Raw genomic sequence first — 72,089 nt, forward strand, 5'->3', positions numbered from 1 at the left:
CAACCCTCCAATCCTCAGGAACTAGTCCAGAATCTAAAGAGTTTTGAAAAATTATCACTAATGCATCCACTATTTCTTGGGCTACTTCCTTAAGCACTCTGGGATGCAGACCATCTGGCTCTGGGGATTTATCTGCATTTAATCCCTTCAATTTACCTAACACCACTTCCCTACTAACATGTATTTCCCTCAGTTCCTCCATCTCACTGGACCCTCTGTCCCCTACCTTTTCCGGAAGATTATTTATGTCCTCCTTAGTGAAGACAGAACCAAAGTAATTATTCAATTGGTCTGCCATGTCCTTGCTCCCCATAATCAATTCACCAGTTTCTGTCTGTAGGGGACCTACATTTTTCTTAACCAATCTTTTTCTTTTCATATATCTATAAAAGCTTTTACATTCAGTTTTTATGTTCCCTGCCAGTTTTCTCTCATAATGTTTTTTCCCCTTCCTAATTAAGCCCTTTGTCCTCCTCTGCTGAACTCTGAATTTCTCCCAGTCCTCAGGTGAGCCACTTTTTCTGGGTAATTTGTATGCTTCTTCTTTGGAATTGATACTATCCCTAATTTCCCTTGTCAGCCACGGGTGCACTACCTTCCTTGATTTATTCTTTTGCCAAACTGGGATGAACAATTGTTGTAGTTCATCGATGTGATCTTTAAATGCTTGCCATTGCATATCCACCGTCAACCCTTTAAGTGTCATTTTCCAGTCTATCTTAGCTAATTCACGTCTCATACCTTCAAAGTTACCTTTCTTTAAGTTCAGAACCTTTGTTTCTGAATTAACTATGTCACTCTCCATCTTAATGAAGAATTCCATCATGTTATGGTCACTCTTACCCAAGGGGCCTCTCATGACAAGATTGCTAATTAACCCTTCCTCATTGCTCAATTCCCAGTCTAGAATAGCCTGCTCTCTAGTTGGTTCCTCCACATGTTGGTTCAAAAAACCATCCCGCATACATTCCAAGAAATCCTCTTCCTCAGCACCCTTACCAATTTGGTTCACCCAATCTACATGTAGATTGAAGTCACCCATTATAACTGCTGTTCCTTTATTGCACATATTTCTAATTTCCTGTTTAATACCATCCCCAACCTCACTACTACTGTTAGGTGGCCTGTACACAACTCCCACCAGCGTCTTCTGCCCCTTAGTGTTACACAGCTCTACCCATATCGATTCCACATCCTCCCGGCTTATGTCCTTCCTTTCTATTGCATTAATCTCCTCTTTAACCAGCAATGCTACCCCATCTCCTTTTCTTTCATGTCTATCCCTCCTGAATACTGAATATCCCTGAATGTTGAGCTCCCATCCTTGGTCACCTTGGAGCCATGTCTCTGTGATCCCAACTATATCATATTTATTAATAACAATCTGCACTTTTAATTCATCCACCTTGTTACGAATGCTCCTTGCATTGACACACAAAGCCTTCAGGCACGCTTTTACAACTCTCTTAGCCCTTATACAATTATGTTGAAAAGTGGCCCTTTTTGATGCTTTCCCTGGATTTGTCGGCCTGCTATTTTTACTTTTCACCTTACTACTTTTTGCTTCTACCCTCATTTTACACCCCTCTGTCTCTCTGCACTGGTTCCCATCCCCCTGTTGTGAACTAACCTCCTCTCACCTAGTCTCTTTAATTTGATTCCCACCCCCCAACCATTCTAGTTTAAAGTCACCTCAGTAGCCCTCGCTAATCTCCCCGCCAGGATATTAGTCCTTCTAGGATTCAAGTGTAACCCGTCCTTTTTGTACAGGTCACGCCTGCGCCAAAACAGGTCCCAATGATCCAAAAACTTGAATCCCTGCCCCTTGCTCCAATCCCTCAGCCACGCATTTATCTTCCACCTCATTGCATTCCTACTCTCACCATCGCGTGGCACAGGCAGTAATCCCGAGATTACTACCTTTGCGGTCCTTTTTCTCAACTACCTTCCTAGCTCCCTATATTCTCCTTTCAGGACCTCTTCCCTTTTCCTACCTATGTCATTGGTACCTATATGTACCACGATCTCAGGCTCCTCACCCTCCCACTTCAGGATATCTTGGACACGATCAGAAATATCCCGGACCCTGGCACCAGGGAGGCAAACTACCATCCGGGTCTCTGGACTGCGTCCACAGAATCGTCTATCTGACCCCCTTACTATCGAGTCCCCTATTACAACTGCCCTCCTCTTCCTTTCCCTGCCCTTCTGAGCTACAGGGCCAGACTCTGTGCCGGAGGCACGGCCACTGTCACTTCCCCCAGGTAAGCTGTCCCCCCCAACAGTACTCAAACAGGAGTACCTATTATCAAGGGGCACAGCCACCTGACTCTTCCCCTTCCCCCTCTTAACTGTGACCCACTGGTCTGCCTCCCGTGGCCCCGGTGTGACCACCTGCCTGTAACTCCTCTCTATCAGCTCCTCACTCTCCCTGACCAGACGAAGGTCATCGAGCTGCAGCTCCAGTTCCCTAACACGGTCCCTTAGGAGCTGCATCTCAGCGCACCTGGCGCAGATGTGGACGTCTGGGAGACTTGGAGACTCCAGGGCCTCCCACATCCGGCACTGAGAACAACAAACTGCCCTCACACTCATACTTCCCCTCTCGAGGCATCACAGGCAAGATTCTCTGGATGATGTGGATCATAATGTGTGAGTGCTATGTCTGACGTCACCATTTCCTTTACCTTTCTGAAAGCCACCTCACTCTGCTGGTCCAGTTCTTCCAGATCTGTAGTAATGAGTTCAAGGGGTGGAGCACAGTAGCCAGGTTTGCAGGAACCTGTTGTAGCGATTGACAAATCTGAAAAAGGACTGCAAATGTGGGCTGTTTCTCACAGCAATTTATTTCAAACATCTCAATCCCTTTAACAGGTCAGTAGGCTTCTTGGGTTCGTTTTAGAAATACCTCGACGTCAACGTTATGTTTTCTAATTTCAAAACACTGAGTTAATTGAAAGGAAGATGTGGGTATTCTGAAATACAGGTGTGCCAAGTTTACTTTAAGTAAGGCACGCATGTATCACATGGTGGCGCAATGATGTATGCAATTAACGTAATTTTACATATAGCCCATCATTAATTATTTTAAAGGTTTTACAGGTACATTTAATGTCAGGGAAATGTGTACAATAAACACCCTGAAATGCTTTTTCTTCACAACCGTCCACGAAAACAGAGGAGTGCCCCCAAGGAATGAATGACAGTTAAATGTTAGAACCCCAAAGTCCCCCCACTTTCCCTCCCTCCCGTGCTTAAGCGGCTGCAAGCAACGATCCCCCATCCCCTCACCAGCAAAAAAAAAACATTGGCACCCAGCATCGAGCACTCAAGCGTGCAGCAAAGCAGCAGCTATGACACAGACTTGCAGAACCCCAAAGACTACTTGTTCACCCAGTATTCGACATACCACAGGTTCTCTCTCTTCCTATAAGGGAGAAAGAGGTGTCTTCATTTCACAGCAAGAGGGGAGGCATAGCAAACATCTCCCTGGTTTATGATATTAAAAGTCCGTTGCATCGTTTTTTCCAAGCTCTGTGCTATAAGATCTCAGGTCTTTGGGCATACAGCCGTAGATCTTCCGACTTCCACAATGACATCGATCTTATGCCGTGACACTGACCTTCGACCTGCCCATCTCCAGAACCACGAAAGCTCAGACCTCCAAAGGTGAGCGAAGCTCTTAGGCTGCGCCCTGGGCATGTTGAATAACAGCCTGTCATGAAACCCAGAGAGCAGGTCGCGTTGCTGCAAAGAACTGAAGTCAGCGTTTAACTCCAGGCAGGATCTTCAAAAGAACCCTGAAAGGGAAAAATAGAGATATTAAAGATAGAAATAGAGCTGTTTCCGAAGATGCAAGCAAAGAAGTTTCCATTAGGCACCATTGACTCTCCTAAGCATAAGGAATGCTTAATCAAGCAAAATATTATTACTCAAATATTATTGAAACATAAAATACACAACACAGGGCATCAAAGATTGTTGGGAAAAGGCAAGAGAATGGGGTTGAAGGGATAATAAATCAGCCATGGTGGAATGTTGGAGAAAACTCAATGGGCTGTATTCTACTCCTATATCTTATGGTCGAATGATTTAAAACCTAATTCAATGGAGTTGTGTGTCTGAGAGCCTGGGCAATCACTCTAACGCTGCCGTGACCAGCAAATTAATGCATATGGCTGAGGTTTATTGCTTGTTACCTTGTGAGTTCGTTAAGCTGAGGGGAACTGTGACCTTGACTGCCACTGTGGTGTATCCGAGGCATGAGGGTTTGATGTGGAATGTTACAGATCACACTTATTACTGATTTGAGATATCTGATGTTATGAATATATCTGGTAAAAAGCTCCTCTGTTCTTCAGGCAAAGGACGGTACCATTATCATGGAAAAAGATGAGATTATGAACAGATGGACTGAGTATATTCAGGAATTGTTTGAAGACGATCGAGGTGAAAAAAACAGCAAAGGTCCAAATATTTAAAATCTGAAGTTCGTAATGCAAAAAATAAAATGAAGAAAGGAAAGGCAGCAGGTCCTGTTGAATTAGTAATAGAACAAATTATCGCCCTTGAAGATTATGGAATTGAAAAACTTATTGATTTAATTAATGACATTTATGAGACTGGAATAATACCACAAGAGATGAAAAATCAGTATTTATCACTCTTCCTAAGAAACCTGGAACAATAGAATGTGAATTACATAGGACCATAAGTTTCATGAGTCATATCACCAAGATACTTCTTAGAATTTTGATGACAAGAGCTAAAAGTAAGATACAAGCTGAAACAGGCAAAGAACAATGTGGTTTCGTGAAAGACAAATGTACAAGAAACGCAATATTGATGTTAAGGATACTATCAGAATGAATTATTCAAGTGCAAAAAGATTTGTTTGTTTGTTTTATCGACTACACAAAAGCATTTGATAAAGTGAAGCACAATAAGTTATTTGAAATATTACAGAAAACTCCAGATCTAGATTTGAAAGACCTCTGCCTAATCAGAAATCTGTACTGGGAACAAACTGCCGCTGTAAGAATAGATGGAGAAGTGAGTCAGTTTACAAAAATCAAGAGAGGCATTAGACAAGGGTATGTTTTCTACCCTGATTTATTTAATGTGTACAGTGAGACAATATTACAAAAAATAAGATACATCTTGGGAATCAAAGTTGGCGGTGAAAACATCAATAATTTCAGATATACAGATGACATTGTGTTAATAGCAAGTATGGAGAAAGAACTACAAAACTTAATTGATATAGTTTTGAAGAAAGTGCAAAAATGGGTCTATCTATCAATTGCAAAAAGACTGAATGTATGGTGATATCCAAAAAGAAGGAGAATCCTATCTGCAGGCCGAGAATAAATGGGGGAGACATAAAATAAGTACAGAACTTTTGCTACTTAGGAAGCTGGGTGACATCAGACGGCAGGTGCGACATGGACATTAAAAGAAGAATAGGGATGGCAAAAGACACCTTTACAAGAATGAAGCCTATACTGACCGATACTAATCTAGGAATGACAACCCGCTTCAGAGTACTGAAATGTTACGTTTATCCATTTATGTTATATGGCTCAGAATGTTGGACAATATCTATTAACATGAGGAAATGAATTGTAGCAGCAGAGATGTGGTTTTTGAGGAGGATGCAAAGAATATCATGGATGAAATGAATATCTAACAAGGATGTCATGGACAGAACAAACACAGAAAGAGAAATAATGTATGAGATCATGAAAAGGCAACGTAACTTCATTGGACATGTGATTAGGAAAGAGGAGTTAGAATGCACCGTAATTATGGGAAAGATTGAAGGGAAGAAAGCAAGAGGAAGACAAAGACAAATGATGATGGAGACAGCAGCCAGAGGACTGGAAATGAATACCAATGAATTGATCTACTTGACCCGAAACAGGAGTGTGTGGGCCATGGCAGTCAAAGCTCAAACTGGGCACGGAACCTGATGATGATGATGATGATGATGATGTTATGAACACATTGCTTATTGTGAGAGATCCTCAGATGATCTAAAAGCTCTCTTAGAACTAGGGCTTAACAGAACATTATTTCTGTAGTCCACATCTTCCCCAATTGGCTTGTGATGCGAAGCTTGAAGCTTCCATTAATCAAATGCTGTTGGTAGTGTTGGCAATGCAGCATTCATTGAATGAGGTGCTCAAAAGTTCCGACTTCTTCGTGTCAGCTCACATCCAGCTCACATTTCCGAGTGTCAACATCTCTAAAGGTTCATTCTAGACCCAGTGTATTGATACAATTGCGAAGAAAGCATGCCATCAGCTATATTTCATTTGAAGTTTGAAGACATTTGGTATGTTTCTACAGATGTAGCACAGACAGTGTTCGGTCTAGTTATATCACCATCTGATATGAAGGAGCCAATGCACAGGATAGGAAAAAGCTGCAGAGGTTGTAAACACAGCCAGATCCATCATGGACATCCATCATCATCATCCTATCACTGAGGAAATCTTTAAAGGGCAATACATCAAGAAAGGCGGCATCCATCATTAAGGACTCACCAATCAGAACATGCCTTTTTCTAATTACTACCATCAAGGAACAGGTAAAGGTGGTTGCATTTCAGTGGGGATAATTTCACTTAATGTCACTCACCCATCACTGAAAGATTTCCACAACCATAGGACATAGGACAAGAATTAGGCATTCGGCCCATTGGCTCTGCTTCGCCATTTCATCATGGCTGATCCATTTTCCTCTTAACCCCATTCACCTGCCATCTCCTCATTACCTTTCACATCTAGACTAATCAAGAACCTATCAACGCCCGCTTTAAATACACCCACTGACCTGGCTTCCACAGCAGGCTGTGGCAATAAATTCCATAGATTTACCACCCTCTGGCTAAATTCCCTTGGGTGTGAATTGCGATGATGATTTGTAGGGAAATGTACTAAGGACATGTGGTCAATGTTTAGGGATCTCTTGCAGGATGTTAGGAATAAATTTGTCCCGGTGAGGAAGATAAAGAATGGTAGGGTGAAGGAACTATGGGTGACAAGTGAGGTGCAAATCAGGTGCAAGAAGGCAGCATACATGAGGTTTAAGAAGCAAGGATCAATGGGTCTATTGAGGAATATAGGGTAGCAAGAAAGGAGCTTAAGAAGGGGCTGAGGAGAGCAAGAAAGGGGCATGAGAAGGCCTTGGCGAGTAGGGTAACGGAAAACCCCAAGGCATTCTTCAGTTATGTGAAGAACAAAAGGATGACAGGAGTGAAGGTAGGACTGATTAGAGATAAAGGTGGGAAGATGTGCCAGGAGGCTGTGGAAGTGAGCGAGGTCCTCAATGAATACTTCTCTTCGGTATTCACCAACGAGAGAGAACTTGATGACGGTGAGGACAATACGAGTGCGGTTGATGCTCTGGATCATGCTGCTATTAAGGGAGAGGAGGTGTTGGAGTTGTTAAATGTTACGAGAATACACATAAAATTAAGATGTTTGCTGGCCTGGGCTAGCATCAGTGGCATCAGCAGTTGGTCTGCCACCTGCCCTCAGGGGAAGGAGAGATAAGGAACAATGGAGCAGCGTCTGGAGATGTGTAATGAAGGGATGTGGGAGGGAGAGCTGTCTGGAGCGGCTCCCCCCTTTGAACCCTGAACTGTTTGAAGTGATGGACAGGCGATACCCCAGCAGGGGGATAAAAAGGGACAGGTTCGCTAAGACGACACACACGCCACCCGAGGTAACGAGACCCTGGAAGCGGTGCGCTTCTCACGAGTGGGTGAGAAGTACCAGACAACGACAAGGGTGGAAAGGTACGATCAGCGGGAACCCGGTGTGTGTCCGCCCTTGCCTGGGTGCCGGGTTCACTGCAGAGGATCGACCGCATCTGGAGGAGGGGTCACAGTCGGTGACCTCAGGTGACATCACCAAGGACCCGCCCAAAAAGTTGCTCGTGAGCCATCCCGCTGGTCTGTGAGTGAAGCCGTTCTGAATGATGAGTTGTTCCTGTTCTCTCTGTCTCTCTTCCCCCACCTTGTCCATCGCCATGGCAACGATTACTGCGAACTGAACTGGACTGAACTTTGAGTTATTTTGAAATTTGGTCATTTACCCCCTAGACAACGATAGAGCTTGATTGATGCTGTTATCTTAATTCTGTGCACATGTGTGGTTATCATTGTTGAATTGTTGCATTTATTATCCTTTCGATTACTGTGTTGCTTGTTTCTTTAATAAAACTTTCTTAGTTCTAGTACTCCAGACTCCAACTGAGTGATCCATTTCTGCTGGTTTGGCAACCCAGTTACGGGGTACGTAACATAAAATACATTAGGACGGATAAGTCCCCAGGGCCTGATGGAATATTCCCCAGGCTGCTCCACAAGGCGAGGGAAGAGATTGCTGAGCCTCTGGCTAGGATCTTTATATCCTCGTTGTCCACAGGAATGGTACCGGAGAATTGGAGGAAGGCAAATATTGTCCCCTTGTTCAGAAAAGGTAGTAGGGACAGTCCGAGTAATTATAGACCAGTGAGCCTTACGTCTGTAGTGGGAAAGCTGTTGGAAAAGATTCTTAGAGATAGGATCTGTGGGCATTCAGAGAATCATGGTCTGATCAGGGACAGTCGGCATGGCTTTGTGAAGGGCAGATCATGTCTAACAAGCCTGATAGAGTTCTTTGAGGAGGTGACCAGGCATATAGATGAGGGTAGTGCAGTGGATGTGATCTACATGGATTTTAGTAAGGCATTTGACAAGGTTCCACACGGTAGGCTTATTCAGAAAGTCAGAAGGCATGGGATCCAGGGAAGTTTGGCCAGGTGGATTCAGAATTGGCTTGCCTGCAGAAAGTAAAGGTTCATGGTGGAGGGAGTACATTCAAATTGGAGGGTTGTGACTAGTGGTGTCCCACAAGGATCAGTTCTGGGACCTCTATTTTTCGTGATTTTTATTAATGACCTGGATGTGGGGGTAGAAGGGTGGGTAGGCAAGTCTGCAGATGACACAAGGGTTGGTGGTGTTGTGGATAGTGTAGAGGTTTGTCGAAGATTGCAGAGGGACATTGATAGGATGCAGAAGTGGGCTGGGAAGTGGCAGATGGCGTTCAACCCGGAGAAGTGTGAGGTGGTACACTTTGGAAGGACAAACTCCAAGGCAGAGTACAAAGTAAATGGCAGGATACTTGGTAGTGTGGAGGAGCAGAGGGATCTCGGGGTACATGTCCACAGATCCCTGAAAGTTGCCTCACAGGTAGATAGGGTAGTTAAGAAAGTTTATGGGGTGTTAGCTTTCATAAGTCAAGGGATAGAGTTTAAGAGTCATGAGGTAATGATGCAGCTCTATAAAACTCTGGTTAGGCCACACTTGGAGTACTGTGTCCAGTTCTGGTCACCTCACTACAGGAAGGATGTGAAAGCATTGGAGGGTACAGAGGAGATTTACCAGGATGCTGCCTGGTTTAGAGAGTATGGATTATGATCAGAGATTAAGGGAGCTAGGGCTTTACTCTTTAGAGAGAAGGAGGATGAGAGGAGACATGATAGAGGTATACAAGATATTAAGAGGAATAGATAGAGTGGACAGCCAGCGCCTCTTCCCCAGGGCACCACTGCTCAATACAAGAGGACATGGCTTTAAGGTAAGGGGTGGGAAGTTCAAGAGGGATATTAGAGGAAGATCTTTTACTCAGAGAGTGGTTGGTGCATAGAATGTACTGCCTGAGTCAGTGGTGGAGGCAGATACACTCGTGAAATTTAAGAGACTACTGGACAGCTATATGGAGGAATTTAAGGTGGGGAGTTATATGGGAGGCAGAGTTTAAGGGTTGGCACAATACTGTGGGCCAATGGGCCTGTACTGTGCTGTGCAATGTTCTATATTAAAGAAATTCCCCCTCATCTCTTTTCATCTCTGTTCCTCTATTTTGAGACACTACCACCAAAGGAAACATCCTTTTCACTCCACTCCATCTAAGCCTTTTAACATTTAATAGGTTTCAAGGAGATACTTCCTCATTCTTCTAAATTCCAGTTCTTAAAGGCCCAGAGTCTTCAACTGCTGCTTATGATAATCTTTTCATTCCCAGGATCTTTCTCGTGAACCTCCTCTGAACCCTCTCCAAAGTCAGCACATCCTTTCTTAAATAAAAGGCCTGAAACTGTTCACACTATTCCAAGTGAGGCCTCACCACAACAGTGACTTAACCAGCACAACATCGAAAGGACAGGTGGAATGCAATACGGGGTGGGTTGGTCTGTTGGCAAAAGATGAAATCAAATCATCAGAAAGAGGTGACATAGGGTTGGGAGGTGTTGTATTGTTGTGGATAGAATTAGGAACTGCAAGGGGAAAAAAACCCTGATGGGAGTTATGTACAGACCCACAAACAATAGTAAGGATGTGGTCTACAAATTACAATGTATGCCAAAAGGACAATGTTACAACAGCCATGGGGGATTCCAATGTGCAGGTAGATTGGGAAAAGCAGGTTGGTGCTGGAGAATTTCTAGAATGTCTACAAGATAGCTTTTAGTGTAGCTTGTGGTTGAGCCCACAAAGAGATCAGCTATTCTGGGTTGGGTGTTGTGTAATGAATCAGAAATGATTAGACATCTTAAGGTAAAAGAACCCTTGGGGTAAGTAATCATAATGTGGTCGAATTCACTCTGAAATTTTAGAAGGAGAAGCTTAAATTAGATGTATCAATATTACAGTGGATTAAAGGGAATTACAGAGACATGAGAGAGGGATTGACCAGAATTGATTGGAAAAGAACACTGGCAGGGATGATGGCAGAGCAGCAATAGCTGGAATTTCTGGAAGCAGTTTGGAAGGTACAGAATATATACATCCCAAAGAGGAAGAAATATTCTAAAGGCAAGATGACACAACAGATGATGGAATTGATGGCTTTGTTGCAAAGTTTGCAGATGTTATGAAGACAGGTGGAGGGGCAGGTAGTTCTGAGGAAGTAAAGAGGCTACAGAAGGACTTAGACAGATTAGGACAATAGGCAAAGAAGTGGAAGATGAAATATAGTGTCAGGATATGTATGGTCATGGACTTTGGTAGAAGAAATGAAAATGTTGATTGTTTTCTAAATGGAGAGAAAATACAAAAATCTGAGGTGCAAAAGGACTTGGGAATCTTTGTGCAGGATTCCCTAAATGTTAACTATGTTAACTTACATGTTGAGTCTGTGCTAAGGAAGGCAAGTGGGATGCTAGCATTCATTTCAAGAGCTCTAGAATATAAAAATAAAGATGTAATGTGAAAACTTAATAAAGCACTGGCGAGGCCTCACTTCAAGTGTTGTGAGTGACTTTGGCCCTTTATCACAGAAAGGATGTACTGAAACTGGAGAGGGTTCAAAAGATGTTCACCAAAATGATTCTGTGATTGAACAGCTCGTTATATGAAGACCATTTGATGGCTCTGGGCCTGCATTCACTGGAATTCAGAAGGATGAGGGGTGTCCGAATTGAAACCTATTGAATGGTGCAAGGCCTTGGTAGAGTGGATGTGGGGATGTGGAAAGGATGTTTCTGTAGTGGGAGAGTCCAAGACCAAAGGACACAGCCTCAGAATAGAGGGGTGTTCTTTTAAAACTGAGATGAGGAGGAATTTCTTTAGCTAGAGAGTGGTAAATCTATGGAATTCACTGCCACAGACAGTTGTGGAGGCCAAGTCTTTATATATATTTAAGGCAGAGGTTATTAGATTCTTGATTGTTCAGAGCATGAAGGGATACAGAGGAAAGGTAGGAGATTGGGGCTGAGGAAAATTGGATCAACTATAATGAACTGCCAGAGCAGACTTGATGTTACAAATGGCCTAATTTTGCTCCTTTATCTTATTGTCTTATGGTCTTAACCTTACATCCTTGCTTTTATATTCAGGTCCTCTTGAAATGAATGATAAAATTGCATGTGCCTTCCAGACCACCAATTCAACCTGCAAATTAACCTTTCGGGAATTCTGTTCAAGGACTCTAAAGTCCCTTTGACCCTCGGCTTTTTAAATTTTATCTCCATTTAGAAAATAGTCTATGCTTTTATTCCTTCTACCAAAGTGCTCTTGAGTCTCCATCTTTCTGGCAAAGCATCCACGAAGTAGGAGAGAGCATAGATACTGTTAGACATTTGGTGTATTTTCAACTCAGTGGTCTATTACGCTTTGAATTTTTTCAAAGATTTTAAGTTCCCTGGCCCCCACTGCTTTATTTTCACCATGGACGTCCAGTCCCTATATACCTCCATCCCCCACCAGGAAGGTCTCAAAGCTCTCCACTTCTTTTTGGGTTCCAGACCTAACCAGTTCCCCTCTACCACCACTCTCCTCCGTTTAGCGGAATTAGTCCTCACCCTTAATAATTTCTCCTTTGGCTCCTCCTACTTCCTCCAAACTAAAGATGTATCCATGGACACCCATATGGGTCCCAGCTATGCCTGCCTTTTTGTTGGCTTTGTGGAACAATCCATGTTCCAAGCCTATACTGGTATCCGTCCCCCATTTTTCCTTCGCTACATCGGCGACTGCATTGGTGCTGCTTCCTGTATGCATGCTGAGCACATTGACTTCATTAACTTTGCCTCCAACTTTCACCCTGCCCTCAAGTTTACCCGGTCCATTTCCGACACCTCCCTCCCTTTTCTTGACCTTTCTGTCTCTATCTCTGGAGACAGCTTATCTACTGATGTCTACTGTAAGCCTACAGACTCTCACAGCTACCTGGACTATTCCTCTTCCCACCTTATCTCTTGCAAAAATGCCATCCCCTTCTCTCAATTCCTCCATCTCCACCGCATCAGCTCTCAGGATGAGGCTTTTCATTCCAGGATGAAGGAGATGTCTTCCTTTTTTAAAGAAAGGGGCTTCTCTTACTCCACCATCAACTTTGCTCTCAAACACATCTCCCCCGCTTCACGCACATCTGCTCTCACTCCATCCTCCCACCACCCCACTAGGAATAGGGTTGCCCTTGTCCTCACCTACCACCCCACCAGCCTCCGGGTCCAACGTATAATTCTCCGTAACTTCCGCCACCTCCAACGGGATCCCACCACTTAGCACATCTTCCCCACCCCCCGCTTTCCACAGGGATTGCTCCCTACGCGACTTTCTTGTCCATTCGTCCCCCCATCCCTCCCCACCGATCTCCCTTCCAGCACTTATCCTTGTAAGCAGAATAAGTGCTACACATGCCCTTACACTTCCTCCCTCACCACCATTCAGGGCCTCAGACAGTCCTTCCAGGTGAGGCGACACTTCACCTGTGAGACAGCTGGTGTGATATACTGCGTCCGGTGCTCCCGATGTGGCCTTCTATGTATTGGCGAGACCCGAAGCAGGCTGGGAGACTGTTTCACTGAACACTGATGCTCTGTCCACCAAAGAAAGTAGGATCTCCCAATGGCCACACATTTTAATTCCACGTCCCATTCCCATTCTGATATGTCCATCCATGGCCTCCTCTACTGTCAAGATGAAGCTACACTCAGGTTGGAGGAACAACACCTTATGTTACATCTGGGTAGCCTCCAACCTGATGGCATGAACATTGACTTCTCTAATTTCCATTAATGCCCCTCCTCCCCTTCTTACCCCATCCCTGATTTATTTATTTATTATTTTTCCCCTTTCTTTCTCTCTCTTTTTTCTCCCTTTGTCTCTCTCACTATATCTTCCTCTGATGCTCCCCTCCCCCTTTCTTTCTCCCTAACCCTCCCGTCCCATGATCCTCTCCTTTCTCCAGCCTGGTATCCCTTTTGCCAATCAACTTTCCAGCTCTTAGCTCCATCACTCCCCCTCCTGTCTTCTCCTATCATTTTGGATCTCTCCCTCCCCCTCCTACTTTCAAATCTCTTACTAGCTCTTCTTTCAGTTAGTCCTGACGAAGGGTCTCGGCCCGAAACGTCGACTGTACCTCTTCCTATAGATGCTGCCTGGTCTACTGCGTTCCACCAGTATTTTGTGTGTGTTGCGTATATTTCTAATGTCCATGCAGAAGTATTTACATCAAAAAACAACTGGATGTTTAAAGGCTCTTTGGAAATAGGCTTTTGCAAAGGGGCATTTCACTACCTCTTGCCCTTTCGTCCATTGCTGCTCCTGAGTGATCTGCAATCTGAGCCAAAAGCTTCTAGCTACAAGGTGGCATAGCCGTGCCTGAATGAGCAACTTTTTCAGTGGGATATTGATGGAAAATATTTGCTTCTTTGTTTGCTTGAGATTGTGAGCTGTAATCTAACTGATTCAATGCAACACACACAAAGTCTACAGAGAGGACATTTCAGGCTGAGATTCTTTATCAGGACTTGGACTGAAATGTCCTTTTCATAGATTCTGCCTCACCTGCTGAGTTCCTCCAGCATGTTGTGTGCGTTGCTCTGGATTTCCAGCATCTGCAGAATCTCTTCTGTTTATAATTGATTCAATGATTATGTTCTCAGTGTAAGTTATTAACAGAATAAAAATCAGAACCTAGGGTGTAGCAGTAGTGGTATTTGAAGTGGACTCTCTGAATAATGTGCTTGCTGCTGCCCAAAATCTCCCTTTGAAGAGATTACCGTTCTTCAACCACTATAGCTCAAACCATAAATGAAAAACAGCAGAATTTTGATCCTTCTGTTTTATCATAGGTGGGTATTTTGGAGTCCCTATTGGACATGTTCAAGCACAGCACAGTTTATTGCTTGTCAATCTCTAACAAAAAGGATACTCCATCAAAGGGATCACCTAATTATCGGGGTTTTTTTTTTTGTTGTGGTTCCAGTCATTGTGGAAAAGCATTTCAGCAACGTTCATGGGTAGGTAGAACAATAACTGTGCTACCTGTTTCAAGAATTAATAGCTTGGGGTTTGCTATCGTAATGGGTGCACTTCCTATTAGGAGGATCACGTCATGTCAGAGGCCACCCTCAGTTAGTTGTGCCGCATGAAAATTGGCTGTGAGACTTTCAAATCAAAAATGGGGAGATCCCATTTGTCAAGGAGGTTTGGCTTCACTTTGTGGGGGTGTTGTTTCATATTTGCAAACAAGGCATGCCTTTAAACTCACTTGTGGAGGAAACTAAATTGCAAGGTTCCTCAGCACTGAGTGCAGTGTTCAGACAGCTCCACTCATCCATGGGCCCGGCCTCCCTGAAGTAATGAAAGTGATGGCTATACTACTGTTTGCTCAGCAAATCTTTCTAGCACTCTTTGTGACCTTGAGGCAAAATGTTCTGGGTAAGTGCAAGTTTTATTTTGTGAACTTCAGACATGTTCAATGTGGAGGAGGAATGTAAAATTTAAAGAAGGTAGATTTTTTCAACAGTTTTACTTTCTCAGCTTTAATGCTGAGTAAATTCCATTCATAATCTTTGTAACAAATGTCTTTTGCTTCTTGAAATTCATTTGCAAGCTATCGTAGATATTACAGAGAGATACGCCAACATGCACTTTCATTAGACTCCTTTCCAATTTAGCAATAATTCCATTGGAATATGAAGTTGTTCATAAAGAGTGAAATGTGGAATTTGACAAAGATGTACTGACTTCATGCAATAACATTAGTCAGGGCAATTACTGAGGTCAAAATCAGTCCTCTTTGACTTTAAGCACAAATGTTTGGCGATTCTCAAATTTTCTCAAAAAGGAATTTTTACCTCACAAAGTATAATGAGAGTTTTGATGTAATTAATACCTCATTGCATGTGAGATTCTGAACCAACACACACAAAATGCTGAAGGAGCCCAGCAAGCCAGGCAGAATCTATGGAAAAAAGTAAACAGTCGTCATTTCGAGCCAAGCCATGATGAAGAGTCTTGACCCCAGATGTCAACTGATGCTGCCTGGCCTGCTGAGTTCCTCCAGCATTTTGTGTGCGTTACTTGGATTTCCCGCATCTGCCGATTTTCTCGCACATTTGAGATTCTGATTTTATTGATTAATATATACTAAGGGGGAATGGGATTAGCAGGAGATCTCTGAGTGCAGACTCAATGGGCAAATGATCTTGAATTAATGTAATACACTGTATATGACTTCATAAGTCATAAAAAGTGTCGCTATTTGAAATATGTTGCCAGATAATACTGATTCAATCAATATAACTGAATAATAGGTAGGTGAAAGAACTCAATTTAATGCTAATTTAGCATTAAATGAGGCATACAATTCACATATGTGAGTTTATCAGATGTTTAAAACATCTTTAGATTCATTTTGCGAGTAAAATAGGATGACAAACAGTATCGTTTCCCCTTGCTGTTTCTTTCCATGGTGTGGTTCAGTTGAAAACTGTGTCACAGTATTTCTTTGACTTACTGGTGTGCTGTGATTAGAAAACACATGAGAAAGTTTGAAATTGGGGTAGGGTGACGGAAAACATAGCTTTGTTCATGGAAGAATATCTCACGTAGAATTAGGTGCCCCTCGGCCCCAAAACTATAATCATTGGGATGATGTGTGAAAGCATACAGTATGTGTTTTTAACCTACACCAGGAAAAATGAGTACACTTCAAATCCCTGCACGTAGCCTTATGTGAAAGCGTAAGAAAGTGACCAAATCCCATATCTATGTTGCTTAATGCTCTATATTTGTACGTGCAGAGTACTGCATTTCACTTAATCACAGAAAATCAAACAACATAGAAACATGCTATTTGGCCCACCATGTGCTCGCTGACCAGTGGGTATTCATCCTTATTAACCCCATCTTCCAGCACTTGGCCCACAACCTTCAATGTCTAGATGATTCCCACACTCGCCTGGACACTTTAGTCAGCGACTCTGCTTCCACCACTCCCTGAGTGAGAAAGGTTTCTTCAAAACCATTCTAAGTTTCTTACCCTTTGTCCTAAGTCAATGCCCTCCAGTTTTCTCTCTCAGAAATTTAGTTCCATTGACTTCTTTGGAATGGGCCAGAGTACAATATATGGCATCAATATGTTGCTTTAATAGTGGAATGAGATTCTGGGCAAGTTTTAGATTTCACGAATAATGCAGAAGTCAGAGAAAACCCCTGTGTGGGTGTTTGAAATCAGAGCACAAAGGGAAGAATGTGGATAAAGAGAGGTCAGGCTGAATATGTTAAAGGAGAGTTTACTTATGATTCATTTATAGTTGAAGTTCCAACATGAATAGTAATACCTAGATATTCATCCGCAGTTAATACAGCTAAATAGTACACATCAGCATTGAAGTTTCTAGCTTCCAAATGGAACAGATTCTGGAAGCAGAGTACAACACACTGACGTGGTTGTAACATACAAACAGGACTGAATTTCTAGAAAATATTCAACATATTTAAATGGAAACCACATAAGTCTACAGACAACAAAGTTTAGCATAAAAATTAATTAATCAACTAAAAACCAACTTCACGAACAGTACAGTGCAGGAACAGGCTCTTCAGGCCACGATGTTGTGCTGAACTAATTAAGCTAAAAACTGGCCCCGCACAGCTCCTTTGAACTTTCCCAATCTCATCTCAAATGCATGCCCCATACATTTCAACCCTGGGTAAAGATACTGGCTGACTATTCTGTCTAGGCCTTTCATAATTTTGTAAACTTTTATTAGGTCTCCCCTCAGCTTCCACCACTGCAGACCACTCCTTATAGCATATACCCTCTAATCCAGGCAGCATCTGAGCGCTGATGAAGGGTAATGGCCCGAAACGTTGACTGTTTATTTCTATCCATGGAGGCTGCCTGATCTGCTGATCTCCTCCAGCACATTGTGTGTGTATTGCTCTAGATTTCCAGCATCTGTAGTACCTCTTGTGTCTACAACACCCTGGTAAATCTCTTTAGTACGCTCTCCATAGCCTCCAAGACTTTGCTATAATAAGGAAACCAGAAACGGATGTAATACTCCAGATGTGACCCATCCAGAGTTTTATAAATCTACAGCATAACTTCCAGCTATTGAATTCGGTGTCTCAACTAACAAAGACAAGCACGCCATAAGCTTTCTTTATCGCCCTATTAACTTGTGCGACATCTTTCAGGCCCTCTTTCTACTACCTTGCACTTAAGTAGTACTGTATTTCACTGTTTACGAAGCGCTTTCACAATGTTAAAATGTGAAAGAAAGCAGATAATTTAAGTCCTCTCTTTATGTACAATGTCAAACATTGTTTGGAATTTTACCTCAGATACGTATTCCTGTTAGAGATTCACCAAGTCATTCTACAACAAATTTCTGACATGACAAAAGCTCTGTTTGTTTTCAAACATAATATCCAGTTCTATGGAGAAATCTGCTATGCCTCTCCTTTTGCAACATGAAATATAAAAGAAAGGTGTGTTGATATGGTAAAGCAAGCTTCCCTTAGGTAAACCAGAAGGAATAAAAATATATCCCTAAATTATTACGAACTTTTAAAACCAACAATTTTAACTGCAACTTTTTCCACAAAAATTGTTCTCCTCTTTGAATGAGGTGGTTTGCTCAACACTAATGAATAGGAAAAAGCCATTACTGAAGTATCACACCACGTCAGCGTACAAAACTTGTAATGAAAAATGTAAAATAACTGCAATAAATTTTATTGATGCTTTTTGAGAGTGCTTTCAAACTTTTCAATCCAGAAGGATGTTATAAATTATGTTCTTACTTTTTTTCTTAAATATATAGTAATCACTAACCTACATTTGCAGGAAATAGTACTTCTGCAGCTTCGTTGTGGTATATTATGCAGATTTGAACTCTGTAAATGAGGCCAGCAATGTAATATGTGATCTGACTGATTTCATTTTAAGAAATAAAACAAACATATTAAAGAAAGAAAAGTATATTAGAGTCATAGAGTTATGCATAAACAGGACCTTTGGCTCAGCTCGTCCATGCTAAACAAGATGTCTTTTCCAGTTAGTCCCCTTTGCTTGTATTTGGCCCATTTCCCTCTGAACCTTTTCTAACTAACTGGATTTCCAACTTCCTTTTGACAGCACATTCCATGTATCCACCTCCTTCGGTGTGGAATGAGTTGCCCCAATTGTACTCTTCAAATATTTTCCCTCAAATTTTAGACTCCCTGTTCTGGGGGGAAAAAAACTATGGCCATCCACCTTATCCATGCCCCTTCGTGATTTTATACTTCTCTTTAAGGTTGCCTCTCAGTCTCCTACGCTCCAGGAAAAAAGATCCCAGTCTATCCAGCCTCTCTGTATTATTCAGGCCATCCTGCCCTGGTAATACCTGCGTGAATGTGTTCTGCGCTATCTCCAGCTTAATGAAGTCCTACCTATAGTTGGGTGACAAGAAGAGCGCATGACTCAGCGTGGCACAACCAAGGACTTGTGCAGTTGTGACATGATGTCCCAAATCCAATACTCAGTGCCATGACTGACGATGGGAAGCATGCCACATGCTATTCTATCCACCAGTGTAGGGTGGTGGAGTGGAGATACATCTCTACCAGAGGAAGTGTATGGTCCTCCTTCCCTCTGCTAACCAGCAGGTCGCTCATGGTCAATGTGTAGCACCTGTTTAGCTGGCTTCAGCGCTGCATGAAGCCATGGAAGCAGATAGTGGATGGTTATATAAGCAGCTGGTGCATGACACAAGCCTTGGTTATGCGACCATTGACGCCCGGCAGACAATCTTTGAAGAGTTTTAATAATTGCTGGGGTCACCCATTTTGTAAGCAAGAAGGCACTGGCAACCTGGCACTGGAGGGCAATGGCAAACCCCTTCTGTAGAAAAATTTGTCAAGAACAGGCTTAGACATAAGACCATGACTGCTCCCGTCATATGACTCGGCACGATGATGATGATGAACTACCTGTTTTGTCTCCTTTAGGGAACAATATACCCGTACCTGCTGATTTATAACACCCTTCATGGCCCTGAAACTTATTGTGTAAGTCTTGCCCTGGTTTAACTGACCAAAACACAATACCTCTCACCTGGCTAAGCCAGACTCCGTTTGCCCACTTCCCCAATTTATGTTGATCCTTTAATAATCTGAGATAGCTCTCTTCACTATCTACCATACCACCAATTTTAGCATAATCCACAAATTTACTAACTACGTTAACAAGACCGTCGTCCCAAATGCTAGCATAGATGACAAACATCAATTCTCCCAGCACTGATCCCTATGGTATACCACTCATCACAGGTCTCCAATCTGAATAACATCCTGCACTACTACCTTCTGCCTTCTTCAGAAAGACAAAAGTGATGATTTCAATTTTAAAGAAGTATAAAGAGAGAAATAAAACAAGCTAAGAAAGATTAGATGAGTGAAAAAATATCAACAAAAAAGTGAGAAAATGTTTTAAATTATATGTTAAAACATCTATAATGGTTACAATTGAAATGAATGGTACTGCACACTTCATCTAAATATAGAAACCATGCCATTCAATACAATTTATGAGATTCCCTTTTCCCAAACTTAACGGTGAAGCACCATAACTTGAGAGAAATGCCGTTGACATGCATTCCCTTATCTATCTGTCATCTGAGCTTTCTGCGTCATTTAACCTTAACTAACAGTGAACGCTAATATTCTCAGTAATATTTTGACAGGAAAACCTATGCTAATAATAGATACAGTTCCAAGATCAAAAGCATGATCACCAGAACATCGGCATATTTTACTGTGCCTAGTCTTAAGTTCATGCTGTGAGCAACCTTCGTAGTCTAATATTTAGATTTTTATTGAGATTATTTTGGGTATGGCATGAATGCATTATAGTTGCTGAAGGCACAATCTTTGTCTAAGTTTGTTCAAAACCTAATATTGCTGGCAAAGTATCAAGGCCGGAAACGTACCACCATTCAAGTACGTTTATTATAGTTATATAAATATATAGTTTCTGGAAATGAGAGAACACTGTAATCTTTTTTAAAATTCCGCTATGTGCATTTCATTTTCAGAACATTTAAGGTAACTTGAACAGTGATATATTGTAGCTGCATTTTGATTTAATTCTTAAAAGTAGGAAATGTTGCATTCAAAAGTGAATGTAAAACTGTTATGAAGATTCACAAACAAGAGAAAATCTGTAGATGCTGGAAATCCAAGCAGCACACACAAAATGCTGGAGGAATTCAGCAGTCCAGGCAGCATCTATGGAAAAGAGTACAGTCGACGTTTCAGACCGAGAATCTTCAGCAATCCTAATGAAAGGTTTTGACCCGAAACATCGACTGTACTCTTTTCCATTGATGCTGCCTGGCCTGCTGAATTCCTCCAGCGTTTTGTGTGTGCTGCTTGTTCTAATGATTACTACTTAGTAACCGTTAACAGTACGGGGAGCCAATAAATTTTCACATTTTAGTTAAACATTTTTAGTGTAGTGGTTAGCATAACCAGCTCTTTACAGTACAAGTGACCTGGGTTCATTTCCCTTTGCTGTCTATAGGGAGTTTGTACATACTCCCCGTGACCGCATGTGTTTCCTCCGGGTGCTCCGGTTTCCTCCCACATTCCAAAAGATGTTCTGATTGGTAGGTTAATTGGTCAGTGTAAGTTATCCTGTGATTGGGCTAGGGTTAAATCGGGGGTTGCTGGGTGGCGTGGCTCGAACGGCCAGCACGGCCTGTTCTACATTTTATCTCTATGCATAAACAAATAAAAACAGTCTGCATCTCACGTACTTAAGCCTATACACAGCAATAAAATAATACACGTGAGATGTGGTATATAATACCAAATGGCAGTGTTAGTTTGACCCGATTTTGATGGTTTTCTTTATTAGAAGAAGCATTTTGTAATTATGCAGAGAGTTTCATATCTCTCTTCTCATGGGCATGCATGTGTGAAAATGTCGGGTTTCCAAATTGATTTAGTAAATAAGTTTTGATGCTCACACTTTAAAATCTGATCACAGTCATCTGTGTCATAAAAATAAAATGCTGGAAACAATCAACAGATCAAGAACCATTTGTGGAAAGAGAAACAGAGCTCACTTTTCAAACTGAAGACCCTTAATCATGTCATCTCCCTTGCTGCTTTGCTTACCATCAAACCCCCAAGTGAAAAATCAGCAGAATAACTGGAGTTAAGTGTGTTCCGTGTATAAAACAACAGTGCAGTTAAAGTTTTGTAATCTACAATTGAGATCAAGTGAACTTAAAGCTGTGCTGAATCCAACATCTCTCTCAATCTACATTAAGAAAATTGAATCTCACATGTAGGCAACCTTGACTCAACAATCTATAATAAAGATAACTCAACAATTTGGCAATAATTTGCCAAAATTGCTCAAAAGCCTCTGGTATAGCTAAAGAAAAGGTAATGAAATCTAATTAAGAAGGGACTGCTTTACTGTGGTTCACATTAAAGATCATTATTGGGGTTATGTTAAAATAACAACTTTTTACAATGATTAGTTTGGTTTCTAATTTATCATTGTTAGTCGCCAAGCAACAATGCTTAGAACAGTTTTGTGTTGTCTAGAATAAATATAAATACAAGTTAACTTTTTAAAAATGCTAATCTGAAGAATGCCAATTGCAGGCAGCCATTTCAACAGGGTATTTTGGATTTACATGTTGTTGTTATTCATTCATCAAAAGCGAGAAATCCGAGAACATTGCAGCTTCAAATTTTATCTGCCATATTCTCGAACATGATAGCATTCAAGACAATTGTTAACTAGGTATTTTCAATGGTTAAGCACATACTTTATATCCTCTGTCTGTTTTCATCATTCTCAAACATAATACATTATTTTTCCAAATTATCACATAAACTTGATGAAATAGTTGTTTTGAAGTAAATCAGAAATCTAACTGAAAGGCAGCATGTTTAAGGTATGGCTTCCATTATGGGCTACTGCTATAGTCTAATTAATATTCATTAATCACTGTTACCTTAGTCCGTTATTGAAGCAACCATGGATATGTAGATACTTTCATTGATTCTCCCTGATTAGGTAATGCAGTTGCGAACTTTCCTTTTACTCAGCTTCACCGTGTTCCTGATCAGTTTACTTGGTTTACTAGTGTTCCTGATAACCTTTGCTTATTCGATTCTTCCTAATACGCATTCTCTGATGGCACCAATTCAACCACCCTCACAAATGGGCAACTTGATCAGCACAGACGGGTTGAGCCAAAGAGTCTGTGTTCTTGCTGTATGGTTCTATGACTTTATGAGTCTCCGTTAGAGTGTCCGTTCTCTATAGCTGCATGCTGTGATTATTCTATTTCTGCAGAGGAATGTGCCTTCACTATTCCTGGTAACCAGTGCTGCACACACTTGCTTGTTGAGCTCAGTGAACAGTGTTAGAACTTTTAAGTCAAAGAATGTTATCTCAACAGCCATCTATTTTTCTTCTTATTTAGTTTCCTCCGGGGCCACAAAAGCTTATAGGAGGTAGTTAATATTTTCTGTGCATTGAATATGCCAATCTTTTTTCTTAATCAATGCTCATACCAACTATCTGTAAATTAAATTTCAACATGCTAACACTACATATATAAATGTTTACACAAGCTATACTGTCAATGAAGGATTGATGAAGACGTGATAACCTTCATCAATACCACAACTTGCTCTTAAAGGGTGTGATATTACTTTGAAGTTCGTATATTCATACTGGACATTTTCCTGGTAAATCCTAAACACAGGGTACTTCACTAACCTAGAACTAGTGTGTGTGTGCTGTAGAATACTTAATACCATTGTTTTAATACAATTTTATCAAACTGGAGCAGCAACAATTTGAAAACAGAAACGCACAGCACTTCAAGTTGTCCACTTTTTATTTGTAATATGTTGGCAGCTACTCACAAAACAAACACGCTGCACCACACTGGAAGTAAATGGGCTCCATCACTAAAAGCTAGCATCAATCCCTCCACTGTGGAAATGTCAGTCAGTTAATGTCAGGTATCTTTAGTCACTTAACAATAGTACCATAAAGTATTAAAAGAAAATCATCTGCTTAATATGGCACCTCTTGATTATTCAAAATGTATTGCCCAAATTCAATCTTTATTCAATAGACTCTATTTTATTTAACATTAAAGGATACTTTTACTGAAATCCTATTTAAATCAGCCTCACATATTTGAGGAACATTTCTCATCTATAGTATGCTACATCCAGTGCTAATTTTACAATCCAAATCCATTTTAGAAATAGATGGAAATGGAGAATAATTGAAATCTATTTGTAAAAACAAGAACATTAAATATTGGGAATATGTAGCAGGTCGGGCAGCATCTGTGGAGAGAGAAACTGAGTTAGCATTTCAGTCAATGAGGTATTAGAAAAACAGGGCTTCCTATTGCTCGTGACTTTTATTCTCCATCTGACTCCTACTTAGACCTTTCTAACTGCGACCTCCTGCATTATTATCTTGTGGTCCAATGCAAGTCTGAAGAACAACATTTCACCTTGCATCGGAGCACTTCGCAGCCATAATATTAACTCGATTTATCCACCTGCACTAGCATCATTTAGGCACTTGCATTTTTTCACTGAGTTGTTAGCATTCTGCCATCATATCACAGTTTGTTTGTTCCTGTTCTCTTCAACTGCCGTCATTAACCTATTAAATGCATGATTACGTCTATAGCCTATCTGCATGGCAACCCTTCTCCCATCCTTTCAAAGATGTCTTCATCTTTACCCTATCTATCCATTTGCCACCCTATCTGCAACTTCAAGTGAACTTGTTTCCTCATCTGATGAAGACTCTTTAGTTTGAAATTTAACTCAGGTTGCCTTTCCATAGATGTTGCCTGTACTGCTGAGTATTATAGAATTTTCTGCCTTCAAATCAGATTTTCAGTATCTGCAGTTTATTTCCATACAGCTCTGCATATTTTGCACAGAACTTTCACTTTATTCAAAGAATTGATTTTAATTATAGAAAAATGCAATACCATAGATGTTAATATAAACATTTAATCTGGCCATCAGAGATTATGAATTATGCTGCTTTATTAGTCAGTGAGTGGAGAATTATTCCCAGTTATCATTCACATTGCTTTTGATTTATTTTGATTATCAGTTGATTCTTTGAATAAATTTAACGGGACTGATAATTGACCACATTAATGGAAAAACTGAGCTTCCTAAACTGTGAATAACTCTGTTGTTTTTATTGGTAGGTAAACCCTATATTCTGTCACAGTACCCAAAGAACATTGAGAAGAACCCAGGGGAATCAGCTACTATCTTCTGTCAACTTTCCAATGAAACAATCACTGAAGATACGAGTCTGGTATGGTACAAGTACACACGTAAGGACAAATGCAAACTTGGAGAAATCAATCTGAAGACAAAAAACATTACAGCAATTGACCAATTTCAGTTGATGTGGGACCATGGCAACTACACAGCAATAATGTCAGTACGGCATCTGAAGCTGAATGACTCCGGATCATATGGTTGTGAGCTATTTAACGTCGCTGACAATGTTGAAATCAGGAAAGCCGGTGCAACAAACATCACAGTTGTCTTTACTGGTATGTCTGCTCATGCTTCGAGTATCTAAGAAATTGCTTGATAAAACTTTGCATAGAGAGTCATAGAGAAGTACAGCACAGAAACAGACCTTTTGGCCCATCTAGTTCATGCCAAAACCATTTAAACAGCCTAAAGCCATTGACCTGCACTGAGACCATAGTCCTCCAAGCTAACCACTCTGAGAAGATAGAAAAATTGTCAATGATATATTTTATGGTTTAAATCCCACTAAGCAGAGCTTAATGCATCTGTGCTTCACAGTTTATCTTGCAGTTCATAGAATAAAATCCTGTAGACGGGTTGCTTCCTTAACTCAAAACTCATAGATAACGTATTAGACACTAGACACTGGACACTAGAATACTAAAGCACAGTACAGGCCCTTCAGCCCTTGATGTTGTGCCGACCCATATATTTCTAAAAAAAAGTACTAAACCCACACTATCCCGAAAACCCTCTAGTTTTCTTTCATCCATGTGCCTGTCCAAAAGGCTCTTAAATACCACGAATGTTTTAGTCTCCACCACCATCCCTGGCAAGTCATTCCAGGCACCCACAAACCTCTGTGTAAGAAACTTACCCCTGATGTCTCCCCTAAACTTCCCTCCTTTAACTTTGTAAATACATCCTCTGGTGTTTGCTATTCATGCCCTGGGAAACAGGTACTGGCTATCCACCCTATTTATGCCACTCATAATCTTGTAGACCTCTATCAAGTCCCCTCTCATCCTTCTACACTCCAAAGAGAAAAGTCCCAGCTCTGCTAACCTGGCCTCATAAGACTTGTTTTCCAATCCAGGCAGCATCCTGTAAATCTCCTCTGCACCCTCTCCATAGCTTCCACATCCTTCCTATACTGAGGTGACCAGAACTGAACACAATACTCTAAGTGTGGTCTCACCAGAGATTTGTAGAGTTCAATATGACCTCTCGAATCTTGAACTCAATCCCCCTATTAATGAAGCCTAGTATCCCATAGGCCTTCTTAACTATCCTATCAACCTGTGCAGCGACCTTGAGGGATGTATGGATTTGAACCCCAAGGTCCCTCTGTTCATCCACACACTTAAGTAACCGACCATTAACCCTGTACTCAGCCTTCTGGTTTGTCCTTTCAAAATGCATCACCTCACGCTTATCCGGATTGAACTCCATCTGCCACTTTTCTGCCCAACTCCGCATCCTGTCTATATCCTCTTGTAACCTTCGACAACCTACAGCTCCATCCACAACTCCTCCAATCTTCGCGTCATCCGCAAACTTACTCACCCATCCTTCCGCCTCTTCATTCAGGTCATTTATAGAAATCACAAAATCACTTGCGGCACTCCACTAGTCACCGACCTCCAGGCAGAATACTCTCCTTCCACTACTACCCTCTGCTTTCTTCCTGTAATCCAGACATCCAAGGTTCCACTGATCCCATGCCTCATGACTTTCTGGATGAGTCTCTCGTGGGGGACTTTGTCAAATGCCTTGCTAAAAACCATGTAGACTACATCTACTGCCCTACCCTCATCAATTTGTTTTGTTACCTCTTCAAAAAACTCAATTAGGCTCATGAGGCATGACCTTCCCTTCACAAAGCCATGTTGACTATCCTTGACTAGACTGTACTTCTCCAAATGCTCGTAGATTCTATCCTTAAGAATCCTTTACAATAGTTTGCAGACCACCAACGTAAGACTCATCGGTCTATAGTTCCCAGGATTCTCCCTATTACCTTTTTTAAACAAGGGAACTACTTTTGCCATTCTCCAATCCTCCAGCACCTCCCCTGCAGCCAAACAGAATTCAAAGATCATAGCTACTGCTCCAGCGATCTCTTTTCTCACTTCCCACAGCAACCTGGGGTATATCACGTCCGGCCCTGGGGACTTATCAATCTTGATGTTTTTAAGAAGATCCAACACTTCTTCTTCCTTAATCTCCACATTGTCCAGCACACAGGCCTATTCTATTTCGACCTCACCCTGATCAAGGTCCTTTTCACTTGTGAATACTGAAGCCAAGTATTCATTTAGGACCTCCCCAACCTCCTCCACCTCCAGGCACGTGTTGCCTTCTTTATCCTTTAGCAGCCCCACCTTCATTCTTGTCATCTTCTGTTCTTCACATACACATACAACGCAGTATCATAGATAGAGTAGCAGAACAGAGAACTCGAGGTACTCAAAGACTTTATGAACAACCCCACTAGCAATCAGGAGTACCTTCAAATTTGGCCACGGCCATATAGTGAGTCCTATACCTAGATAAAGCGTCTAAGTTAAATCATAAGAGTTTTAATTTTGATTTTCAAACCCTTTGTCAAACTCTCCTCATATAAGTTATTGCATGCTTCTTTCATTATTTGCTAAATTACACTTAATCATTTACTACTCATCCTTTTCCTGAATGTTGCTGAGGTTAGTGAAGTTAATTTGAAATAATGCAGTATTATAAAACATGTCTTAAAACTCATTTGATATTCTTCAAACTCTTCTTGATTTAGGGCAAGTTATCACCATTGTTTAAGATTTTGAGGTTTACTGTTATTACCTGTTCTCATTAACGCACATTAAAACTTTTTGAATAATATTTTGAGTGAGGCATATAAAGAATGTGATTCTGGGATGGAAATTATAGCTTGCATCAATTCAGAAAGTTTAGTTTTCTTGAAGAACACATGTTACAATATGGATTGTCGATGGTTATTTAATGCTTTCTATAAAACAAATTGTAATATTCATTCTAGGTTACTTTCATTTCTGAGAACAAATTACTCATTTTACAAAAATAATTTTAAAAATAAGACATAGGAGCAGAATTAAGACATTCAGCCCATCAAGTCTGCTCCTCCATTCCATCATGGCTGATTTATTATCCCTCTCAACCCCATTCTCCTGCTTTCTCCCCGTAACCTTCGACACCCTAAATAATCAGGAACCTATCAACCTTCACTTTAAGTATACTCAGTGACTCGTCCTCCACAGCCGTTTGTGGTAATAAATTCCACAGATTCACTACCCTCTGGCTAAATAAATGCCTCCTCATCTCTGTTCTAAATGGACGTCCCTCTATTCTGAGGCTGTGCGCTCTAGTCCTAGACTCGCCCACTATAGGAAACATCCTCTCCACATCCACTCTCTCTGGGGCTTTTAATATTCGATAGGTTTCAATGAGATTCCCCCTGTTTCTACTATACTACAATGAGTACAGGTCCAGAGCCATCAAACACTCCTCATATGTTAACCATTTCATTCCCAGAATTATTCTCGTGAACTTCCTCTGGATCCTCTCCAAATACAGTGCGCTGATTTCAGCCACTCACCTGTCTTCATCTCCTGGGTTTATTGACATAGAGATGGGCTTCTATACTTCCTGAGATTAGTTGGTGGTAAACCTAGCTCCTAAACAAAGAGAAAGTTATATTGCATAGACAATTAAAAGAGCTGGTTAAGTATCTTTTGATGACAATATACCACCTTTATTAGCCTAAGGATGACATTTTAATAACAATTAAAATACACAGAATGAATTGCTTCCACTGTGGTCCTTTTGACAGAGGGACAATAGTACTTTGTCTGAAATTTGTTTCTATCAGAACTAATGTAAACATTTGAAACAAAGTCCAACACCCATTATATTAAGTATTTAAAACATGCTGCATCCTTAGTGGTAACACCGGAATCCTGGATTAGACCTGTATTCCTGAAGGAAAAGTAACCATTTGTATGGACGTAATATAAAGCATTTGAAAAGAACAGAGTGACTATCCTAATCCAGAGTCTAGCCAGAAATTATATTGCTTCCAATCTTGTCAGAGTAAATAACATGACCTTTCATATCTTATGGCTCACTAAACAGCCAGATATTTATTTATTAAGGTTTCAATTACTACATTTAACATGCTTTATTGACATTACACCATACACAATGGAAAGAACAATTGATTACTAGTTCCAAAATATTTAATCAACAACAAACCAATGATTTTGTAGTTTGATGCAAATCAGGCAAATGAGAAGCAGGCAGGAAAACTTTAAATAAACCTTACTCACTGAAGACATTACTTATCATTATTAAATATTAGATTTCTATACATCGGAAAATGGGGACGGTGAGTCATAAGTCAGTGTACTATATCATTCTTAGACTCGTAAACAACCTCCAGAATCATTTTCTCACAATGAATATTCCATTCATTAGTTCGCATACAGTACGTGGGCTTAGGTACAAAAATGGTCAATGAGCGAACGTTGCATTAAACCTTGTTAAGGAAAGAGCAGTTTCCGTGGTTTTTCAAACCACACACTGCAAAGAGTGACAGGTGAAGGAGTTTTCCAGCGTACTGTACATACGCTCAGTGGCCACTTTATTAGATAACTCCTGTACCTGATGAAGTGGCTGCTCAGTGAATGTTCAATCTTCTGCTGCTGTTGCCCATCCACTTCACAGCTCAACGTGTGCTGTATTCAGGAATGCCCTTCTGCACACCACTGTTGTAATGCATGGTTATTTGAGTCACTGTCACTTTCCTGTCAGCTTGAACCAGTTTGGCCATTCTCCTCTGACCTCTCTCATCAACAAGGCATTATCACCCACAGAACTGCTCATTGGATGTTTGTTTTTGTTTTTCACACCATTCTCTGTAAACTGTAGAGATCGTTGTGTGTGAAAATCCCAGGAGATCAGCAATTTCTCAGATACTCAAGCCAAGGCGCCTGGCACCAGCAATAATTCCACAGTCAAAGTCACTTAGACCACATTTCTCCCTCATTCTGATGTTTAAACAGAACCTCTTAATCATGTCTCCATGCTTTCCGTGCATTGAGTTGCTGCCACATGATTAGCTGATTAGATATTTGTATTAACAATCAGGTGCACAGGTATATCTAATAAAGTGGCCAGTGTGTGTACTTTTAATTAAACATAATACCTATTTGTAATTGAGATCTTTGATACAGATGACAAACAACAACAGAGCCAGCACAGATCCCTGTGGCATGTTACTACTCACCGGGCTCCAGTCTACGAGTCAGCCACCTACAACCGCTCTCTGGCATCTTCTGTGAGCTCAATATCTAGTCCAATTTACTTCCTCATCTTGAAACCTTCTTGACCCACTTCCCATGCAGGACCTTGTTAAAAGCCTTGCTAAAGTCCATGTGGACAACATCCGCTGCCTTGCTTTCATCAGCATTCCTGGAAACTTCCTCGAAAAACTCTCTGAGATTGACTAGACACAATTTAACACGCACAAACCCTTGATGATAATCCCTAATCAGTCCCTGCCATCCAAATATTTATACTGTATATCCAATCCCTTAGAGTACCTTCCAGTAACTTTTCCACATCACAACTGATGTCTGGTTCACCAGCCTATACTCTCATGGTTTATTCTTCGAGCCTTTCTTGAACAACAGAACAACTTCAGCTATCCTCCAGTCCTCCGGCACATTACCTGCAGCTGAGGATGTGTTAAATACCTCTGCTAGGGTCCTTTCAATTTCTGTACTAGTCTCCCATGGGGTCCAAGGGAACAGCTTGTCAGACCCTGGGGATTTATCCACACTAATTTTCCTCCTCCTCTGTAATCTGACTAGGGTCCATGATTTTGATGCTGATTTTCCTCATATCTATAGACTCTGTGTCCATCTCCCGAGTAAATACAGATTTAAAAAAATCAATTTAAGATTGCAAACAACAGGAATTCTGCAGATGCTGGAAATTCAAGCTGACGAAGGGTCTCGGCCTGAAACGTCGACTGTACCTCTTCCTAGAGATGCTGCCTGGCCTGCTGCGTTCACCAGCAACTTTGATGTGTGTTGCTCAATTTAAGATTGCCCCATCTCTTTCCGCTCCACACATAGATTATGATGCTGATCTTCCAGAGGACTAATTTTGTTCCTTGCTAACCTTTTGATCTGAATATATACATAGTTCTCTTTGCATTTCTTATACTGCTCAAGCATCTCATTTGTTCCTACCTGCCCATACCTGCTATGTACCTCCTCCTCTTTTCCTAAGCAGGGCCTCAATATCTTTCAAAAACCCAAGGCTCCATAAATCCATTATCCTTGCCTTTTATTCTGATCAGAACATACCAACTCTGTATTCCCAAATTTTCACTTTTAGGGGGCTTCTCACTTACCAAGTACTGCACAGCTTTGCCAGAAAACAACCTAACCCAAACCACACTTGCCAGATCCTTTCTGATTCCATCAAAATTGACTTTTCTCCAACTCACAAACACAACTCCAGAGCTGGGCCTATCGTTTTCAATAATTACCTTGAAACTAATGGCAATATGATCACAAGCTGAAAAGTTCATCTTGTCCACAAATTGCAGGGGCCCTACAGAAAGTTCTGTCACCTGCCCTGCCTCATTTCCTAATAGGAGATCTGGCATCACACACCCCCTAGCTGGGACTTTTATGTACTGATTAAGGAAACTTTCCTGAACACATTTGACAAACTCTTTCCAATCCAGCCTTTTTACAGTATGGGAGTTCCAGTCAATATGTGGAAAGTTAAAATCACCTGTTATCACAATATTGAATTTCTTGAAACAGTCTGCATTCTCTCTACAAATTTTCTCCTCTAAATCCCGTGGACTATTGGATGGTCAATAATATAATTCCATCAATGTGTTTATACCTTTTTCATTCCTCAGTTCTACCCATAATGCCCGGACAAATAGGTACAAGAACGGTTTCTTTCCATATGCCATCAGTCTTATGAACACTTGAATTTTAGTCTATTATAAACCAAGTCCACCTGTACATACACAGGTATATGAACATTGTATATAGTTCATGATTATTTGCACTATTGTTTTGTTTGCTTTTCGATTCTATACAGTGAGAGCTCAGGGAAACCGGCACCAAATTCCCTGTATGTGTTCACATACTTGGCGATAATAAAGGATTCTGATTCTGATTAAGTCTTACTGGATGAGTTCTCCTGTCTGAGCACTGCCATGACATTTTAACTGACCAGTAATGTCACCCCTCCACCTTTAATCCTTCCCGCTCTATCACATCCAAAGCAATGGAACCACGGTAGACTGAGCTGCTGGTCCTGCCCCCTCCTGCAAACAAGTCTCACTAATGGCTGATCCACACCCTAAGCACATCCGCCTTTCCTACAATACTCTTTGCACTGTAAAAAAATGCAGCTCAGAACATTAGTTTCACCATGCTCAATGTTTTGATTCCTGACCTTGTTTGTAGGCTTAACAACATCTTTCTCCACAGCCACTCCACTATCTGTTCTGGCGATGCAGCATTAGCAAACCTTCCCGCTAGGAAAGCCTTCAGATTTTTACAACTGCCAGAACTTTACTAAAATCTTCTTGTTTGATGAGTATCTCTACTGTGTAACAGGAAGCAATGCAAAAAAAAAGCTTGGTATAATTAGAATTGATATTGTCTGTAGGCTATAGCCTACATGTAAATGCAAACTGTTACACATTTTCTTCAGAGCATGCAGCCTTTGCATTGCAGGAATATGATTATAATCTAAGAGACAGAGGCAGGCATTTCAGCTTACTGAGCTCACACTAACTATTAAGCAGCCATGGGTTTGCCAAGAATAGAATCTGTTGATGTTTTGACTCAAGACTCTGTGTCAGGAGTGACTCTGAGGGTGTAAAGGAAAGATAGCCAACAAATGGAAGTGCGAGAGCGAGGTGAGGCGGAGGATAGAAGGTGATGATGAGGTGTGTAGGATGGGGAGATGATCAGGTGAAGAGGGGTGAAGGGGAAACAATTAGACAGATGCTAGTGGGAGATAGGTGCAACCAGAGATGGGGTGAAGAAGACGAACTGGAAAATAAAAGATGGATGAAGGGCAATTGAAATCAAGTGGGGGAGGTGATAAGAAATGTAAAACAAAGGAGAAGAAATCTCACTGCAAGGAAGATGGGCTGATGGAACCTGACAGTGTTAGAAGGAGTGCGGATATTGAGCAAGATGGGGAGAAGGAAGAAAAAGGTGAACCAAGGGAAAGATCCTGAGAGGACTGTGGCAAAAGATGGGTTACCTGAATTTGGAACCTTGTCGGCTGTATGATTGGGTTTGTTGGATTAGGGTTTAGAATTGTTATTTTTCTTGTATTTTATTTGTGATTTAACTTTCCTATGTTTGCTTCCTACTTCTATATAATCACCTATTTTCATGGAATTGTTCAGTAAATGTCCTAGTATTTGTAGTATCTGATCTGTATTTTCTAGAAGCTTCACAGTTTTTCTGCAGCCCCTGTCATGCCACTTGAATCTGACCATTTCATAGTTTACATTTCTTCAATAGAATGCACTTTTATCTTTATTCTCAGTATGAGCTGATCACAACTTATTTTTCTTTGTTTGATCTTTGTTCTTGTAATACTTAATAAAATAGCATTAATCACCTCACTGTTGACTTGCATAGAACCTCCAGATCAATATCACCAGATCCAACAGGCTGTAGACTACCCTGGCATAATATGGAGTGCTGCTTTCCTAATTTCTGTTTGGCCTCACAATGCCAGTGGATGTAGTCAAGGAGAGTCAAGTTGTTGTGGGAATAGGAAGGGGAATTAAAATGACAGGTAACTAGAACTAGAAGCTCAACAGAGCCATTTCGCACAGAACACTGGTTCTTCCCAAAATAGTTGTGCTGCTGTAGAGGAGGTGCAACACTTAGCCCTTCATCTTCCCTCTCACCACCAAACAGGGATATTAGCAGCTCTTCCAGGTAAGGCAGAGATTCTTATGTGCCTTCTCCAACCTATCTAATGCATTCAGGCCTTGCAACGTGGCCTCCTCGCCAGTGCTGCAGACCAAGCAGTTGCCTTGCAGAGCACCCGCTTTCTGCAAAAGCCATCTTGAACTTCCAGCTGCATGTAAATTTAACAGGTCGCTCCTTCTAGAACTCAGACTTCTAGAACTTCTCGGCCTTGACCCTGCCTTGTGCAGCTGGATCCTGGACTTCCTGTCAGATTGCCGGGAAGTGGTAAGAGTGGGCTCCCTCACCTCCACCCCTCTGACTCTCAATACAGGAGCCCCTCAGGGCTGTGTACTAAGTCCCCTCCTTTACACCCTGTATACCCATGACTGTGTTGCCACCCACAGCTCCAATCTGTTAATTAAATTTGCCGACGACACTACATTACATCACCGCAGCATAAAAGCCAGGACACAACATCTTCTTCCACCAGGCCATCAGACTGATTAATTCATGCTGATTTGTGTGTATTCCTATGTTACATTGACTGTTCTATTTTTTATAAATTATTATAAATTACTATGATTGCACATTGTACAGTTAGACGGAGATGTAATGTAAAGATTTTTACTCCTCATGTATGAGAAGGATGTAAGAAATAAAGTCAATTCAATTCAAATGATGAAGTACAAAGAAAAATCGCCCAGCACATGAGACACTCCGAAGATCTACTGTCCGCGGTGAGGAAGAGGAAATTGGGATGGTATGGCCATGTAACAAGATCAAGTGGACACTCAAAGACATTCTTCAGGGAACGGTGCAGGGACAAAGAAAAAGGGGCAGGCAGAGGAAGAAAGGGCAGACAATATTGCAGAGTGGACTGGTGAGGACTTTGTGTAGCCTGGGCACTCGCCCACAACCACGAGGGATGGAGGCAACTGGTGCCGTGCTCATCTGTACAGCACCCCTACGACCCAGGCGGGTTGCGGGATTCATAACCGTGACTGTAATTCAATTAGTTACATAGGTTTTGCAAGAATTTGAGGGTAAATAGTGTCGGTCGGAATTCATGTGAATGCTTTAACATTTGTAGTGCAACTTTAGTAGGAAGCATTAAACAGCAATATGTTGGAAATGCTGGAACAAAGAATGCAATTATCAATCAAACTGCTCTTTAAATGTATGCCTGTTAATGAGACAAAAAGTTCCTCAAAAGCATAATATCTGGAATTTATTTTTATTTTTGTATTGCCTTTTCTTCATTATTTTATCCATATTTCTCCCCAACTAGATCTGATCTGATTTGCTTCTAACTGCCCATATACATTGCTTAAAACAAACCACTGAATCTAATCTTGTAATTCAATCTAATCTCTCAGTTTTATAAATCCCTTTCTTTCTGACAGAGAGCATTACAATACTTGCTCACAATACTGCTGGAAGTTATGGCAAAAGTATTTCAATTTACCGTTAACTAAATATTCAATCCTGATCTTACAAATAATTGCACAATTTAAATTCCAGGTAAATAAGTGTTAGTATCAGGTTGAAATATAAGAAGATAACTGGGAATTCATTTTGAATGAAGTTCATTAGATGAATTTAATTCAATATATTAAATATTATTCATTGAGTGTGGCTATCAAATGAAATGAGATATTACTCCTTTTTTTTGTAGGACAGACAATCTCTCCAGAACCAAGGAACAACACGAACAGCACAAGTATTGTGACAGATTCCACAAGCGTGGAAACCAATATTCACATAATACTTGCAGCAGTAATAGCTACTTTTGTCATCATCTGCCTATTAATTTTTATTTTAATCAGATACCGACCAAAGAAACAAGGTGAGTTGCATAAGCATTTTTTTCTTCTATTGATCTGATTCAACATCTTAAGGAAATAATCCGCTCATTGCCTGAATACGTCTGTTTTGATTTTACCTGACTGGAATATTCAAAGCTCCAGCTTCCCAATCACACACATCTCACCTAATTCGTATCATCCGCATGAGTGATTTCCGGCAGCCAGTATGTACTGATGGAGAAGGAGAATTGAATACAAATCACTTTTCTCACAATATTTGGTCATTTATCGTTTCCCAGGTTTCCTGCAGTTTTTTGTCCTGATGCAAATGGACACAGCCCCTGTTAAATGTATTCACATTTCTATATTTCACCCATCCATCCAGAATCCTCTTTGACTTTCTACCATCAGGCAGGAGACTACGATGCATGAAAACAAGAATGGCCAGGAGGAGTAACAATTTCTTTCCCCAGGCCATTAGGCTTCCAAACTGTCAGTCGCATTGTATTTGAAGTGTCACTGGTTAATCTGTTCCATACTTTACAACATTTGTTATTAATGCACTTTAATTTTATTTATGTGTGAATCATCTGTAGATTTTATCCTTACCTCCATAAGTTATCGTATGCTATGTGTGTGTTTTGTGCTTTACACCCTGGTTTGAAGAAATGTTGTCTCATTACTTCACTTCACTTCACCCCTTCCCCTCTCCTGGTTTCACCTATCACCTACCACCTACCACCTTGTACCTCTTCCTCCCGTCCCAACTTCTTGCTCTAACTTTTCATCTTTTTTCCAGTCATAATGAGGGGTCTAAGCCCGAAACAAAGACTGTTTACTCTTTTCCACAGATGCTACCTGGCCTGCTGAGTTCCTCCATTATTTTGTGTGTGTTGCTCACATTTCATAGCACCTGTTTGTATCATTCATTTGGCATCATTTCATTAAGAATTATTTAAACTACCAGTGATATTACTATATAAGACCATAAGATATAGGAGTAGAATTAGGCCATCTGGCCCATCAAGTCTGCTGATCCAATATTCCTCTCAGCCCCAATCTCCTGCCTTCTCCTCTTATCCCTTCATGCACTAAACAATATGTTGTAGAAAAGCTTATTTAAAGAGCGAAACAGGGTCTGAATGATCACTTCCTACCTTTATTACCCAACCTTTAGTTATAGATCAGACCAGGCAAAAGACTTTCTGAGAATTGATTTTAAAAGCTCCTTCTCGAGCATTTTGCATTACTGGGGTGAGGTCCACACATTAAACACATTTGACTGGAACCTCTCACAGATAAAAGTGGCAAATAAAATCCAGCAACATACATCAAAGTTGCTGGTGAACGCAGCAGGCCAAGCAGCATCTGTAGGAAGAGGTGCAGTCGACGTTTCAGGCCGAGACCCTTCGTCGGGACTAACTGAAGGAAGAGTGAGTAAGGGGTAAAATCCAGCCTCATTATTCTTCACTGCCAATGGGTCGGCCATGCCAAGCTTAACATAACCTAGTAATTGAAGAAAAAACATTAAGAAGGCTCATAGCTTGAGGGAAGAAGGTGGCCCCTTCCTTGCAAGAAGGATGAAAATCAGGAGCCGATAGTATGGGCTAGTCCTACATTCAGAATGAGACTGGCACAGGCCTTGGTTAAATCCTCCTTCTCATCAAGGTGGATGGTGGTTAAAAAAAATAAAGAATTAAGATCCTAAAGTGAACAACAAAGCCTCTGAAGATTAACTATCACAAAAGAACCTAAAGTTATAATGTCCTCAGGATCAAATTATTTCCATCCAGACAGGTTAAAATGCAATGAAGAAAAGTCTCAATCTGACAAAAGGAAGAAGTCATTAAAAGGCCCAGGTGCTCTTCCACGGTTCACTATTTTTCATGCATGGCACATGGATATTGCTGGCAAAGTCGGTGCTTATTGCTCAGTTTTGCCCATACGTTGCTTACCTGTCATGAATAGCTACCCATATAACAAGTGCCTTGCTGAGACATTTCCGACAGCAATCAGCCATGCTAGTTTAGGACTGGACTTACATTTAGAAGAGACCAAGTAGAGAAGGTGGGCTTCCTTCCCAAAATGACATCAATGAATTTACTGTTTTATTGTAACTTTCTAACACATCAGGTTTATGAATTGCTAATATAAATAAATAATTGTAGATTAAAAATACTGGATTTCAATAAAAGCACGTTTTAATGAATTGCATTATCACCCAGTCTAATCAGTATATTATTGAGATCTGCAGCAATGCAGTTGACTCTTAACGCCTCTTGTAAGTAGTCTAAGAAGCCAAACAGCTTAGTTGGCAAAAAGGGATGGGCAGTAAATGCTGGATTAGGTTTCCCACTTTGAATGAACGAATAAATAATTGCCAGTCACTGAAACAATTCCTCAAATTGTCTTCTGAACTAAAGAAGCAAACGTCCATTGAAAAAGAAATTTAGTCTGACAAAAATATAAAGACAGACAAAGAAGTTAATGCATTGTTTGTTTACGGAGGTTGAAGTGACCATCACTGTTTATGTATCTCTGTCTTTCGTAATTGTAAACACACAAAATATGTGGACAATTCAAATAACACCTCAGATTGGAATCATGCACCTAATATAAATTTATTGTCCCTGCCAATGTTTTAATGCCTAGAACAATGATTAGAAAGTAGAAAATCATTTCTGGAATGAGAGATTAGCTATACCAAAGAACAAGAAAATAACTGAGATCCTCATAAAATTCAAAATTTATTTGTGATGTGATTCCACTTCAGCTGTTTCATTCTGTTTTAAAAATATTATTATACTCCACATTATTCTAACAGAGCATGAGAGAAGACCTCAGCAGTGCCCAATCATTTCTTTAATCAGCTTTTTCTCTGAAGCTTTGCAAATAACTTATTCAAACGTAATTAGACTCCAATGCCTGATCAGCAACGTGGTGTACAAAACCCCCCGCGTCAAACATAGGAGTAAGGTAAAAGTGATCATTTACTAAACTTACAGACATTGAATGGGATAAAAGTTGTTTTACATGTATTGAGTGCTTTATTTTTACAGGAGATTTCTACAAATGTTCCAGCACTAGCTCCAGGTAGCACTGTGGAGCAGACTTGATGGGCCAAAAGGCCTAATTTTGCTGCTATATTTTATGGTCTTATGGTAATGGTTAGTCCTGCATGTTTTATTATACTTTATACTGGACTTTTGAAGCAATATTTTGCAATTTTTTTTCCTTGATAGATCCAGATACCAGTCCCCCTACAGTGGAAGCCAATTGTCAGGTAAATATATTTCACATGGTTACTGTACAATATCAAAGAGTATCATGAGAAAAATAGTAAAGAGAGAGAGACAGAGAGGGGGAGAGGCAAGAAAGGAAAGGAGATGGCAATACACAGATGGTTATTAAATTGTCTCTTTGGAATGCTAGGTTGGAATACCATGGAAATAGTTCGACAGTCAAGCTGTTCCCCATTGTGCCCACACCTGCAGTAACCCAAGGAGTAGTATAAACATGCATTTATTGGTGGGACAAGGCGGATGCATAAATTTAAGACTTGTATATGTGTGTACATATTTGTATTCGTGGAAGCCTTTGTCATTTTGAGTTTCGGTGGTAAAATTATCACCTCTGAGTCAAAAACTTATATGTCAAGTCCTGTCCAGTAACCTGAACATAAACCTTATGTTGATACTCCAATCCAGGGCTGAAGGAACATTTCACTGAGATATTGTCCTTCTAATAGCATCCTGCCATGTAAAATACCCAAGGGCTTAACCTGACGAATAGCAGTCGAGTTGTCACCAACTTATTGGAATATCCTTTCCATTAAATATCTGGGCATGATCACATGATCCTTGTGTGGAAATTGGCAACCAGTTTTCTTGCATTTCTTTCTTTTATTTTATAATATCCATGGTTAAATGTCCCTGATGAGGCAAATTGAAATTGCTTAAGTAAAAAGTTAGGTGAAAAATTGATGTGGATCCATTGAGACCCATTTTAATCAGTTTGTTTCCAATGTTACAGATAATTAGTGTCACAGTAGCATTACGGGTGCACAGACAGACAAATATTAGAAGGAAAGTAAGAAAGAATAAAAAATAAGTTATCTCAAACAGACTAACAGGAAGGGGTCATCACTTCCCTGGCTATAGGTTGACTCATTATAGAGCCTAATAGTCAAGGATAAAAATTACCTTATATAGTGCTCTTTGGAACTGCACAGTTGTCTTAGTCTATTACTAAAAGTGCTCCTCTGTTCAGCCAAGGTGGCATGCAGAGGGTGAGAAACATTGTCGAGAATTGCCAGGATTTTACGTAGGGTCCTTTGTTCTACCACAGCCTCCAGCGTGCCCAATTTGACACCTATAACAGAGCCAGCCTTTCTAATTAGCTTATTGAGCCTGTTGGCATCACCCATGTTGATGCCATTGCTCCAGCACACCACCGCATCGAAGACTGTACTTAGAAGATTGATAAAGTTTTGGCCGCTAAGTACAGAATGAGTTGAATCTCTGTGGCGTGGCTGTGGTCAGTTGTAGTTGGTTGTGACTCATTTAACAGGTGTATTTCACTCAACATGATATAAGTAGTAGATATGGTCTTCTCTCTAGTGCTTAGAAGAAAAGCAATATGTAATAAAATATGCAGTAAATTTCCAAAGTGTGAATTGGAGGTTTAAATTTAGAATAATTTGAGAAACAACTAGATAATGCAATTTCAGTTGTAATCGATGTATAAAGGAAAGAATGCTCCAAGAACATCATATATGGCATGTGTCAGGAAATGCAGAGGAGGCTTATCCCAAGAGCAGAGCAGCAGAAATGATTTAATACTGAGTAATAACTTGAACAATAAACTGTAAAATAACAAGACATGAGGGGCCACAAGATACGACTGAATAGATACTGAACACAACACGGCAACAAGGTACCTAAAACTAGGAGCAACTGGTTGAGGCTGGCTGGTTCAATGGGTGAACAAGGACTATGGCTGAGAGTTGGGCTTAAGTAGGCTGCAGGTGACGAATTGGAAATGGATGGCAGGTGACTCCTGTTAACTGGGTGGAGACTGGAAGAAGACTGCCTGTGCAGGCCTGACAGGTCACAGCCGACCCATGGACAGTACCTAACAGCCCAAGACAATCTGGATGGTTCCCTTGAAACTACTCAATTAACCAAGAAACCAGTTGGCACTCAAGACCTCTCCCCCATTCCCTTCCCAGTCCACTAGGTACTGCACACCATGTCTATGATGATGTGAATTCATCAACCAGTGAACCATGTACACTGGATACCTTCAACCAGCTGAGGTTCCAGAGGTGCAGGCTCAGGTTGGTTGAATGGTCCATGGTCAACAGGCTTGTGGTTGGACACATGAAAAGAGGGTGTGATCCTGAGGGGCAGTGGCAGATGGAGGTGGAAGGTGATTGGATTGATGTCATGGGTAATTTTGAAGGATCCAATGAACTGGGGCAAGAGCTCGCGGGAGTCAGTGCGCAGGGGGTAGATCTCAAGTGGACAGACAGACACAGCCAGTGGTTAACCTGGTAACAGTAGGCACAGTTGGAAGCTAGGATGGCCCTCTGTGTCATCTTCCAAGCATTCCTGCAGTGGCAAACCATGGTCCTGGTGTGTGGGACCTCCACCATTGGCTCTTCCATGGGAACAACAGGGGTTGTAGCCATGAAGCACTTCAAAAGGTGCAACATCCATGGTAGAGGAGGTGTGTAGATTGTGGGACAGCTCAGCCCAGAGCAGATACTTTTTCCATCTGGAAGGGTTGGAGGTGGCAAAGCATCACAGAAACTGCTCCACTTGCTGATTGACCCTTCCTGACTGACTGTTGATCTGTGGATGACAGCCATGTGGAGTTTATGATGGGCAATGAAGCCGACCACCTTGGAGAACTTGTCCACCACTGTTATGACCACAGTGGCCCTATCAGAAGGTGGCAACCCCATAATGAAATCCATGGCAAAGTGGGGCCATGGTTGTCGGGGGACCGGTAGGGGCCAAGATACGCTGGTTGGAGGAATTATCTGGACACGTTAAGGGCAGGCAGTGATGAATTGCCATACTTCTGTGATCATGGTGGGCATTGCAGAAAATCCAGAGTTGGTCGTGTGTCTGAATAGCCAGAGACGGTTGAGGAGTGGGCCCAAGGGGGTCCCTCAGAGCATATACATGTTGTTATCAGTTGTATCCAGACAGGCTCATGACGTAGCACCTGGCAGATCTGGTTCTCAGGGTCCCAGATGATCGGGGCGAGTATCTGAAAAGATAGGATAATGGGCTGAGGGACAATTTCCACTTCCACTGGGTCGAACTGTCATGACAGAGTGTCTGCCTAAGTGTTCTTGGAACTGGGTCAGTAAGATGGTAAAGTTGAATTGCTCAAAGAAGGGGGCTCAGCAAGCCTGAGGTAGGCTGAGTTGGCACATCAGTTGTATGGTTTCCAGGGTTTGGTGTTTCCAACCAGTCACTGTCTCCATTCAACAAGATCCATTTAATGGCTATAACTCCCTGCCTTCTACTCCATAACAGCGCTGTGTGAAGTTGAACTTGCGTGAGGGAAAAGGCACAAGGGCGTGTTTTCCCATCCGGTCCTCACTGGGAGAGGATGCCACATCACATACATCCACCTCTAGCCAAAAGGTTGGGAGGGGTTCAGATAGTGGAGAATGGGAGTGGCAGTGAAGGGTCCCTTGAGCAGGTTATCCATGAGGGAGGTGACTTGGTGAGGGAGGTTAGAAGAGTGGCGATTTGGCTGTAGTTTCTGATGAGATATTGGTATCAGTCAGAGAAGTTCAAAAAGTGATGTAGCTGTTTAAGGGATCGCAGTTGGGGCCATCCAACAGCTGAGCACCCTCTCCCTGGGTCCATGGTTATGCCTTGCTGTAAAAGGATGTAACCCAAGAAGGAAAACACTGGGGTGTAGAACTGGGATTCCCCTAACCTGCAGTACAGTTGATTTTCAAGGAAATGCTGAAGGAATGAATAGACGGGACAGACATAGTTTTGGGGGTCCTTGGAGAAGAAGAGGATGCCTTTGAGGTAGATGAACACATACCTGTGTAACATGTCTTGGAGGATTTCATAAATGAAGACTTGGAAGACGTCTATACTATTGGAAAGTCTGAAAGGCATCACCAAGTATTCTTAGTGGCCAGTGGGTGCTAAGGACACCGTCTTCCACTCATCCTCCGGATGGATGCAGATCAGAATGAACACACCCCATAGATCCAGTTCGGGAAGATATGGGCCCTGTGAAGTGTTTTTAATGTGCTATCCATCCAGGAGAAAGGGCAGCAGTTCTTAATGGGGATTTTGTTGAGTCCATGATAATCTATGGAGGGATGAAGATTCCCATCTTCCTTTTTGACAAGGAAGAATCTTGCGCCAGCTGGTGACTGAGATAGTTGAATGAAGCTGGGATGTAGTATTTTAGAGTGGTTTGGGTCTCAGGAGGAGAGAGGGAGAACAGAAGACCTCGGGGAGAGGTGGTGATCGAGCAGTTGTGTGGTCCGTGAGGCAGCAGGGTGCAAGGCTTCCCCTATTTTGAGGGTGATGGCTAAGTCGTGGTATTCCTGTGAGAATTATTTTGAAGGTGATGACTAAGTCGTGGTACTCCTAAGAGAGTTTAGTGAGGTGGAGGGTTTCCTCCATCTCCATGGATTTATGGGATTAGGTCAGCTGATGTTGCAGGCAAGTTGTCTGGCAGGTGGGTCTGTAACTCAGTGGTAAGCTGGGTGACCAGGCAAAGTGAGGGTGGGGAGTGGAGACACATGGGTAACACAAGATAAGAGGAATATTGGGTGAGTTGATCAGGAGGAATCCGATGGACTGGCGGTGCTCTCTGACGTTCATGTGCATAGGCTGTGTGCTTCCTCTGACCATCTAAGACTCCAAGGGATGCCTGACTCTGGCTGTCATGCAGAATAGGTGAGAGATAGGCTTGGTAGGTAAATCAAGCCACACACAGAGAGTCGGGTGCAGAAAGCTGCCTGCTGTGCTGGAATCCATCAGAGCCTTCAGTGCGTGTCAAGCCATTGGGACGCAGAGGAAGACAGAGAGAGTGAGGCAGGCTATGATGCGGGATTGAGGAGCCGGGGGATTGGACCACATAGAAGGTCCAGCGTCTCTAGCTGGTGGTGCCATTTCCTGGACGCAGTGGCAATGGATGCATGGATGCTCAGCAGCCCCGCAGTAAACACACAGGTTGTTTTCTACCCACATTCACGCTCTGGGGGGGGGGGGAAGGGGTTAAGGGAGCTCTCCCCACCTGCATGGATTCTGAAGGTATTGGTGATGAGGGTCCTGTACCCTGAAATGGAAATGGGAATGGAACTTGCTGATGACCTGGAGGTTCAGTCCAAAGACGCTTGTCAATACAGAGGACCAGAGTGATGAGGCTTTCAAGGTTGGTGGGCATCTCCCAGGTAGACAGCTCATCTTTCAGGTGCTCTAAGAGGTTGTGATGGTAATAGACCAGCAGTGCTTCTGCATTCCAGCTGCACTGTACCATGAGGGTCCTGGATTCCATGGTGTCTAGCACAGGGCATAAACCTCGACCAGGGTGAAGTGTCTGATTCTCTGCCTACCTTCCATTCTCTGGATGGTCACAAAACCTGGCACAGCTCAGTGATGAAATCCTCAGATTTGTTGCAAATGGGGTTTTTTATTGCCCAAGTTAGTAGTGGCCCAGGTCAGAGCTCTTCTGGTCAAGAGAAAGATGACGAAGATTATCTTGGCTCGGTCCATAAAATACAGTGATACAGCGATAGGGCAGGAAGTTGCAGCATCTGGTTGGAGATCCATCGAAGTGGTCAGGAATTGAAATCTGGGGCTCAGAGGGAGGAAGTTGACTGGCATGGTGTTGGTTGAGAATGGTGAGGAGAGTTAATGGTTTCCTGCTACTTCTGGATTGTGAGCTCCTGTCGATGGATGGCTTTCTTTGGCCAAGCAAACTCTGCTGAGTCAATCACTGGTTCACCCATCCTGTCAGGAAATGTAGAGCATGTTTGGCCCAAGAGCAGAGTTAGTGGAGACGACTTAGCAGTGAGTGATAACTTTAATAATAAACTGCAAAATTAGGTTCATGGAAATGATTCCAGGATTGAAAGACTTGCCACATGAAGAGCATTTGATGGCTCTGGGCCTGTATTCACTAAGATTCAGAAGAATGCAGGTTGACCTCATTGGAACCGATTGAATGGTGAAAGGCCTTGATAGAGTGGATGTGGAGAGGATGTTTCCTGTGGTGGGAGAGTCTAAGGCAAGAGGACACAACCTCAGAAGAGAGTGGCATCCTTTTAGAACAGAGGTGAGAAAGAATTTTTTTAGCCAGAGAGTGGTGAATCTGTGGATTTCTTTGCCAAAGGCAGTTATGGAGGTCAGGTCTTTATGTACATTTAAGGCAGAGGTTGATAAATTCTTGATTGGTCAGGGCATGAAGGGATATGGGGAGATGGCAGGAGACTGAAAATCTTGTCCCTTATCAAGATATATGCCATTTTCATTTGGAAATATTTTCCCATTCCTTCTTCATCTAAGTCCTGGAATTCCCCATCCAGCAGCATTAGAGGACAATCTTCACCAAAATAACTGCAGGAGTTCTAGAAGGGAGCTCACCATAAATAAATGCTGACATTGTTATATCCTGAAAAGTAATTTTATTTTTATTAGAAGGAGCTTACTGCTCTCCATCATCTGTGACGTTAAGTAATTTAAATATTTTAGCAAGTAGTTGGAGGAAGTCACAGAAAGAAAAACCGCTTCAAAAGGTATTTTAATTTTTGCTTATCTGATAAGGTTGTAGTTGGTTTCTCAGAAAAGGATTGTCAGAGAAGAGCAGTTAGCAATGTTGCTACAGACATCTCTTTCCTCAAACTTCACTAACTCTCAGAGGGGCCTACAGTGATGGGCTTATTTCCTAAATTAATAAATCGATTTATTATTGTTGCATGTACTGAGCTACAGTAAATCTTGCATAGCAGTAAAACAGATTATTTCATTATAATAGTGAAGTGAGATAGCACAAGGTAAAAAAAATCAAAGTTCTAAATAAAACGTTCTGGTCCTGAGAAAACACAGGGAAGTAGAGAATAAGGTGTAAGGTCACAGTGAGGTAAATTGTGAGGACAAGATTCCATCTTACCAGACTAAGGAAACATTCAGTAGCCTTATAACAGCTGAACAAAAATTGTCTGTGAGCCTAATGGTATGCCTTTACTGGCTTTTGTATCTTCTGGGAGGGAAATCAAACCACTTCCTCCCTCATCACCATTCAGGGCCCCAGACAGTCCTTCCAGGTGAGGCGACATAAGGGATAAATAACAGATGGGGTAAGAAGGGGAGGAGGGGCATTAACGGAAATTAGAGGTCAATGTTCATGCCATCAGGTTGGAGGCTACCCAGACAGAACATAAGGTGTTGTTCCTCCAACCTGAGTGTGGCTTCATCTTGAAAGTAGAGGAGGTTGTGGATAGACATATCAGAATGGGAATGGGACGTTGAATTAAAATGTGTGGCCACTGGGAGATCCTGCTTTCTCTGGCGGACAGAGCGTAGGTGTTCAGCAAAACCATCTCCCAGTCTGCGTCGGGTCTCGCCAATATATAAAAGGCCACATTGGGAGCCCCGGACACAGTATATCACCCCAGCCGACTCACAGGTGAAGTGTCGCCTCACCTGGAAGGACTGTCTGGGGCCCTGAATGGTGGTGAGGGAGGAAGTGTAAGGGCATGTGTAGCACTTTTTCCGCTTACAAGGGTAAGTTCTAGGAGGGAGATTGGCGGGGAGGGATGGGGGGACAAATGGGCAAGAGAGTCGCGTTGGGAGCGATCCCTGCAGAAAACAGAGAAAGGGAGGGAGGGAAAGATGTGCTTAGTGGTGGGATCCCATTGGAGATGGCGGAAGTTACGGAGAATTATATGATGGACCCAGAGGCTGGTGGGGTGGTAGGTGAGGACAAGGGGAACCCTATTCCCAGTGGGGTGGCGGGAGGATGGAGTGAGAGCAGATGTGCGTGAAATGGGGGAGATCCATTTGAGAGCAGAGTTGATGGTGGAAGAAGGGAAGCCCCTTTCTTTAAAAAAGGAGGACATCTCCCTCTCTCCCTCGTCATGGAATGAAAAGCCTCATCCTGAGAGCAGATGCGGCGGAGACGGAGGAATTGTGAGAAGGGGATGGCATTTTTTCAAGAGACAGGGTGAGAAGAGGAATAGTCCAGATAGCTGTGAGAGTCAGTAGGCTTATAGTAGACATCAGTAGATAAGCTGTCTCCAGAGATGGACAGAAAGTTCTAGAAAGGGGTGGGAGGTGTCGGAAATGGACCAGATAAACCTGAAGGCAGGGTGAAAGTTGTAGGCAAAGTTAATGAAGTCAACGAGCTCAACATGCGTGCAGGAAGCAGCACCAATGCAGTCGTCGACAAGTTATGTGACCACTAATACCAGGCAGACAATCTCTGAAGAGTATTGATAATGGCTGGGGTCACCCATCTTGTAAAGACACTGCCCAGAAGAAGGCAATGGCAAATCACTTTGGTAGAAAAAATTGCAAAGAACAATCATGGTATTGGAAAGACCATAATCGCTCATGTCACACGGCATGGCACATGATGAACGAACGAACATGTACAAACAGTTGAACAGGAATGCACAGATTAAAGATAATTCTTATTTATATTCAATTTCTTTTGATTGTATTTCAGAAACCAAATGATCAAATTTCCACTGTGTTCTCCGTCGACTACGCTGTACTCCAGGTCCCTGAGAAAAATATTCGTCAGAACCTAACAACATCTGTTGCTTCCGATGATTCATACTACGCTACAATTATATTTGCTCCTCAATAGCAAACTGCAGGTGTGCAGAAAATTACCAGTCATTACAGAGAGAATTCTGTGTATGGTTTAGTGACTCCCGACGATTTAGCTTTGTGAGATCTCAGACATTACATAATATAATCACACGACCTTCTCTTACACTCTTTTTTTACTCAAATATCTCATTTTAAGCAAAGAATGGGATTTTGACCACAAAGGGGAGTATATACCTAGCCCGTACATTCCTAAATAAAAACAGTCAATGCTGGAAACAGTATCTTTGGAACAAGAAACAGATTAAACATTTAATGATGAAGACCCTTCATCATACAGTTATTTTGTGGTGAGAAGAATCAACTAATCCTGGAGAGAAGATGGAGTGTTTAAAAGCTGCAGCAAGGACGTGTAGATTCCTTCAATGGCAACTTCAAGATGATTATCGTTGAAGCTTCATTCATTCATTCACAGACAGGTGGAACATACAGTTGCTGCCTCCAGCTTTCCTTATCCCCGGACCCTAAACATTAACTCATGATCTCATAGATAGGGTGCTGGATTTTATTTTTATAGTTAAAATCCTGATTGATAACACTGCACATATTTGTAGTGCCTCTATAATATAATGGCACTTTCATATAACAGTGTCAAATATTTTAAATATTCTTCACTTAACCTGAGACACGCAGAATATATTAGATTGTAATAGATACCAGTTACTGTACACACCCAAGCACATTCAGATGATTTACATAAAAATACTGGAAATGTACCTGCACTTTGAAAGCTGTAAAATAGCATTCTGAAATTCAACATTGATATTACAGGTGCCCACACATTTAAAGAGTGTATCTGTGCTTTGAAAACTTACTGATTTAATCAAGTCAATTAATGCAGTTTATGTTAGCCTGTTTTAGAGTGTATGTTTTGTAAGGAACCAGGTGTCTGAGTTCTAACATTATGCTTGATAAGCTATCGCTCTCCTGAAAAGGTCTTCATTTTATAAAGCAAACAGAATCATGTTTACATTTTACCTTGCGCATCAAGGAGGAAGTCCATGTTGCACCATAATTAAAAGTAACAAATTACAAAGTTACACAGTGATGTATTATAAATAATGAAAGGACTAACCAGCAAGAAAGGCTTCATAAATTAGGAAATTCCTCAGACTCACCCATACCTTTCCCAAACTTGTGAAGGAAATACTATTTACACAAAATTATGCAGCCTTTTGGGACACATTCCAAGTAATTCCTTGTGTAATAGATGTTGTGCACAAACTGTGGGGAAGACTTGATGAAGGCTGGGTGTGTCTTATACAGCAAAGGCCTATGACTGTTAGCCAGTTTTCAAGGGAAGTCCTCAGCAAGAAACTTCACCCACCACTGAGGCACACTATAAGTTCATGCACACTCAGTGCTTGGACTGACAACTATCTGAATAATGGTTAAAAGTTAGGCATTGCCCTCACTTTTACAAACTGTCTTCTTCGAACTAAGGTTTTGTATAGAGCGCTCATAGAGTCATTGTAAATGTTAGAAACTATGTGACTTTATATCTGCACTTTTGCTATTCTAATGTTGAAAAGTCTAACAGTAAGAGCTCACATTCTCATTTAGCTAAAAATATCAAAATATAAATGAAAATGTGGTAAAAATACTTCAGATTGCATTCGCTAACTGTACAGATTGCAATCCTTACAAAACATGTTAATTGTATTATTAATTAATTACATTCTTAAGACATGGGTTGCAATAGGATTCAAATATTTTGATATTTACGGCAATAGAATTATCTGTCCATGGACGTTTAGTGTGTATGGTTTACAAGGAGATACCCTTTGAGCAGATGATTAAGATTTCACATGTTCACTTTCTAAGAATACAAATCATAAAAGATCTACAAGATTTGAACAACATAAGAGATCTAAATTGAGGAATCTTTGTCTTTGGGAGCTAGAGCTATGGATAAGATCAGCTTGATGTCTAATGGTGTACTGCTTGGTTTCCTTAAGTCTCACATGAAACACATTGCAGTGTTTGGGAGTCATTAAATCAGAATAGTTTTTTTCACAAATCCATCCGTCCTGTGTTCCAATAAATCTTAAAAGATTGTACCATATGTTCTGAGAAACATATAGAATGTAAATAAAAGACAGCCTATTTATTAAATATATAGTGGGGGGGAAATGCTGATGCAACAATGTAACCTCTTTCCATCATTAAATTTATTTAAAATGAGAATATTTGTCTCTGTGGTGTTTTTGTTTCGATTATTTATTTGTTCATTCTATTGACAAGACTTGCATTTATTTTCCATCCCTAGTCTTCCCCCAACTGAGAGTGCAGTTAAGAGTTAACCACATTGCTGGGACTGAAATGACATGAAGACAAGACTGTTATTCCTTTCCCTGAATGACATTATCATTTGGCTTTACAGTGATACTTGGGTTTGAGGTTATTGTTACCGAGAATTGCTTTTATTCCAATTCTAGTATTATTTAATTACCTGATTTTCACTTTCTCAGCTAATCTCATGGGATCTGAACTCACTCTGATGCTCATCTTTAGAATAACGGCTTTAGTCCAGCAATTTAACCACTGTGCGATCATGCCTAAATTGCAACTGTTTCCTAAATTTTATGGCAATGCTAAGTATTGTTCTTTGTTTTCTTTGATATGTAATTATTTCCAGTGAGGAAACTGTGCCTATTTACTTGTGCATTTTAAAAGTCAATCTTCAGATTTCCCACCTTCTTCTCTGACCTGCCCACCAACAGCATTGCTGAATGTACAAATTTCCACCTTCGGCAAGTTTCCCGTCTTCCAAATGTATATTTCCAAGAAACAGCTTGTTATATGAAGAGTGTTTGACGGCTCTGGGCCTGTATTCACTAGAATTCAGAAGAATGAGGAGTGACCTCATTGAAACCTACTGGATGGTGAAAGGCCTTGATAGAGTGGATGTGTTTCCTATGGTGGGAGAGTCAATGATCAGAGGACACAGCCTCATAATAGAGGGGCTAAATTTTAGAACAGAGATGAGGAGGAATTTCTTTAGCCAGAGAATGGTACATCTGCTTAACTTGTTGCCACAGACAGCTCTGGAGGCTAAGTCTTTACGAATGTTTAAGATGGAGGTTGATAAATTCTTTATTGGTCATGGCATGAAGGGATACGGGAGAAGGCAGGAGATTGATACAGGGGCTGAGAGGAGCCATGATGAAATGCTGAGCAGACTTGATGGGCCAAATAGCCTAATTCTGCTCCCATATTTTATGGTCTTATGGAAACAATTACATGATTCAAGATTGTTCAACTGCATCATGGTTGAACTTCATCTCACCTCTAAGTGATTCTAGTTCTGTAATCATTCAATACTAAAAATTAATTTGTCCCAAAGTTTTCAAATTTTCAGTTGGCTTTGCATCTCTTTTTTGGCAAAAGAAATTCTAGATTTCTACTATGACGATATGTTGCCTGACATTATCCAGAAAGCCTAGTCTTACATTTAAGGTTATCCCACTTTGTCTGGCTTTGCTCCATCCCCACTCTTTTCATCATTTTAAACAATTCCACCTTTACATCTCAAAATGGCTGAGTCGTTTCAGATAAGATAGTAGGATGACTGTGGAACCGGGCTTGGAGGAAGAGAAAGAAAAAGAAAATATTTAGAGGAACATCATACTGGCTGTATGATAACCATCTTATATGCTGCCAACATCTTCCACCCTTGACAATGTTGAATTTTATTCTTGTTCCTCTTTAAACTCAACCTTTACATCAAACTCTTCTTTTTAGTGTGACATTTGCTAAGATTTTGAACATTTCTTGTGTATAGTGTGTTAGATAAACATCTTAAGTAGTTAAAGACAACCTCACATTTGTGGCTGAGTTTCGTTCTACCAAACAGCCGATGTAAACCTGTTACACGAACAAAGTCTCTGTTTTCCAGCATATGCACAGTACTATTCTACATAATCTATTTTGCTGCATCAGCAATAAGTTCTGTGGAGCTTGGTGTTTTAAAACAAAATTGAAATAACAGAGAAACTGAGTTTGTTCACTATATAAAGATAATTGTAATTTTTTTCTTTTGATAATACTACTGCCTCGTTCACTTATGTCTGCCAAGATGTACATCAACACATTGACAGCGACCTGGTCTGCTTTTCGGAAAGGGGCAAAAAGATTTTTATTGTAGATAGGAAGGGTTAAATGTGTAAGTATTTCTGTAGATCACATTAAATCAGCCCACTAAGACCTAGATGGTTCCACTATCATTTCCCCTGCATCATGACATGACCACATGCATGCCAGCACACCCCTGGATGAGACAAAGGCACCTGTCGTTACTCCAACCAAGGACCCGAGCTCCAGACATACTCATAATGCTGGTTTTGGTGAATTCTGGGCAGGTGGGGTAGGTGGTGGTCTGTGTAGGATAATGTAAAGGGTGAAAGATGGAACATATTGTTTATAATAGAAACTGTCCTACATAATTCACAAAACGACCATTGAGTTGCTGTGTTCACTTTAACAGACAGTGTCTGATGTAATGACTTCAGCATAAGTGACTGATTTTGTAAAGGGCTGTAGCTTTTGCTAATCACATAAAGCTACTCTAGCATGTTTTATTCACAAAATCCCACAACACTTCTAGTATGTTCCTAGGCTAGGTGTTCTTGAAATGTGTCACAAAGAGATGCAAAGGTTAGGCAGTCTGCCTGCCAAATGAGTACATCCCTAAGTCTGTCTTCTAATTTCATTATACATTAGCATATTCACCTATTTTCCGATGGATTTGAACTATTAAATATTCAAATAAGCTGACTAAGAAAACATCAGCACAGACAACTGAATGTACAAAATATATTCCATTGTGAAAACGGCACCACTCTACAGGTGGAAATCCCACCACCCACTACCACTGCAGCTTTTCTACATTTTGTATTAATTAGTAAATTCATAGCAAACATGTTTCCTGTTTGAGATGGCTGTGGTTTCAGTGAGGTTCTTTTTCCAGGCAGGAAGAGAGTAGGGTGTGCCAACAATCTTTCCTGTTTTGAGGCCTTATTGTGCAGCTACATTTCGGTATATCAGCAAGACCCCATCTCCAATAAGAAACACAGTCTGAGTGGCTAATCACAGGAAAGAACAGTGGAGAACACAGAACTGTCCTCACTGAGGGGTCAGTGGTGAAAGGTCGGGCAGCTGTAAATTCGTGAGTGTTAACATCTAGTATCTGCTCTGGGCCGAACACAATCATGAAGAAGTCATGTCAGCAGCTCTTCTTCATTTAGTGTTTGAGGAGATTTGATGTGTCACCAAAGACCTTTGCATAGTTTTATAGAAGTGCATTGGAGAGCACTCTGACTGGTTGCATCACTGTCTGGTATGAAGGATCTGAAGCACAGGATGACAGGAGATTGCAAGTAGTTGTAGACCCAGGCAGCTCCACCACAGGCACAACCTTCTCCACACCAACTCACCATTCCGACACCATCAAGGGGTGGTGCCTCAAGAAGTGAGCTCCAATCATCACCATCCAGAACATGCCCTCTTCCCATCACTCCAATCAGGAGCCTAAAGACCTTCACTCAACAATTCAGGAACAGGTTCATCCTGTCCGTCATCACATTTTTGAATAGTCCATGGATCCATGAACATTGCCTCATTATTCCTTTTTTTTGCATTATTTATTTAATTTTGTAATTTATGCTATTGTATGTTTTTGTAGCAGACACCAACGGAATCAACAAACTCATTTGTAAGGCCAGTGATGTTGTGAGGATGGAACTAGACTCTCTCACTGTGGTGTCTGGAAAGAGGATGCTGTCCAAGTTGCATGCCATCTTGAACAATGTCTCCCATCCACTACATAATGTACTGGTTGGGCACAGGAGTACATTCAGCCAGAGACTCATTCCACCGTGATGCAACACAGAGCGTCATAGGAAGTCATTTCTGCCTGTGGCCATCAAACTTTACAACTCCTCCCTTGGAGGGTCAGACACCCTGAGCCAATAGGCTGGTCCTGGACTTATTTCCTGGCATAATTTACACATTACTATTTAATTATTTATGGTGCAACTGTAACGAAATCCAATTTCCCTCGGGATCAATAAAGTATGACTATGACTATGACTATGACTATGAATTTTGCACTGTAATGCTACTGCAAAACAACAAATTCCACAATATATTTTGTAACACACTGTAAGGTTTCACTGCTAATATAATGGCTTCTCTGTAATGTTCCACTGCTAAGGTAATGGTTTCTCTGTAGCAGCAATGTTTGGGTTATGACCAGAGATAACTGGGCAGGTTAGCCAATAAGCAGGATGTTGTTCTTTCTTGTGTGTCAGGGAGCCAGGAACTCGTGGTCTTTTGCCGGGGATAGATGAGGAGAGAAGACGTGAATGGAGAGAGTTGGTAGACCACCGGATGGAGTGGATTTGAAACGAGGGTCCGAAGTTCAGCAATGATTGGAGGAGGTCGGTGGTGGTCGAAAAGCCTTATCAGTGAGCTCCAACGTTGCACATTAGACTGTTTCTTGAGAATGGACCCTTTTCTTTTTCTTGTTTCTTTACCAACCATACAGTCAAATTAAGAATTATAAAGCTCAATCGTTTAATCGCATATTGTGTACTGTTTGTTATTTCGTGGTACTGCTTTGTAACAGGGGACACATCGCGCAGCATCCACTCAAACGAGTTTTCTTAAGTTTGGCTGGGTCAGGGGCTATCATGCCGTATGTAGTCCCCCAGCCAGCCTTAGGGTCGCTTGGCTCGCTGTCGTCTAGGGAAACAGCCCTCGGCCCCGCCAAACTGGGTAATTAGTTTGTGTGGATGCTGTGTGTTGTACCCCACCCCTCCCAAATAACAGATAATATACCAGATACGATTAAATGATTTATAGTTTATAGATATTACTGGAACTATATAATTAATAGAGAATAAAATATAAAAGGAAAATAAAGGGCGCCACACTTAACAAAGTTCAATCTCGTCATACACAAACAGTTGGAGCTCAGGACACTTTTTCTTCACCCTGCGACCCCTCGGACCACCTTGAACAGCCGCCTGGGTCCAACAATGGTGGTCGACCAGACGCTCCGCATGAGTCCGTCTCCATTTCCTCACCTCGCCGAACACCCCGCTCGGGGTCCGACCCTGTTAGCGGACTCACAGCACCTGGTCCATGAAGGGGAGAAGCTCTCTGCTTTTATTTTTCGGCTAGAGAGGCAGCTAAATTGCTTGCAGCGCAGAGGGGTCATTCAGGCAGCTGAGGTGGATCAGTAAAGAATGGACCAGATAGTCAGGGGCGCCCAGTCCCATGACCTGATTGCTTGGGGTCTCCGACAGTTTCGTAAGACGCGCACCCCCTCCATCTTTTGTTGAGCTGATCAGAGAGGTACGGGAAGAGGAGAACGCGGCAGAAGCGCGGGAGGACTCCGTCAGCAGGGTACTTGGTAGTAGTCCCCTGCGGTGAAGTGACCACAGATAGCCTACCCTGGGGAGCGGTAGAGGAGATTGTGGCAGAGTTGAGAACGGAGATATGTCGGCTGTTATCAGTGGATGTGACCACCCCCCCCCCATATGATGGAGCTGATGGGGGGGCAGATTCCTCAAGGGGATGAACAATGCGGAGGGCTGCTGGCAGCAGGTGTCACGCCAGAAGGAGAGTGAGCTCCCAGGTACCTCAGCAGGGAGAGACATTGGGAGAACTTAGAGCAGACCCAGTGGGAGAATGGCCTGGTGTCTCTGGGGGAACACATTCCCAGCAATGTACCAAGGAACTGCCGAAAGCAAAAGGGCCAATTCCTGAAGGCTTAGTGGGATCATGCTCCACTGTGGTACTATGGATAGAGGGTATTTATGCTAAAGCCATATTCGACACCGGGTCGCAGGTCACGTTGTGGTACTGTTCGTTTTACAACTGGTATCTGGAACTTTTACCCTTGACTCTATTCAGGACACTGGAGACCTGGGGGCTTAGTACTAGTGATTATCCGTATGACGGTTATTTGTCAGTGAAGCTGGAGTTCTCGGAGGCCGATGCAGGAGTGTCTGAGGTCCTTGATACATTAGTACTAGTTTGTCGGGACCCTGTTGAGAAGGGCAGCTTTTCAATTCTGGTGGGGACCAACACCCCTCTCATGAGGAGGCTCATGGGGGGCCTGCAAGGAGAAGGTTGGGGAGAGCTTTCTGGGAAAATTGTCTGTGCACCCGGGGTTGAAAGCTGCTTTTGAGGAAGTGCGTGGCTGTATTAGGCCAGGTGCCGAATTTAGACGAGGGACTGTGTGGTTCGCCTAGTCAAAGCACAGGAAAGTAGCGAGAGTGATGGGGACTCCCCAAATTTCCCAGAGTGCCTGTTGGCAAAGACCTCTAAGTGGATGCTCCAGGAGACCACGAGGAGGAGTAGGGATTTCCTGCTGGAGTACTGGTGAGGCCCGAATTGCAGACGCCCTCGGTTGTACAGGCAAGCAGGATGGCAGTGATTGTCAGGAACACTACGAAGAGGGAGGTCACCTTCAAGAGGGGGATGCCCCTGGTGCATCTGTTCCCAGTGACGGTAATGTCCAGTGTCCTTGTGAGACAAGCCGGGGAGAAACTATTGGAAAAAGGAGGTAAGTTGACCGCTGAGTCATTCAACTTTGGAGACTCCCCGGTTCCTGCAGGTTGGAAGAGGAGGTTGGTAGAGAAGATGTTGAAGCTGAAGGTGTCTTTTCCACTGATGAGTTTGAAGTGGGTTGTTCCAAGAGCACGTGTCACACTATCCGGGTGACTGAGGACACCCCGTTCAGAGAGAGGTCACGGCGACTGACCCCTGCAGAGGTGGAGGGCGTTCAGTGGCATTTGTGTAAGTTGAAGGAAGCTGGGATCATCACCGAGTCCCGAAGCCCTTATGCGTCCCCAATAGTAGTAGCCCAAAAGAAGAATGGGAAGGTACGAATGTGTATGGACTATAGGACTCCGAACAGGAACACTATCCCTGACCAGCATACGGTCCCGAGGATCAAAGACGTGCTGGCCTGTCTGAGTGGTGCGAAGTGGTTCAGTGTGCTGGACTTGAGGGGTGGATATTACCAGATCCCCATGAGTGAGGCCGACAAAAAGAAAACGGCATTTATATGTCCCCAGGGATTTTTACGGTTCGAAGGGATGCCCCAGTGCATCTCGGGAGCTCCTGCAACCTTCCAGCGGGTCATGGAGAAGACGGTGGGGGATATGAACTTGCTTGAGGTATTGGTCTATCTGGATGACCTCATAGTATTTGGACCCATCTTGGAGGAACATGAAGCGAAGCTGCTGAAGGTGCTGGGCCGCCTGAAAGCTGAAGGGTTAAAACTTTCCCTGGACAAGTGACAGTTCTGCCAAACATCCGTTTACAATGTTGGGCACATAGCCTCACGGTATGGGGTAGATACTGACCCAGCTAAAATCGAGGCAGTTACCACATGCCCAAGACCTCAAGACTGTGAGTGCTCTGCGCTCGTTCCTCGGGTTCTGTGGTTACTATCGGAGGTTTGTGAAAGGCTACGCGAAAGTGAGTCAGCTTCTGTGTTGTTACCCTCCCTTGGGGAAGAAAGGGAGGGGGCGAAAAGGACAGGAGGGTAGAGAGTATCTTAGCTGGTCGGAGCCCTTTGGACTGAGGTGGGATGCAAAATGTGAGGAGGCCTTTCAGTCGCTGAAGGAGCTGATGACCCAGGCGCTGGTGCTGGCTTTTGCGGACCCCCGATTGCTGTATGTACTGCGCACGGATGCCAGTCAAGAGGGTTTAGGAGGTGTTCTTTATCAGGATCAGGACACTGGGTTGAGACCTGTTGCGTCTGTCACCCAGAGTCTGTCGCCCTTTGAGAAAAACAATCTCACGTACAAGTTGGAATTTCTGGCATTGAAATGGGCAGTGGTGGATAAGCTGAGTGATTACTTCTATGGGGCCAAGTTTGAGGTGAGGACGGACAACAACCCCCTAACTTATATCCTAATCTCGGCGAAACTGGATGCTGCAGACTGTTGATGGTTGCCAGTGTTGTCTGCCTATGATTTCAGCCTGAAGTACCAGTGGGGAGCCGGAACGTTGATGCTGATGCTTTGTCCCGATGGGCGCATGAGGGACTGGTCAGGAACAAGGAATGGGAGAGCATTCCTGCCCCTGGGGTGAAGTCCATGTGTCAGTTTGCCATCAGGGTGAAGGCAGATGGAAAGCAAGGGCAGGATCAAGTGGTAGATCAGTTGTGAGCTTCTGATGACTCCATTCCCCAAGTTTACTGTAACCTGACAACTCTGAGGATAAATCAGCTGCAGGAATTGAGTTCTGGGGAAGTGGCAGCTGCTCAGCGGATGATCCGGGCATCGGTCAAAAAGTGAGACATGGCTCAGGTGGAGAAGACGAAACGCACGTCGGTCCCTCCATTACTGTGAAAACGGCCTCAGTTGGAGTTGAAGAACCAGATCTTATACCAGGTCACGTCACACCCAGACCGACCTTGGTGTTGCCAGTTGGTTCTGCCCGAGAAGTATCGGAGGATTGCACTGAAGTCACTTCATGATGATTCTGGACATTTGGGGGCGGAAAAGACCTGCGGATTAGTCAGAGACTGGTTTTAATAGCCCCAGATGAAATCGGAGGTCGAAGAATACCGCAAGTCGTGCATTCGATGCATACGGCGGAAGATACTGCCTACACGGGCAGCTCCCTTGTCCCACTTGCAGAGTGCAGGGCCCCTGGACCTGGTGTGTATGGATTTCCTGTCAATAGAACCTGATGCCAGCAACACAGCGAAAGTCTTAGTCATCATGGACCACTACACCAGATATGCTCAGGCTTTTCCTACCAAGGACCAGAGGGCATCCACGGCAGCCAAAGTGTTATGGGAGAAGTATTTAATCTATTATGGCCTTCCCAGGTGAATACCTAGTGATCAGGGATGGGATTTCGAGAGCAGACACATCCATGTGTTACTGGGTATGATTGGAGTCGAGAGGTCAAGGACCATGCCCTATCATCCGCAGGGTGATCCCCAGCCAGAGAGGTTTAATTGGACCTTGCTAGACATGCTCAGGACCCTGGAGATCAACAAGAAGAGCAAGTGCAGTGAACATATTTGGCATCTGGTTCACAGTTACAACTTACACAAAAGATGAAGCTACTGGGTACTCGCCATATTATTTGATGTTTGGGAGCCTACACCTAGTAAGAGGACTCTGCGGAAACATGGGACAACTGCAGGACCAACAGCAGGAGAGGTTAGGCTGCCCCCCACCTGAGAGGGATACTGATTCAGAGGATGAGGACCTGGATGTGTGCTATATGCCACCTTTCACTAACTCCCCATTGATTGAGGAAGAGACTCCTGGCCCTGGGTGGCAGCGGGACTCTGCAGGGGAGGAAGCAGGGCTTGGTCATGGGACAGAGGGGTCCGAGTGGCAGGTGGGCACGAGTAATAGGTCGGAGGAGGCCTCGCCAGGTAGACCGGAAGTATCCCCAATAGTATCTGAACATGAAGAGTTAGGTGAGGGGGTCCAGAGGTCTCAGAGAATTAGGAGACCACCAGATAGGCTGGCTAATGTAGCACCAGGGGAGCAGAATGTGACCCCTACTGTTCTGGGGAGCTATGTCACTGCCTTGTACACCTGGATCGGACTTTGTGTTTTGCAGGAAGGGTTGGCGAATTATTTCAAAATCATGAGGACATGACTAAATTTGCTGGGGAGAGAGTGTAACACGCTGTAAGGTTACACTGCTAATGTAATGGCTTCTCTGTAATGTTCCACCACTGAGGTAATGGTTTCTCTGTAGCAGCAATGTTTGGGTTATGACTAGAGATAAGGGGACATGTTAGCCAATGAGCAGGATGTTGTTCTTTCCTGTGTGTCTGGGAGCCAGAAATTCGTGGTCTTTTGCCATGGAGAGATGAGGAGAGAAGACGTGAATGGAGAGAGTTGGTAGACCACCGGCCAGACTGGACTTGGAGCGAGGGTCAGAAGGTCAGCGACAATTGGAGGAGGTCGATGGTGGATGAACGGCCTTATCAGTGAGATCCAAGGTTTCACATTAGACTGTTTCATGAGAATACACTCTTTTTTTTTTGTTTCTTTACCAATCAAATAGTCAAATTAAGAATTATAAAGCTTAATCGTTTAATTGCATATTGTGTACTGTTTGTTATTTCATGGTACTGATTTGTAACAGAGGACACATGGCGCAGCATCCACCCAAACGAGATTTCTTAAGTTTGGCCAGGTCGGGGGCTATCATCCCCTATATTAGGCCGCTAGCCGAATTGAGAGTTACAATTAGGAAGTGATAATAAATCTGATTGTGATTACAATATAGAGCTTGCTATACTGAAGCAAGTAGTAAAGAATGTCCACTTGTAAGAAATTTGTATGAAATAATGAAAGATTTTCTCTTTTTGAAAATATAGTATTGAAAACAACTTGAGGTCTTCAAAGTTACAGTAGAAATAGAGCAAATGGATCAAACAACATTGAGATGAAAAGTTCAAAGAGCAATACAGCAGCAGATGAATGTGGTGGAAAGTTGGCCCACAAAACTTACTGCCTTCTCCTTGCCCACAGAGTTATTTCTGAGAAGTTTGCTACCTCTATGCTATGTGTCATGCTTTGAAATATCATTTTGATTCAGTAAGCTTTCTTTAGAGTTGGCTTTTGCTTTGATCTGAGCTAGACAGTAGTGTGAGTCGGCCGCGGAAAGTCTGGATGTTAAGGAGATGGAGGTACCCTTCCTCTTTCTGCCAAGTTAATTATCTTATGGGCATTGGCAAAAGTGATAACTTCAAGATGTGGACATTGTGCCACCATGAATTTGACACCCATGTGGTCAGTCCTACGTGGAACACACTTGAGGAACACACACAAAGTAGTGGAGGAACTCAGCAAACCGGGCAACGTCCGTGGAGGGAAAGAAACAATCAATGTTTCGGGCTGGGTCCGGAGTCCTGAGTTCCTCCATTATTTTGTGTGTGTTCCTCAAGATTTCCAGCATCTGCGGAATCTCGTGTTTATTTTTGTACCAAAATACAGATGGCATGGTAAGACTTTGGTGAGAGAATTTTCCCCTATATATTATGGGTGCATATAATCCCTTCTGAAAGCTTTTTCCGCCCTCCTGAAGCTTCCTCTTCCAGCAGTTCTCTGCTGTGTTCCCCTCCCCATTGAACCTCCCAGTTTTATTGGAGATCAACTAGTATTCTGGTTACTGCTTTTAATGCACAAAAGTCTCGTTGCAATGACCCTTTATTGCGGGTCCTTCCTGAAGGTTAAACTGTGTTAGCTGGAGTGGTGAGCACCAAAGAAGCAAGGATATTTAAACCTGCATTTTTCATAGTTCATTTGCACAATGTGCCTTTGCAAACTTGTAGAAATTATTAGCTGCAATCTTGCTAATACAGGTTGAGCTCCCATTATCCGTAAATCAAAAACCAAAAACCTCCAATTTTGTTTTTTGAGCCTTGACAGGACGTCACAAATGGGAAATTCCACAAAGCGCTGGGAAGGCTCCGGGTGATACGCAGGTCTCTGAGCACCACAGGCAGTTCTGAGAAGTGACCTCTCATATGTAATGAACAGAAATGAAAGAAAAATTGAAAATCGCTGCATAAAGTGAAAAATGAAGATCTCAACATTTATTGAAAGAGTGGATTCATCAGCGACAGTGAGAACATATAACACTTAATGGTATGCTGATCATGAAATGAGCAAAGATCTATCTGGACAAACTGATAATTGAAGCTAATTGTGAACATTCAGCAGGCTGGCTCCAGAAAGCACAGCATTAATTTTTCAGGGATTTGTGGTGATAAAGCATCCACTGATCACAAAACAGCAGAGAAATTCATTGATGTGATTGCCAAGATTAACACTGATGAAAATCTAACTTGCTGAATGTCTGCATTAATACGTAAGTGTGAGGAACACGTATAAGACGAAAACTGCTTACCGATACAACATAAATTCAGAGTCAGGAATAATATTGATGCCAAATGGAAACTGACTATCCACCTGGATATCTGAGGTAGTGATAGCTATTAAAAATAATATATAAAACTACCTTCAGTGTATATGTATAAGCCGTATATGTAAAGTGTTCAGACTTGGTGTAAAGGATTTCATATATAGATTTGCGTTCCATCCCCAAGGCATTTTATTATACAGATTCAAATACTCCAAAATCCAAAAATAATCTGAAATCTGAAATACTTTAGCCTCAAGCTTTTCAGATAAGCAGTGCTCAACCTCTACCTCTGTCGTAAAGAATGAAATGAGGCTCACGCCGCAAATACTCTCAATGGTAATTCTGAACTGAATCATCACCCATAGTGCTAAAAATCTTTGCAGTAATAATGTTTAGAAGCATGCATGTAAAATTGCAGACTTTTACATTTTGCTGAAGTGACCACAACTGACTCACTGGAATAATTATGAACCTAATTAATGATAAACAACAGCTTAGTTGACATAGCAAATTGATACTTTTTTTCTTCACCACAGTAGCCAACATGAAATAGAATATGATATTCTAAAAGCTTTTTTCTAACACTTATTATCTTTATTGAGGCTAAATAATCTTAGTAGAAAGGATGACCAAGGGAGTTACTGTTGTCTTTTCTGAGAATTCCTTCAAGAAGACCAGAATCTTGCTGTGGTCTGGAGGTTTGCATACCTCAATCATCCGGAGAGCTATGTTGTTTGGAGTCAGGACTTTATGCTTTGGTTGTTGGCGCTTGGTAGGGTCACCCATGCCAAATGGGTCAATGGGTAGAGGACAGAATAAATGTGGTCCCCCTGTCCTCTGGGTTCAGTGGTTTAGCTCAGGGATAACAACCCTGATTAGAAAGACAAAATTGTTACGGAAACAGCAATGAAGAATCCTTCTACAGTATTCCTTAGTCTCCACTGGGACTGCATGACTGATATTAGTGAAAACCAAGAGGAAGCTACTGACACAATGAAGGAAGCCCTGTACACCACTAGAAATGGAGGACCTTCATTGCTGCTCTAGATGCCAGTGACATAACAGGCAATGAGTAGTTCCAGCATTATTACTATTGAGTTTGATGTGTGGTGGAAAGTGTGTTATTGGCTGCATTCCGGCCTGGCATGCAAACACTAATGTCCTTGAGTGGAAAATCCTACAAAAGGTAGTGGTTTTGGCCCAGTACATCACAAGTAAAATCCTCCCAACCATTGAACACATTTACGTACATGAAACATTGCTGTAGAAAAGCAGCATCCAATATCAACCGTTCTCACCACCCAGGCCATGCTCTTTTCTCGCTGCTGCCATCAGGTACAAAGTACAACTGCCTGAGGACTCACACAACCAGGTTCAAGAACAGTTACTACCCCTCAACCATCAGGTTCTTGAACAAAAGGGGATAACTACACTCATTTAAGGACACTGTTATATTGTTATTTCATGCTTATTATTTATTGCCATTTACTTATATCTGCATTTGCACAGTTGGTTTACAGTTAATACTACCTGATGTCTAGAGTTTACAGTTAACGTTCTATAGATTTGCTAAATATGCCCGCAGAAAAAAATCTCAGGGTTGTATGTGGTGATCTGTATGTACTCTGATAATAAATTTTACTTTGAACTTTGATTATTCCCAATAGAGTCCCTGCAAGGTGATAAGAATTTTCATGAATTGTTTTTTACTTAATTACTAGACGAAGAAAAAATCCCAATATCAGAGTTGACAAATCTGCTGGAGTTCTAGTAGTAACTAGTGAAGTACTGAAAACAAATCTGATTTCTTTTCAAAACTCCTGATACCGTTCAATTCTATACTATTTTAAAAAAATCCTTGCCACTTTTTATTAATATCGATTCCCTATTTCTGACCTTGAAATAAAATTAAAATATAAATGCTGGGAGCAAGCAGCATGGGTGGAAGGAGAAGCAGAGTAAATGTTTCATCAGAACTAGGGAAATGAGAACACATTAGTTGTAAGTTGAGGAGTGAGTGGAAATTGACAGTAAAACTCTGCCACCAAAGCTGCCTGGATGATAGATGTGATTGGGCTTCCCTTCAATGAAAAGTCAGATCACTATCCAATCAGAAACTAGGAATATGTTTAAATAATTACTAAATTTTCCCAACTTTAATTTAGCAAATCAGTTCCTACGCTGAGAAAACCACATGAAGAGTAGTTCCTCTGTTAAATAGAAAACATGCGCCTACTGGTGGCAAGAAAAAGGTATTAATTCTAAATCTAAGTACTCTTGCGATTCATGATTAGAGTAGTCACTGTGATAGTGTATTGAAGTAGGATACAGCTTTAACATGGTAATTCAGGCATCATATGTAGGGAGCAGACTGAATGGATAGTACAATCAAACTGCACATTATTTGCTTAGGTCATAAATTCCCAAGTAACTTCATTGCTTCTCTTTTCAATCAGTATAAAATGCAACTTAAAATATTGTAAACCTTATTGCAAAAGTTAAGCCATGAGAAAAAAATCACCAAATCCACAGATGCTGTTCGACCCTGAGTTCCTCCAGCATTCTGTTTATTGTTCCATATTCCAACAACTACAACCTCTTTGTCTTCGTTACCTCCACAGATGCTGCTTGAACCCCTGTGTTCTTTCAGCTTTCAGTATGTCCCTGAACCCAGTATCTATATGTTTTTCTCTTTGAGAATTTTTATATAAAAAAATTACAAATCATTATCATACCTCAATGGAGTCAGTCAAATTACTGGTCAATAACCATATAACAATTACAGCACAAAAACAGGCCATCTTGGCCCTTCTAGTCCGTGCTGAACTCTTACTCCCACCTAGTCCCACCGACCTGCACTCAGCCCATAACGCTCCATTCCTTTCCTGTCCATATACCTATCCAATTTAACTTTAAATGACAACATCGAACCTGCCTCAACCACTTCTGCTGGAAGCTCGTTCCACACAGCTACCACTCCCTGAGTAAAGAAGTTCCCCCTCATGTTACCCCTAAACTTTTGCCCTTTAACTCTCAACTCATGTCCTCTTGTTTGAATCTCCCCCATTCTCAATGGAAAAAGTCTATTCACATCAACTCTATGTATCCCCCTCATAATTTTAAGTACCTCTATCAAGACCCCCTCAACCTTCTACGCTCCAAAGAATAAAGACCTAACTTGTTCAACCTTTCTCTGTAACTTAGGAGCTGAAACCCAGGTAACATTCTAGTAAATCGTCTCTGTACTCTCTCAATTTTGTGGACATCTTTCCTATAATTTGGTGACCAGTACTGTACACAATACTCCAAATTTGGCCTCACCAATGCCTTGTACAATTTCAACATTACATCCCAACTCCTATACTCAATGCTCTGATTTATAAAGGCCAGCATACCAAAAGCTTTCTTCACCAACCTATCCACATGAGATTCCACCTTCAGGGAACTATGCACCATTATTCCTAGATGCCTCTGTTCTACTGCATTCTTCAATGCCCTACCATTTACCATGTATGTCCTATTTGATTAGTCCTACCAAAATGTAGCACCTCACATTTATTAGCATTAAACTCCATCTGCCATCTTTCAGCCCACTCTTCTAAGTGGTCTAAATCTCTCTGCAAGCTTTGAAAACCTACTTCATTATCCACAACTCCACCTATCTTAGTATCATCTGCATACTTACTAATCCAATTTACCACCCCATCATCCAGATCATTAATATATATGACAAACAACAATGGATCCAGTACAGATCCCTGAGGCACACCACTAGTCACCGGCCTACAATCTGACAAACAGTTATCCACCACTACTCTCTGGCATCTCCCATCCAGCCACTGATGAATCTATTTTACTACTTCAATATTAATACCTAACGATTGAACCTTCCTAACTAACCTTCCATGTGGAACCTTGTCAAAGGGCTTACTGAAGTCCATATAGACAACATCCACTGCTTTACCCCCGTCAACTTTCCTGGTAACCTCTTCAAAAAATTCAAAAGATTTGTCAAACATGACCTTCCATGCACAAATCCATGTTGACTGTTCCTAATCAGACCCTGTCTATCCAGATAATTATATATACCATCTCTAAGAATACTTTCCATCAATTTATTCACCACTGACGTCAAACTCACAGGCTGATAATTGCTAGGTTTACTCTTAGATCCTTTTTTACACAATGGAACAACATGAGCAATACGCCAATCCTCCAGCACCATCCCTGTTTCTAATGACATTTGAAATACATCTGTCAGAGCCCCTGCTATTTCCACAGTAACTTCCTTCAAGGTCCTAGGGAATATCCTGTCAGGACCCAGAGACTTATCCATTTTCATATTCCTTAAAAGCGCCAGTACTTCCACTTCTTTAATCATCTTAGTTTCCATAACTACCCAACCTGTTTGCCTTATCTTACACAATTCAATATCCTTCTCCTTAGTGAATACCGAAGAAAAAAATTGTTCAAAATCTCCCCCATCTCTTTTGGCTCAGCACATAGCCGTCCACTCTGATTCTCTAAGGGACCAATTTTATCCCTCACTATCCTTTTGCTATTTATGTAAATGTAGAAACCCTTTGGATTTATTTTCACCTTACTTGCCAAAGCAACCTCATATCTTCTTTTAGCTTTTCTAATTTTTTTCTTGATTCTTTTTACATTCTTTATATTCCTCAAGCACCTCATTTACTCCAAGCTGCCTATATTTATTGTAGATATCTCTCTATTTCCGAACTAAGTTTCCAATCCCTTGAAAACCATGGCTCTCTCAAACTTCTAACCTTTCCTGTCAACTTAACAGGAACTTAAAGATTCTGTACCCTCAAAATTTCACCTTTAAATGATCTGCATTTCTCTATTGCATCCTTCCCATAAAACAAATTGTTCCAATCCACTCCTTCTAAATCCTTTTGCATCTCCTCAAAGTTAGCCTTTCTCCAATCAAAAATCTCATCCGTGGGTCCAGTCCTATCCTTCTCCATAATTATATTGAAACTAATGGCATTGTGATCACTGGACCTGAAGTGCTCCCCAACACATACCTCCATCACCTGACCTATCTCTTCCCCAAACAGTAGATCTAACTTCTCTAGTTGGTACCTCTGTGTATTGCTGCAAAAAACTATCTTGCACACATTTTACAAACTCCAAACCATCCAGCCCTTTTACACAATGGGCTTCCCAGTCTATGTGTGGAAAATTAAAATCTCCCACAATCACAACCTTGTGCTTACTACAAATATCTGCTATCTCCTTACGAATTTGCTCTTCCAATTCTTGCTTCCCATTAGGTTGTCCATAATACACCCCTATAAGCATTGCTACACCTTTCCCATTCCTCAATTCCACCCAAATAGCCTCCCTAGATGAGTCCTCTAATGTATCTTGCCAAAGCACCGCTATAATATTTTCTCTGACAAGCAATGCAACACCTCCCCCTCTTGCCCCTCCGATTCTATCACACCTGAAGCAACGAAATCCAGGAATATTTAGTTGCTAATCACACTCCTCCTGCAACCATGTTTCACTAATAGCTACAACATCATATTTCCAGGTATCAATCCATGCTCTAAGCTCACCCACCTTTCTTACAACGCTCCTAGCATTAAAATAGATGTATTTAAGAAACTCTCCACCTCTTACTCTCTTTTTATCCTTAATGGAGCAAACAACTTTGTTATCTTTTTCTTCCTTGTCCCCTACATCTTTGGTCTGAGTGCTCCTGATCTCTGTCCCCTGCTTATCCTCCCTCACACACTGTCTACTAGCTTGCTCTATTTGTGAACTAACCTCCTCTCTCCTAGTCTTTTCAATTTGATTCCCACCCCCCAACCATTCAAGTTTAAAGTCTCCTCAGTAGCCTTCTCAAAACTCCCCACCAGGATATTGGTCCCCCTAGGATTCAAGTGCAACCAGTCCTTTTTGTACAGGTCACACCTACGCCAAAGGAGGTCCCGATGATCCAGAAATCGGAATCCCTGCCCCCTGCTCCAATCCCTCAGTCACGCATTTATCCTCCACCTCTTTCCATTCCTACTCTCACTGTCGCGTGGCACAGGCAGTAATCCCGAGATTACTACCTTTGCAATCTTTCATCTCACCTCCCTTCCTAATTCCTTACATTCTCCTTTCTGGACCTCTTCCCTTTTCCTAAAGGGTAGGGTTTTCTCTAAAAAGAAAAAGGGGTAGAGAGGTAGAATGGCTTATGGAAAGGAATTCTGGAAACTAACATTTTGGCAGATCAGTGGTGAAACAAATATCATTGAAACTTCAGTAAGTTTTGACTCAAGGAGAATAGATATCTCAAAGGGTTATAATTTGGGACAGATGCAACCATACAGGGATGTGACAAAAGAAAGAGAACTTCAGGGTGCTGCATAACTGAAAGCCAGTGCAGGTATGAAAGTCCAAGGCTACTGAATAAATGACAGAATTTTAGATTATCTCAATTGGATGTTAAGGGAAACCAGCCAGGACTATGCAGCAATTAAGCTGAAGGTCAAAAGGCATGGACAGGTCCAATAAGGAAAGTCAAGTGAAAAAACTTTTCTTAGTAATACAAAAGATATCTGGTCAAAAGCCCAGAGTGGTATTATATCACACCAGGGCTGTAAATATGACATTGACATCAGAATATCTCTCAAGATTATGAACCTTCTTAAGGCAGTAGGCCCTGATGGTGTACCTGTTGAGGCTCTGAATATATCTGCCAATCAACTAGCAGGAATGTTCAAGAACATCTACAATCTCTCACTGCTGCAGTTGGAAGTTCACACCTGCTTAAAAAGGATAAAAATCATACCAGCACCCAGGAAGAGCAGAGTGAGCTGCCTCAGTGAATATTCCCCAGTGGCACTCACATCTGCTGCAATGACGTGCTTTGAGAGGTTGGTCATGGCTAGAACCAACTTTTGTCTAAGAAGGACCTGAACCCACTGCAATTTACCTTTCATCACAATAGGTCTTCAGTGGATGTAATCTCACTGGCTCTCTACTCGGACTTGGATCACCTGGACAATAGCAATTTAGTGTCAGGCTGCTGTTTATTGACTACAGCTCAGCCTTCAACACAATCAGCCCCTCAGTTCTGACCAACAAGCTCCAGAACCTGGGCCTTTGCACCTCCCTCTGAAACTGGATCCCTGATTTCCTCGCCAGGAGACCACAGTCTGTGTGGATTGGAAATAACATGCCCTCCTCAGTGTGGATCAACACTGGGATGTGTGCTTATTTCACTGCTCTACTCTCTCTACACATGTTTGTGTGGCTAGGCACAGCTCAAAGACCACTTAAGATTTGCCGATGACACAGCTATTGTTGGTAGAATTTCAGATGGTGATGAGGAGGAGTGCAGAGATGAGACAGATCAGTTGGTTGAGTGGGTCACAGCAATAACCTAACACTCACTGTTAGTAAGACCAAGGAATTGATTGTGGACTTCATGAAGGGAAAGTTGAAGGAACATACACTAGTCCTCATCGAGGGATCAGAAATAGAAAGGGTGGAGCAGCTTAAGTTCCTGGGTGTCGGCATCTCTAAGGATCTATCCAGGGTGCAACATGTTGATACAATTGCAAAATAGGCTATATTTCATTAGCAACAAAGACACTGGCAAATTTCTTCAGGTGTACCTTGGAGAGCATTCTGGTTGGTTGTATCATTGTCTAGCATGGAAGGACCACTGCACAGGATCAGAAAAAGCTGCAAAAAGTTGTAAACCCTCCCAGCTCCATCATGGGCACTAGTCTCCCCAGCAACCATTACACCATCAAAAGACGATGCCTCAAAAAGGCGGCATCCATTATTAAGGACCCCCATCACCCAGGACATACCCTCTTCTCATTGTTACCATCAAGGAGGAGGTACAAGACCCTGAAACACACTTAATGTTTTCGGAGCAGCTTCTTCCCCTGTGCCAGCAGATTTCTGAATGGACGAAGATCCAATGAACACTACCTCCACACTATTTATTTTTCCTCACTACTTATATATCTTATTGTAATTTACAGGTTTTATTACTGTGTATTGCAATGTACTGCTGCTCCAAAACAGCATATTTCATAACATATGCCAGTGATATTAAACCTGATCCTGATGCCAATTCAACCTCAAAAAATTACTAAGGAGAAGGATGAAGTCAGAGGCTATGGAATACAATTCATCAGAGGCAGGAGTTCCCAACTATTTTTATGCCATGGACGAAAAGCATTAAGCAAGGTGTCCATGGACCCCAGGTTAGGAACCCCTAATCTAAGGGATGAAAGACAACATCTATAGTCATCCCAGTATTTATCTGAAGGAATCTTCTATTTAGCCAGTACTCAATGCCCTTCAATCCTCCCATCGATTATTCTATTGCCATCTGCATTTAAGGCAATCTATGGTGCCCAATGCACCTCAAAACCTCCGATCTTTAAGATAAGGCAGAAACGGTAACACTTCTGAGAAATCCGCATGGGCACAGGGCGGATGTGCTGTTACTAGATTCTACACAGAAGTCAAAATGGAACAAAGTCACTGGAATGGCTGCTCTCCCGCAGCACTAAACTGCACCCTAACGGCTCATAACTGATCTTTATCCCCAGCACTATGTTTCAGTTCTGTAGCTTGCTGCTAGTACTTTCAATTATTATTGATTAATCACTATTTTGAACAAGTTAAATGACTCAGTTTTCGTGGGTAGATAATTCCAAAGTGTCACCTCCCTCTGAGTAAAGATATTTTTTTTCTCATCCAGTTCTAAATGGGCTCACAACTATTTTCATACTGTGCCCGGCGGCCCTAGGCTAAGAGTTGCATCTTCCTACAGTTAGCCTGCCAGGCTTATTATTTTGAAGAGCTTAAGCTTTAGAGAATGTGGTCTCAGTCTACTCATCCTCTCCTCATATGACAGACCTCTGAATCCCCGCTAGTCTTGTGAATATTTGCTGTGGTCCATCTATGACAAATGCAACCTCTCTCAATTAAGGAGACCAAAACTGCACAATACTCAAGTGAGGATTCATCAAGATCTTATATAATTGCAATAAGATTCCTTGGTCTTGTAATCAGACTCTTTTGTTGTCAAGGTTAATTTTAGCTTGCCTTCTTAATTAATGGCTTTCAGTAACATGTTAGTCTTCAGTAATTTGTGTGCAAGTACACCCGGATCCCTTTGAACGTCAATGCAACACAATCTCACACCATTTAACACGTCTTTTTCTCTGTTTACTCAGTAAAGTTAATACCCGCTTCATTTCCCACACGATACTCCACCAGTCATATTCTTGCATAGTCAGTGAATTGGCAATGTATCCCAAAACCGTTTTGCACCCTTCTTCTTACTCACAATCCCACCTAGTGTTATATCATCAGCAAACTTGGAAATATGACATTTAGTTTTTCATATAAATTGTGAATAACTGGAGCCTTTGCACCAATCCCTGGAGTATACCATTAGTGATAGCCTGGCAAGTTGAGATCAATTTGTTTATCCGTACTCTTTGATTGCTACCCAATAATCGATACTCTACCCATATCCGAGTATTACTCTAATTCTATGCTCTCTACCCTTAATGGTCAACTTCCTCATGGAACTTCATCAAAAGCCTTCTGCAAATCCAAATACAGCTCAGTCACGTTTACAGTATTCCCTTTTCTAATATGCTAGTCACATCCTCAAAGAAACATAGTAGTTTAATTCAACATGATTTATCTGTTCATTCTTAATATTCCTTACCAGTTATTCTGTTAATACATCCTTCATTATAGATTCTAGCATTTCCTTGCCACCGATGTTTTACCACAGTGGTTAGGTCAGTAATTCCCTGCCTTTTCTACATTTTTGTTCTATGTGGCCCCACTATTTGTGACCCCCGCCTAACTACATAATCGTGAGCATAGAGAGAGTAGGGCAGTTGATTAAGCATGTATGCTTGAGGTGTGCTTATGCTGGTTATCAGCAAAGAGGACTTTTTCAAACTTTTTTTGACTTCAACCATTTTCGCTACTTGACTTTGTTTTTGCCATTTGCTAATTTCGTAGAAACATAGAAAACCTACAGCACAATACAGGCCCTTTGGCCCACAAAGCTGTGCCAAACATGTCTTAACCTTAGAAATTACCTAGGGTTACCCATAACCCTCTATTTTTCTGAGCTCCATATACCTGTCCAGGAGTCTCTTAAAAGACCCTATCGTATTCGCCTCCAGCACCATCGCCGGCAGCCCATTCCACGCACTCATCACCCTCTGAGTAAAAAACTTACCCCTGACATCTCCTCTGTACCTACTTCCAAGCACCTTAAAACTGTGCCCTCTCATGCTAGCCATTTCAGCCCAGGGAAAAAGCCTGTGACTATCCACACGAT

General features: G+C 41.9%; 1 protein-coding gene across 1 annotated transcript; it reads left to right on the forward strand.

The window, feature by feature from the left end:
* Positions 1–15,067: 15,067 nt before the first annotated feature.
* On the forward strand, positions 15,068–49,948 carry LOC134344756 (uncharacterized). Its single transcript, XM_063044845.1, has 5 exons — positions 15,068–15,220; positions 25,063–25,419; positions 35,789–35,959; positions 39,161–39,201; positions 47,640–49,948. Exons 1-5 carry the CDS (start codon positions 15,142–15,144, stop codon positions 47,781–47,783), a joined length of 792 nt encoding a protein of 263 aa, XP_062900915.1. The 5' UTR covers positions 15,068–15,141; the 3' UTR covers positions 47,784–49,948.
* Positions 49,949–72,089: the final 22,141 nt, after the last annotated feature.

The sequence above is a fragment of the Mobula hypostoma genome, chromosome 4 (genome assembly GCF_963921235.1).
Source record: "Mobula hypostoma chromosome 4, sMobHyp1.1, whole genome shotgun sequence".
Taxonomy (NCBI): domain Eukaryota; kingdom Metazoa; phylum Chordata; class Chondrichthyes; order Myliobatiformes; family Myliobatidae; genus Mobula; species Mobula hypostoma.

What these genes read in the sequence shown, in the direction of transcription:
- LOC134344756 (XM_063044845.1), top strand. Translation starts at nt 15,142, where the DNA reads ATGAAAGTGATGGCTATACTACTGTTTGCTCAGCAAATCTTTCTAGCA. An exon ending in CATCACAGTTGTCTTTACTG is followed by an intron (nt 25,420 to 35,788) that starts GTATGTCTGCTC and finishes TTTTTTTTGTAG; the next exon opens with GACAGACAATCTCTCCAGAA. An exon ending in ATACCGACCAAAGAAACAAG is followed by an intron (nt 35,960 to 39,160) that starts GTGAGTTGCATA and finishes TTTCCTTGATAG; the next exon opens with ATCCAGATACCAGTCCCCCT.